Source organism: Osmerus mordax, chromosome 10, assembly GCF_038355195.1.
Source record: "Osmerus mordax isolate fOsmMor3 chromosome 10, fOsmMor3.pri, whole genome shotgun sequence".
NCBI classification, from domain to species: Eukaryota; Metazoa; Chordata; class Actinopteri; order Osmeriformes; family Osmeridae; genus Osmerus; species Osmerus mordax.
The window spans coordinates 5,462,895-5,534,983 of record NC_090059.1 but is presented as its reverse complement, the minus strand read 5'-3'; the positions used below and the strand labels follow the sequence as shown (position 1 = coordinate 5,534,983).

At 42.6% G+C, this 72,089-nt stretch overlaps 1 long non-coding RNA gene and 1 pseudogene across 1 annotated transcript; both read right to left on the bottom strand.

The window, feature by feature from the left end:
- Positions 1-29,630: 29,630 nt before the first annotated feature.
- LOC136950639 (general transcription factor II-I repeat domain-containing protein 2-like) lies at positions 29,631-49,381 on the bottom strand (annotated as a pseudogene).
- Positions 49,382-49,738: 357 nt separating this feature from the next.
- LOC136951009 (uncharacterized) lies at positions 49,739-50,363 on the bottom strand. The gene is made up of 3 exons (XR_010877532.1): positions 50,185-50,363; positions 49,989-50,091; positions 49,739-49,795 (listed from the first exon to the last, which is right to left on the bottom strand). It is a non-coding gene; the product is annotated as an uncharacterized lncRNA (long non-coding RNA).
- Positions 50,364-72,089: the final 21,726 nt, after the last annotated feature.

The window sequence follows — 72,089 nt, the reverse complement described above, 5'->3', positions numbered from 1 at the left end:
GCATCGGCGTTTGGTGGGTAATCAGCATACTGAGGGTGTCACAAGGGCTGATTAGGTTTGTCTGATGTGATTGAACTCACTCTTCAGGTGTGGCAAGATGTTGGCTCCGTGTGGTCTTGCGGACCTCACTACATTAGTAATGCATTCTTTTCAATACCAGTACATCCTAATAGTCAATTTTGGTTTGCGTTTACTTATAAACAGAAACGCTATACCTATACAAGAATTCCACAGGGTTATTGTGAATCTCCTACTATTTTCTCTCAAGCTATGTCTGCTAACTTGGCCAAATTTACACCACCAAAGGATAGTCAGATCCTTCTTTATGTAGATGATATTTTAGTAGCATCGGATTCAGAAGAGAATTGTAAAATTGACACACTTGCATTGTTGCAAGTTCTTAGCAGAACAAGGACACCGTGCAAGCAAGGACAAATTACAATTGTGGCAGAAAACCGTTAAGTACCTTGGTTACAATCTTACACAGGAGGGAAAATGTTTGGATGAAAATCGAAAAACAGCTATTTTACAAGCACCAAAACCACAAACAAAAAAGCAAATTATGTCGTTTTTAGGGGTAACTAATTTCTGTAGATGTTGGATCTCGAATTACGCAGCTATTACTGCCCCCCTAACTGCGTTGATTTATGAGTCACCGATGGCAGCGTCGGACCTTTTAAAATGGACACCAGAAGCGGATAACGCTTTTGTGGAGATAAAACGGGTTTTAGTGGGCTCAGCTGTATTGGGGTTGCCAGACTATACAAAACCGTTTACCCAAACTGTTGATTGTAAAGACGGACACATGACTTCTGTCTTGACTCAGATACATGGGACAAAGGAGAGACCATTGGCCTACTATTCTACGAAATTAGATTCTGTAGCAAGAGCACTGCCCCCGTGTGTACAAGCAGTTGTGGCGGCCTCTATGGCGGTTCAAAGTAGTGCAACCATAGTACTATTTCATCCACTCACTCTGAGAGTGCCTCATGCTGTGTCAGTGATCCTATTACAGAATAAGATTTCCTATCTATCGCCATCTAGACATTTATCTTGTATGACGGTATTATTGTCTCAACCACATTTGACAATTGAGAGATGTAACACACTTAATCCCTCCACTCTAGTGCCTGTGGCCACAGATGGAGATTCGCATGATTGCCTCGCAGATATTTCTGAGAAGGTGCTGCCAAGAGCTGACTTGAAAGACACGCCCTATGATGATAGTGAAATCACAATGTATGTTGATGGGTCAAGTAGGAAAAATCCTGATGGAACAAATGCTACTGGGTATGCTGTAGTCACTCAAACCAAAGTTTTGCAAGCTAAACCACTTCCCAGGAACTATTCGGCACAAGCTGCGGAATTGATCTCCCTCACAGACGCATCCAAACTTGCAAAAGGAAAAGTTGTGACTATTTATACCGATAGCCAGTACGCCTTCTCAACTGTGCATGTGTTTGCACAACAGTGGAAAAATAGAGGTATGGTTACGTCAACGGGAAAAGACATAAACCACAAAGATCTAATACTTGAATTACTTAACGCTATCCAGTTACCTCTGAAAGTAGCCATATGCAAATGTGCGGCGCACACTGGAAAAACAGACCTAATTTCAATAGGCAATGCTAAAGCTGATGTTGCAGCAAAGGAAGCAGCGATGCAAGACATGCTAACACTATCAGATACGCCGAGTTATGTAGATGAGACAGTGTTATGCAAGATGTGTCCCCTAAATCTGAAAAGACTAAATGGTTAACAAACGGGGCAACCATTACAAACGGGTTATACAAATGATAAGACGGCAAGTTTATATTACCAAAGAATCTGTTTCGTTATGCGGCTGTATTGAGCCATGGATTGAATCATGTCTCAACAGGGGGGATGGTAGGATTGATAACAAAAGTATTTACAGCCTATGGGTTCATAAACTACTCAAAAAAAATGGTTTAGCCTGCCCTATCTGTGCAAGACACAACACTCAAGGGAATTAGAGACCAAAGCGAGGACAATTTCCAAAACCTCAATATCCATTTCAATACATATGCATGGACTTTATTGAACTAAATAAGTGTGAAGGAAGGAAATATTGTTTAGTTATTATTGACATGTTTACTAAATGGATTGAAGTATTCCCGAGTTCAACACCAGATTCTTTTAACAGTGGCTAAAGCATTAGTAAAGGACATTATTCCAAGGTTTGGGATACCGGAAAGAATATATAGTGACAATGGAAGTCATTTTGTTAACAATACCATCACAATGATAGCACAACATTTAAGCATTAACCTAAAAAATCACTGTGCTTATCACCCACAATCAGCAGGTCTAGTGGAAAGACATAATGGTATTTTGAAGAGTAAATTAAGGAAGACCATGGAAGAGACAGGAAAGAATTGGATTTACTGTTTACCATTGGTTGTGTTGAATATGCGCATTACTAAAACATCAGCAGGACTGACACCATTTGAAATGATTTATGGGAGACCTTATATAATACCACAACTTAAACCATTTACGAGGAATGATGAGGAGGCAGATCAAACATTGGCAGAATACATGAAGAAAATGCTAATAGGCAAAGAAGTTGCTTGTGCTAATTCTATTCCAGGTGATGCAGTGGATCAAACTTCTGGAGGAGTGTAACTAGGAGACTGGGTGCTGATTAAGGTCATTAAGAGAAAAAATTGGTCAAGCCCCAGGTGGGAGGGACCATATCAGGTACTACTCACCACACCCACTGCAGTCAAAATAGCAGAGAGGACGTCTTGGATACATTTGTCACATTGCAAGAAAGTAAGGGACATTGATATAGGGTCAGATTAGTTACTCACCACCGTCTCTTGAGGCACAAGTCTGATTACAAAGGGGAGTCTTCCTTCTATCGGAAGGCCCGTCTCAAACTCAGTGAAGTAAACAACGGCCAACAGAGACTTAGGGTGTGAACTAAAATAGGCTAAAAGGACAGGAGACAGTGAACAGGGAAAGGTAGAATCAAAATGTGGTATCCAGGTCCTTGTCCACAAAACTGTGGTGTCCATGGTACTACATGTAGCCTATTGCTGCTGCTAACATTCATAATAGTTGTCCCTATATTATGGTTGGACAAGGAGGATTGCTGCCAAAAAGACACCCCTAGTGTGAAAAATAGGAAAGAAAGAGCTAATCATACTGAAATCGGAATAAAACAAAGTAGACACAGGCGCAGTACAGGGCAGAAAACCTCAGGAATAAGAAAGCCAACAGGAATTACTGTATACTGTAATGAATCAAGTGACTGTTCTTTTACCATCGATCTCTGTAATGTTATAGATTGTGGAGGAGGAGGTGAACAACAGTGGCAAGATTATGAGAAATATATGTGTATGCCAACGTGTTCTAGCCCAATTTCGTATGAATGCAAATGTTTCCACTAGATTGACACAATATATAACACTGGAACAACGGATTGGGGGTATGCTGCGAGTCCCCCTAATAATCCTACACTAGCACAAAGAACCACTATTATAAAAGGCAATCCAACTACCTCATGTAAAGCCAAAGACTGCAATCCTCTGATAATAACTATAAAGCAGGCCAGGCAAGTTGATAATGGTACTTATGTTGTGTTACCATATGTAAGTGGCATACAAGGTAGGAATCCAGCTGGATTCATACATGTTAAAGTACTTCCTGTGCAAGTGCTGCATGCACGTGGTCAAGGAGCATCCAATCCTCCATTAGGAAATCCCTTCCATGTTGAATATTTAACCAATATGACCTATGAAGACAAATTGGCACTAGAAACGGGGTTTACTGATAGAAACGAATGGTTGGAGTGGATGATGTATACGGCCCATCAGAATGGTCAGTCTAATTGTCTTGCCTGTGCAAAAGCAAGACCACAACTTGGCACAGTGCCTTTTAAGCTGACTGATGAGAAGGATCCAGCAGGTTTACAATGTGTTTTGCAACTTTTTGAAATACTTTATACACCACTACAATCACAATGTAAAACTCTATCCTTATTGTTTCCTCCAGTTAAGAAAATGGATATGTCCCACCATCAGTGACAGTATATCAGGGAAATTATACCTGTTTCTTACGAACAGGGGAGGGTTATGATGTGGGGACACTCCCACATACCTATTGTAGCCATATCATGGATATTACTAAGAATCATGGTAACTATATGGCAACTTGGTTCATTGACCATACCTCAATGAGAGCAGATTTGTGGTGGTTGTGTGGAGACATGAAATTGCACCCTCAACTTCCAGCGAAGTGGCATGGCAGCTGTGCACTGACTCAACTACCTTATCTCACCAGTTCTCAGAGCAGGGTATCACCAGGAGGAGGCGCTCTCAGGTGCCAGGAGGAGCATTTGATCCTCATATTTATATAGATGGTATATGGGTACCACGTGGAGTTCCTGATGAATATAAGGCAAGAAATCAGGTGGCAGCAGGTTTCGAATCCCTACTGTTCTGGTGGTCAACCGTTAATAAGAACGTTGATTGGATTAACTATATTTATTACAACCAACAGAGATTTGTCAACTATACTAGAGATGCTGTTAATGGTATTGCAGAGCAACTGGGCCCCACTTCTCTGATGGCATGGCAGAACCGAATGGCCCTGGACATGTTGTTAGCAGAGAGAGGAGGTGTCTGTAAGATGCTTGGTACACATTGTTGTACTTTTATCCCTAATAACACTGCTCCTGATGGGAGTATAACAAAAGCTCTGGAGGGTCTTACATCTCTTTCAGAGGAACTGGCAGAGAATTCTGGAATTGATGATCCATTTACTCGTATGATGGAGAGCTGGTTCGGCCGGTGGAGCACACTCATCTCTTCACTGCTGATTTCTTTGGCCGTAGCAGTGGCAATACTCATTATTTGTGGTTGTTGTTGTATACCGTGTATTAGAGGCTAAATAACACGTTTGATTGACACAACCCTTACCAAGACTATGTATCAGCAATTGCAGGACCGTGCTGATGATGATTATGACAAGATAAATGAACATGCTCATGATATCTATGATGATGCCTATGTATGAAGATCAAAAATGTTGAGTGAATTCACCATGATTCGTTTAATGAAAATCTGACGAAGTGTTAAACGATGATATTGCCGACAGGCTTGAAGAAGTACAAACATTTTTGTTTTATGATGATGTGAGTTTATAGTTTCATACTCTTATTTTACATTCTTATATTCTGTTACTTTTTTGTAGTCATTTCTTTGATTAAAGCTTGACTTCAGGCATAGTTGTGTTATTAAAGACATCTGAAATATGGCTGGTATAAGGTGCATAGACGTTGAATTACCACTGGATTAAGTGATATAGGGTTTTCCGGTTATGTCTAAATGTATTCTTACCATTTACCTGAATGACTTTATTTATTTTACTTATGTTTTACTTTTTATTAACCATGGTTTGATGTTAGCACCTGTATGTTTCAGTATATTCAGGGGGGAGCTGTCGGAGAAATTTACAATGTAAGGTTATATTCTGAAAATACTGGTGCTAGCATTCCTTTGTCAGCAGAGAACCCTCTCCCCACATGACCTATAGATGACACTAGGCTTACGTAAACAAACTGACCTAGGCTGACCATTATCATACTAGAGGTGCAATAAATGTGTTTAAACCTTATCTGTGTTGAGTGAATCATATGGTCAAGCCTAGGGTCAGAGAACTCTGTAAGTTTCCATGTGCACGTGCACTCTGTCTCTGGGATCGATCATAGACAGCTGATTTGCTGAGGAGGGGACTTCTCACCAATAAATGGTCTTACCTGAAGACTGGGGAGCTAGACAAACTTTGTATTGCGATCAGACTTTGTCTCCTTGCTGGCAAGCATTAAACTATTGTACTTTCTTTGAATCCAACGACTCTGTACATTACTTCATAAAGAAATTATCCTAACACCATGTACATCCATTATGCCAATGTTAAACCATTTGTCATGTGTATGAATAAATGGTGAAATCAATCAGGCGAGTGTCTTGACTGAAATTGGAGGAGCTAGTTCAGGCATGGAACTCGGGCAGCGCGCGCCATATCACCCATCGCCGTGTTCTCAGCCCATAGGCTTAGCTTGATAGGCGGCGCTATAAAGTCGCACACATGCACGCACACGCGTCCTCGATTACCCTTGTGTTCTGCGCTGCTGCCACCCACCACCATACCCTTCTCCCCCATGTGGTCTATCTGTTCTCCCCGTGGGGGATTTAACTTGTTGCTCCCTGCCTCATGTCATGCATGCTGCAGTGAAGGCAGGGAGCGCTTCCCTATGTACATCCATTCCGCCAATGTTAAACCATTTGTCATGTGTATGAATAAATGGTGAAATCAATCACGTGAGTGTCTTGATTGAACTATGTTAACTGGGAAAGTAACAGTGTTAGCACCTCATAGAAGCGTACAAAACAGAGATAAAAGAGACACTCAGACTCAGTGGAAAACAGATGACAAGGTATACATCACTTACGACCAAGTACCTTACGGTATGCCCGATGAACATTTGGCCATGAGTAATGACTGGATAATCACAGGACGTATAGCAGGCTCAGTGCCCTTTTTCGGCCAGATAATAAATGCTCAATCCATAGAACGCAACAGCCAATGGATAAATTACTTATGGTATAATCAACAACGATTCATAAATCACACCATAGCTGCACTAGAAGGAGTGAAAGAACAGTTACATGCTACATCACTGATGGCCCTGCAAAACCAGTTCATCATAGAAACTTTGTTAGCAGAAGACCAGTTTGCGAACTGATAGGAGAGGTCATTCCCATGCATACTGGGGAAGGGGGAAATCTCACTAAGGCCCTAATGAATCTAAAAGAACTAAGACAGGAACATGTAATACATTCCAATTGAAAAACGGGAACAAATGCGTTATGGAGCTGGTTGATGAATTTGACTTGGCCTAAATTACTGAGAGGGATAGCGATGGCCATAGCAATCATTTTGATAATAGTAGTAGTAACTGCATGCTGTATATTGCCGCTGGTGGGGCAACTCATTAAAAAGATGTCAAAGGTAATAACAGGACAGTTTCCCTTACAAATAGCTCCGGAAGGAGAAGGCAGCACTCTGTCACTGTATGAGGTTCCAACCAATGACCAAACACGGGAAGGGGCTTACATTGAGATGATAGAATTCCAAACATTGAAGCGTAAATCAAGTTTGTATGAGTTGAGCCAAGAGGGATTGGGCGACAACTAACTTTGTGTTATGTCACTAGATGTACACGGCAGAAGACCCCCATCGGAAGAACGACCAAGACAACCCAAACCCCCAGCAGATATCGACTTCATCCATGCCATACCTGACAAGTCAGGAACCCCCACCACCAGGAGTAGAGCCACAGCAGATGGATAGCTCAGTTATGACCATACGAGAAGGTCCAGCGAGTCCACCCCCTGTAGAGAGTAGTGCAGAAATAATCCCACCAGTCCTCATACCCTTGGATAGAATCACTAAAGTAGGGGAAGACACAGGTCAGGTTCCCAGCGATCCAGATTAGGGCAGTGGCGGATCCACCCCATAGATTTAGACCTAGACAGGATAGTTACGGAGCCACCTGCTAACCTGGCAGCAGCAGGTGCAGGAGCTGCCACTCCCCAACCTGGGTCCACTAACCTCTCTCAACCCCCACACCCAGATCCAGTCATTCGGTGTCCCAGGCAGTACCAGGCCACCAATCCACGACCAACCACCCCCTCCAGGAGTCCAGACCACGGAGGGAGCAGCAAAGGGTCCTGAGGAAGGAGAACTCTCAGGAGCCACATCTGAGGGACCAGAGGGAGACACAGATGCAGGCCCAGAAGGAGACACAAACACCAACATGGACGAAGCCAAGCTGGTTACCGGATCAAGCACAAGAGGGTAACAAGACGTCTGAATCGTGCAAGACGAAGAGGGCAAGCGCAAATTCGGTGGAGAGAACGCTATAGGGAAAAAGAGCGTCAGACTGAGGAGATGGCGACACTTCAGAGCAAGAACAGGATGCTGATACGCCAGAATGAGGAATTGAGAATGGAGATAAATAGCTGGCAGCAACGTTGGGGTGCATATCAAACCCATGCCCCTAATGGATCCCTATGAGAACATTTGGCGGTACTTCTAAGGAAATGCTTTGGCTGAGGAGAGGGTAATTCTTCTGGCAGAAGGGTGTCATCCAACCACTCATTCTGTTTCACCCTGGATCATTCTGTTTCACCTTGGATTATTCCGTTTCACCTTGGATTATTCTGTCCCACTTTGGATGATTATGTTCATGGGAGTCAGTTGGCTGAGCGGTGAGGGAATCGGGCTAGTAATCCGAAGGTTGCCAGTTCGATTCCCGGTCATGCCAACTGACGTTGTGTCCTTGGGAAAGACACTTCACCCTACTTGCCTTACTGTAAGTCGCTCTGGATAATAGCGTCTGCTAAATGACTAAATGTAAATGTATGTTGCATCCTGGAGTACCCAGTTTACCCTGGACTATTCTGTCCCCCATTAAAATATACTGCCCTCCTTTGGACACCCCGCCTGAGACCCAGCCCTTTCCCCAATCATCTTCACATATCCAACCCCTCCCCTGAACATCACCGAACATCAACCCATTTCCCCAACCATCTTCACACATCAGACCCCTCCCCTGAACATCACCAAACATCAACCCATTTCCCTGAACACCTCCAAACACCAGCCCCTCACCCTGGACATCATCGGAGACCTGCTCATAACCCAGGACATTATCAGACATATATTTTAACCATTTAGTAATAAGTCACACTGTTTCACGATCAAGCACCAATATTATGTATTGCAAGGAGCACTACTTTACAGTTTTATATTTAAAAAAAATATCATCACCCTGTACGTGCACCGTTACTTTTATTTTGCTGTCACGTCACTGGTTTTGTTTTCAATGACATTCTAGTATGTTGTATTGTTGTCATTGCTCGTTTATTTTGTCTCGCATACAGTTTGGAGATGCTTTAAAGTTGGGTCCTCATCACATAGATGTAGGGTTATGTGGGATGGGTAAAAGGCTTGCTATCCATTGCAATTTACATCTGCAGTATAGTAATGGGGCTAGACCCCGTCGCTCACTGGCTCATCAAATGACCTGCAGTCCCTGTGTATGTGTGAATGCTTGCTGTTAAGGGAGAGACAACGAACATGTAAACCTACGTCACAACCACTGGCTGTGGAGATGAGTATAACCAACATATAGTCGTATATAGAACATATGCATTAGTCTATTACTTATTGTTTTATGTTAATGAAAAGGACCAATTTTTTATAAGTAATAGGACCTCAGTGCGAAGCTCCTCAGTGTGGATGGTGAATAAGCAGGGAGGTACAGTATGGCGACTAGCGATGACTCAGGTTGTCACATATAGTTAGGTAGAGGCTGGAACGGATACTAATGTCGCATTATGAGCATAGTTAACCCAGATGGCTCGCGTTATGCGTGTCATTGGCTACGGGGAGTTTCTAGTTTTTAGTTCCCCATACCCGTATCATTTTACTCCCCTGCTATGTGTTGCAATTAAGTTGAAAGCTTAAGCGAGTATTGGAAAGAAGGATAGTCCACCAGGCCACCTAGGATGAGTTTCGCACATGATGACTTACCTGAGTAAGGTCGAAATTAAAGATGATTTGTTTTGTATTTTTTGGATTCTACTGACACGCTGAATTAGTGCCTAATGTGCTTTTTGACTACTGATATTCTATCAGCACTGATAATTACTCCGATATTATTTATGTTGTATAATTACAGTAGTGTTCACTGTATGAGGTGTGGTGAGATTTTCTTAGTCTCACAGGGGGGACTGAAGTGGAATAATATCACACTGATGTAATTATGCAAGATGAAGAATGAGTATGGATTATATGATTTTTATATGCCTTTTAATCACTTTTATACTTTTATACCTTTATATGTTACACTACTGAAAAAGCCTGATGCAAAACCATTGACTGTTTAGTATTTCCCCTAAGATATAGAAGGAAAATTAAGCCCAGAAATGTTAATCTGGATGATTGGGGCTGGGTGTGAGAGAAGGCTACGTGATCAGGCTTCTACCATAGAAAAACTACAAAACCCAGCAGTAATGAGGCGATTTCATAACCCACGGCCCGGAGCTTGATGTGACTGGCCTTCAAGGTCAGAGCGGGCTACAAAAAATAGATGATTTCTCTATGCACCTGTAATCTGAAGCCTTTAGAGAGAGAGACCAATAGAGTGTAAAATGAATTATGCATTTGTGATAAACAATATTGTACCAATAGCAAATTTACAGAAATGATAAGGTTTTGATATAAAAGAGTATGTCCGAAGAAGATTTCTCAGTCTGATTCTGCAGAATCTGGCTCACGTTTTAAAGGAATCACCCTGTTTGTATTGGATTCTGATTAAACACTTTGCATCAAACTTTGGAAGTTTTTGTGCTGTTTAAAACTTGGAGAAATTAACCCAAGGACTTAGTACTTTGATTTTCTTCATCAAATCCAGAAAGATGAGGAAGCAGTTTCAGCAGTGGTTAGCCTCATACAAGGATGGATAAACCCATTTGACGGTATATATCAATCAAAACATGCACAAACAGACAAAACAGTTTAAACCCAACAGCAGTAGTCACATTAAATGCTGCCATAAAATGTTTAATACTCTAAACACAGACTGTGAGCACTCAATTTTGTTGTACATAGTACGGTGATAAAATATATTCTTATTTGCAGAGAAGCGGGACCTCATTAGCATCTCTACGGCAAAGACAGCTTCCAAAGACATTGCCTCTGACTTGATGAAGGCATATGAGATTGGCGAGCAATTCTAAGCAAACTTCAAGGATGAGAAACTAGACAAAGAAACACCAGCAAAGAAATTCCATGACCCAATGAAAACCAACAAGCTGAAAACATTCAGTGATATGTGTAAGAAGAGAGGTGAAATCAAGTGGGAGGGCAGTCATCTTGAAAGCAGACAGGTCTCTGTTTGGACGCATCATAGTGATGGCACAAGAACGTAGTCTTAACATGGAGGATATCCTTTCTCATCCTCTTGCAGACCTGCCAACCTTGAAGAACGTACCAGGAGAGTTTCAGTTTGCACACGGTCATTTCTCTACTCACCGCCATATCATCCAGTTATTCAACATAATAAATCAGCTATGAAGAAAAACAATACAATCATATATTCTTGACAACAATTCCTTTAATGAATAGAGATATTTACATTTTGCACATTTAGAATTTCAACTTGGGAAAAAAAAGCTCCCATTAAAGTATATTCTCTATCTACTTGCAGTGGCACTTGCTCTTGACTGCTTTGCCTCATAGCTGGCTGACTTGGCCTTTTTGAGCAGAGCATCGCTGAAGCCTTCCATGTGACAGACAGTCCCCTTCGCAGCCATGCTCACCTTTCTGGTCACCAAGGCGCTTATCATTTCAGTGCTCAGACTGGCTCTGTATTGGGTCTTGTTTTTAGTGACAAGACTGAAAATCCTCTCGCAATCAGCATTGCTATGGAAGACAACCAATATCCCAAGCATAACTGCTGACAGGTTGGAGAAGACCTCCTTGCCTCCTCTCTTCAACAGGCCAATGTCTCGCCAGGCCTCATCAGTGCGCTTGCTGAGGATGCTCTCCTCAAAGCTGGTTGTTTGATACATCCGGAACTCATCTTCCACTTGATCCACAGTGACTTCTTCAGGCAGAATAGTAGGAAAGCGGTTGATAAAAAACCAGAGAGAACGGAATTTCACTGACTGCCTGTTAGCTATGTCTGCCACAACAGCATGCATAAAACAGCTTGTCGTCAAATGGAAATTTGGCAACCATGTAGTCAGCTGCAGATGAAAATAACTTCCTCACATCTTTGAAGAATGGCTTCAGCTCTAGGTTACCCTGGCTTTGGATGAAGGTTTGGGTGTCCTGACCAATTGAGAGTTCCTCATCAGGCACCTGATTTTCCCCTGTGCTGTATAGTGTTGGCTTGATACCTCTACCAATTTCTTTCATCATAGTGATGACATGCTCAGGCTTACAGAATGAAAGCAATACCTTTTGCAGTTGCAGCTCCAAAGTTGGAAGCAGGATCTGAATGCATGGCTCCTCTTTTTGAAGTGTTTGGTTGCCGATGTCAAAAATAAGTATGGCTCTCTTCAGAAAGAGTGAATACACCTTTGACATGGGGTTGGTGAGGAACTGAAGTACCTTCTCAGGTTTTGTCAGATCCTTTTTCTCTTCTTTCTTGGTTCTTTGGGGGTTTGGTTTTTCTTTTGCAGCTCTCTTTCCAATTTCATTTTGCTTGAAAAGGAATCTGGAACTCTGTAGCTGGCATGCTGGTGGAGGGTGGGGCTTTAGGTTTCTGGGTAGGGCCAGATGGAGGCATGGGCTGCTTGGAGGAAACTGAGGGTTTTGTCTTCTTTTTATTTCCGGTATCCACCTCATTTTCAAAGAAAACTGTAAGAGGATCCCACTGTTGCAGTTGACGGTTCACACACTGCCCCAGAGCCCGCCATCTTGTGGAGGCCAGCTTTAGTATTTTCCTCACATCTGTATCACACATGATCTGTATGTCACGTAGACTTGACTTTCTCTTGCTGCTTTTGTCCAGATAATAATAAATGGTGATGAGGAAGTCTTCAATGTTAACACTAAGCTGCCTGGATGCCCTCTCTGCGGCTAGGTGTATCAGGTGACAGGCACAACCAACTAGGTAGAAGTGTGGATTTTGTGCCTTCAAAAAAGCCGCTACGCCTTTCCCCAAACCTTGCATAACTGCAGCATTGTCAGCTGCAAAGCTGACACAATTTGACCATCTTCTTCAGTTCACCATCAAGCAATTCAAATATTGCTCTCCCAGTAGACTGTCTGGATTCACAAATATTGAGCAACATCACAGCTACCCTCCCAAGACTGGCATCAAAAATCTTTACAACAATGGGGTGCAGTTTTATGTCCTCCATATCTGTGCTCCCATCTGTAGCAAGGCTATATGGAGACCGCTTAATTGCACTCATCATCATTCCTGACAGTGTTTTCACTATGGAGGCCGTCTTTGTTCGGGCACAGCCATACTGTTTGGCTCACTATCGGGAAACATCTTCCTAAGTAGTTGCAGCAGCTAATGGCAAATTGTGTTCTACAATGAATGAGGTGAAAAGGGTTTCTGCCCGAATTGGTCTCAAATCTTGTGCTTGCAGGAAGAATTAGTTTATTTTAGGGACTGCATCTGTAACATTTTAGGGACTGCATCTGTTTTTCTTTCCAGAAATGCATTTTCATTTTAAGAACGTTGCTGCAAAATCGTGACCACAATTTAAATTCAAATGCATTTCCAGAAATGCATTTTCATTTTAAGAACGTTGCTGCAAAATCGTGACCACAATTCAAATGCATTTCCAGAAATGCATTTTCATTTTAAGAACGTTGCTGCAAAATCGTGACCACAATTCAAATTCAAATGCATTTCCAGAAATGCATTTTCATTTTAAGAACGTTGCTGCAAAATCGTGACCACAATTCAAATTCAAATGCATTTGCAGAAATGCAAAATGAACGAAAAAGCATTCTGAGCGGCGCAGCAGAGTGACGTCAGTAGCCGCTCTTCTTCAGCTCCCTGCTGACCGAGCTACCCATCTTGTTCGGTAGGGGGCGGTATGCACATCTGCATTGCATTACATTGCAAATGTGCCGGGAAATTGATTGAATTGCCGGGTATTTAGAGCAGCGTTCCCCAACCGGCTCCGTGTGTCATTTCGTACCGGGCCGCACAAAAAAGAATTAATAACATTATTTCCTTTTAATTGATTATCAGAGTCTGAAAGACGTTTTATTCTGAAAAATGACCTGATTCTCTCCTTCTCCGCGGGCCTTTTCCCCTGAGCAAAAAAGCTCTGCAAAGACGTGTGTTTACTCATTTTTTTGCAAGTTTGTGGGCTTTATTGTGCGGTCTCATGCGCGTCACTTCCTCTTGACACATGACAGGTGATAGTTACTAAAGAATGTATAATACATTACAACACATATTCTAGAACTGTAATCACAAGCTGCATATCGGGCATGGCACTATCTATTATCCCAGTTATTTATATGTGTGGCATTTTAATCACTGAATGCATCACGGGCACTGTGCACGAGTGAATATAACAACAGGAACAATGTTCTTACGACTTTATGAAGGATGCATGTCTTAAAGTTATGTATTGTGCTTATTAAAGTTATGTCTTATGAAACTTAGAAGTGTGCTCAGGCTTAAACATAGGGTCTCACACTGAGTGTGGGAAGCAGGCTGTTCTTTGTGTCTCTATCTCTTCATTTTCAGAAACAACCTTGAAACTGGGTGGAGATGGCACCCGAGCAGGTGGGATGCATAGGCAAGAACAACTCCCTGATGCACGAGAGAACAAGCTCAACCCTTTTTTGATACTTGTGTTTTCAATTGCATTGTATATGATATGCTGGGGCAGGGAAAGATAGCCAGTTGGACTTCGTGAACCAGCCCAAACTCTGTTGCGGGTAGGGAAACGTAGACAACCCCAGAGCTCTGTACTTGTTGATTTCCAACTGCTGCATTAAAGCTGATATTATCAGACCTCTGCGACTCCAGACCACTCTTTCTGGAACACAGATTTGTGTCATTGAATACCATCATTACATAGGCTATTGGAATAGACACAATTGAATCCTTCATTACCACTCAATGAAGCCTGTTTGAGACAACAACTCTATCGGTGTTTTGGATGAAGGCTATCCTGAGATCGCCACTAAAGCACTGAAAACCCTGCTTCCATTTCCAACATCAAGTGGGATTTTCTGCCGTGACAGCAATCAAAAAAATTATGGAATAGGCCTAAACTGGATATAAGGAACGCACTTCGGGTGTCACTGTCGTAGCTTATAGTCACACACAACAGTGGGACTGACACATCGAAAGTTAGCTAGTAACAATATAACGATGGAAAACCAGGCTAAGAAACTTAAAGATGGGGCTGAAAAATTAAGAGACAAAAATACATCACATTCACTAGACATGGTTTTGTCAATTGAAAAAACGGCTGTTGATTTTACATAAAACTCCAAAAACAATTTTTCGCTCAAATCAGCTAAACTATTTTTCTCGCGCGCTCCGCGCACTCGCATTAGGTGTGAAAGTCACTAACTAGGATCACATCAAACCCAGAATGTGCATGCATTAGCACCGCAGCTGTCCAGGGCCTATCTTTCCTCCCAGTCCGTCCCTGCCGGTCCGTGAAAATATGTCTTACATGAAAGCGGTCCGTGGCGCAAAAAAGGTTGGGGACCGCTGCTTTAGAGGACGCATCATAGATCATGGTGCTCCATCAAATTGTGCAAACACTGTTAGAATTAGCTGAGCAGGTAGAATCTAATAATATATCTGAGTCTGATGCCCGTGACCGAGTAGAACAAGTCATAGAGAGCTTGGCTGCATACTCTGCCGTCACAGATTTACACATTAACAGTAGCTCTGCCACTGTTTTAGTCATTGTTTGACATCAAGTTACTCAGTCTGTGATGCGTCCTCTAAAGACCCAGCAATTCAATCAATTTCCCGGCACATTTGCAATGTAATGCAATGTAGATGTGCACACCGCCCCCTACCGAACAAGATGGGTAGCTCGGTCAGCAGGGAGCTGAAGAAGAGCGGCTACTGACGTCACTCTGCTGCGCCGCTCAGAATGCTTTTTCGTTCATTTTGCATTTCTGCAAATGCATTTGAATTTGAATTGTGGTCACGATTTTGCAGCCACGTTCTTAAAATGAAAATGCATTTCTGGAAATGCATTTGAATTTGAATTGTGGTCACGATTTTGCAGCCCAATCTTGAAAATGAAAATGCATTTCTGGAAATGCATTTGAATTTGAATTGTGGTCACGATTTTGCAGCCACGTTCTTAAAATGAAAATGCATTTCTGGAAATGTATTTTAAATTTATTTTTCATTTTAATTAAGTGAAAGATTGAGCACTCCATCCATCCATCATCTTCCGCTGGTCCAGGGGTCGGGTCGCGGGGGCAGCAACCTAAGCAGGGAGGCCCAGACTTTCCTCTCCCCGGCCACTTCCACCAGCTCTTCCTGGGGGACCCCGAGGCGTTCCCAGGCCAGCCGAGAGACATAGTCCCTCCAGCGTGTCCTGGGTCTTCCCCGGGGCCTCTTCCCAGTGGGACGTGCCCAGAACACCTCACCAGGGAGGCGTCCAGGAGGCATCCTTATCAGATGCCCGAGCCACCTCAACTGGCCCCTCTCGACGCGGAGGAGCAGCGGTTCTACTCTGAGCCCCTCCCGGATGACCGAGCTTCTCACCCTATCTCTAAGGGAGAGCCCGGACACCCTGCGGAGAAAACTCATTTTGGCCGCTTGTATTCGCGATCTCTTTCGGTCACTACCCACAGTTCGTGACCATAGGTGAGGGTAGGAACGTAGATCGACTGGTAAATAGAGAGCTTCGCCTTTCGACTCAGCTCCTTCTTCACCACAACGGACCGATGCAGAGCCCGCATCACTGCGGACGCCGCACCGATCCGCCTGTCGATCTCGCGCTCCATCCTTCCCTCACTCGTGAACAAGACCCCGAGATACTTGAACTCCTCCGCTTGGGACAAGATCTCCTCCCCGACCCGGAGATTGCACTCCACCTTTTTCCGGTCGATAACCATGGCCTCAGATTTGGAGGTGCTGATTCCCATCCCAGCCGCTTCGCATTTGGTTGCGAACCGCTCCAGTGAGAGCTGGAGGTCATGGCCCGATGAAGCCAACAGGACCACATCATCCGCAAAAAGCAGCGACCCGATCCTGAGGTCCCCAAACCGGACCCCCTCAACGCCCTGGCTGCGCCTAGAAATTCTGTCCATATAAGTTATGAACAGAATCGGTGACAAAGGGCAGCCCTGGCGGAGTCCAACCCTCACCGGGAACAAGTTCGACTTACTACCGGCAATGCAGACTAAACTCTGGCACCGGTCATACAGGGACCGAACAGCCCCGATCAGGGAGTCCGGTACCCCGTACTCCCGGAGCACCCCCCACATGAGCCCCCGAGGGACACGGTCGAACGCCTTTTCCAAATCCACAAAACATGTGTAGACTGGTTGGGCAAACTCCCATGCACCCTCCAGAACCCTGCCGAGGGTATAGAGCTGGTCCACAGTTCCACGGCCAGGACGAAAACCACATTGCTCCTCCTGAATCCAAGGTTCGACAATCCGACGGACCCTCCTCTCCAGCACCCCTGAATAGACTGTCCCAGGGAGGCTGAGGAGTGTGATCCCCCTAAAGTTGGAGCACACCCTCCGGTCCCCCTTTTTAAAGAGGGGAACCACCACCCCGGTCTGCCAGTCCAGAGGCACTGTCCCTGATGTCCACGCGATGTTGCAGAGTCGTGCCAACCAAGACAGCCCTACAACATACAGAGCCTTAAGGAACTCCGGGCGGACCTCATCCACCCCAGGGGCCTTGCCACCGCGGAGCTTTTCAACCACCTCGGCGACCTCAGCCCCAGAGATAGAAGGGCCCCCCCCAATGTCCCCAGACTCTGCCTCCACGTCGGAACGCGTGTTGGTGGGATTAAGGAGGTCTTCAAAGTATTCCTTCCACCGATCCAGGACGTCCCCCATCGAGGTCAGCAGCGCACCATCCCCACCATATACAGCGTTGACAGTGCACTGCTTCCCCCTCCTGAGTCGCCGGATGGTGGTCCAGAACCTTTTCGAAGCCGTTCGGAAGTCATTCTCCATGGCCTCGCCGAACTCCTCCCACGCCCGGGTTTTCGCCTCCGCGACCGCCAAAGCCGCATTCCGCTTGGCCTGCCGGTACACATCAGCTGCCTCTGGAGTCCTACCAGCCAACAAAGTCCGATAGGCCTCCTTCTTCAGCTTGACGGCTTCCCTCACCTCCGGCGTCCACCACCGAGTCCGAGGGTTACCGCCGCGACATGCACCGACAGCCTTGCATCCGCAGCTCCGGTCAGCCGCCTCAACAATGGAGGCCCGGAACATGGCCCATTCGGACTCAATGTCCCCGGCCTCCCCCGAGACATGGTCGAAGCTCTCCCGGAGGTGGGAGTTGAAGCTCCTTCTGACAGGGGATTCTGCCAGCCGTTCCCAGCAGACCCTCACATTACGTTTGGGCCTGCCAGGCCTGACCGGCGTCTTCCCCCACCATCGTAGTGAACTCACCACCAGGTGGTGATCAGTTGACAGCTCCGCCCCTCTCCTCACCCGAGTGTCCAAGACATTCGGCCTCAGATCCGACGACACGATTACAAAGTCTATCATCGAACTGAGACCTCGGGTGGCCTGGTGCCAAGTGCACATATCAGAATCAGAAAGGGATTTATCAGAATCAGAAAAGGATTTATTCGCCATGAAAGTTTGCACAGACAAGGAATTTGCTTTGGCAGGAAGGTGCATACAATAAACATATACCTAAAATTTAAATATGTGGACTAACTATACTAAGGGTACATAAACTAGCAGTACTAAGTGGGATAAATATAAGTTGCCGTAAATTACAATATAAAAATACAAAAATACAAATATTACAAAAAATACAAATGTACAAGATACCATGTTATGGTGCAGTGCAAAAGCAGAGTGTTTTAGGCAATAAGTCATTTGAGTCAGTGTGGTCCCTTGGCCTTGTTGAAGAGGCCAACAGCGGAAGGGAAGAAACTGTTTTTGTGGCGTGAGGTATTGGTCCTGATAGACCGCAGCCTTCTGCCGGAGGGGAGTGACTGAAACAGGGAGTGTCCAGGGTGGGAGGAGTCGGCCACAATCTTCCTCGCTCGCCTCAGGGTCCTCGAGGTGTGCAGGTCCTCGAGGATGGACACCCTTATGCTTGAACATGGTGTTCGTTATGGACAAGCCGTGTCTAGCACAGAAGTCCAACAACAAAACACTGCTCGGGTTCAGATTGGGGGGGCCGTTCCTCCCAATCACACCCCTCCAGGTCTCACTGTCATTGCCCACATGAGCATTGAATTCCCCCAGGAGGACGAGGGAATCTCCGGGAGGAGCGCTTTCCAGCACCCCTCCCAAAGACTCCAAAAAGGGTGGGTACTCTGCACTGCCATTTGGTGCATAAGCACAAACAACAGTGAGGACCTGTCCCCCCACCCGAAGGCGGAGGGAGGCCACCCTCTCGTCCAACGGGGTGAACCCCAACGTACAGGCGCCGAACCGAGGGGAAACAAGTATTCCCACCCCAGCTCGACGCCTCTCACCGAGGGCAACTCCAGAGTGGAAGAGAATCCAGCCCCTCTCAAGGAGACTGGTTCCGGAGCCGATGCTGTGCGTCGAGGCGAGGCCGACTATATCTAGCCGGAACTTCTCTACCTCGCGCACCAGCTCCGGCTCCTTTCCCGCCAGCGAGGTGACGTTCCACGTCCCTAGAGCTAGCTTCTGCAGCCGAGGATCGGACCGCCAAGGCCCCCGCCTTCGGCCGCCGCCCGTCTCGCACTGCACCCGACCCCCATGACCCCTCCTGCGGATGGTGAGCCCACTGGAAGGGGGTCCCACGTTGTCTCTTCGGGCTGTAACCGACCGGGCCCCATGGGAAAAGGCCCGGCCACCAGGCGCTCGCCATCGAGCCCCACCCCCGGGCCTGGCTCCAGGGGGGGGCCCCGGTGACCCGCTTCCGGGCAGGGGCAACTGAGAACCATTGTTAGTTTTCTTCATGGTAGTTTTTTGAGCCACGCTTTGTCTGATCCTTCGCCTGGAACCTGTTTGCCTTGGGTGACCCTACCAGGGGCATAAAGCCCCCGACAACATACAGTTAGGTCCATAAGTATTTGGACATTGACACAATTTTCAGCATTTTGTCTCTGTATACCACCACAATGGATTTGAAATGAAACAATCAAGATGTGCTTTAAGTGCAGACTTTCAGCTTTAATTTCAGGGTATTTACATCCAAATCAGGTGAACGGTGTAGGAATTACAACACATTTTATATGTGCCCCCCCCCTTTTTAAGGGACCAAAAATAATTGGACAAACTAACATAATCATAAATCTAATTGTCACTTTTAATACTTGGTTGCAAATCCTTTGCAGTCAATGACAGCCTGAAGTCTGGAACCCATAGACATCACCAGACGCTGGGTTTAGTCCCTGGTGATGCTCTGCCAGGCCTCTACTGCAACTGTCTTCAGCTCCTGTTTGTTCTTGGGGCATTTTCCCTTCAGTTTTGTCTTTAGCAAGTGAAATGCATGCTCAATTGGATTTAGGTCAGGTGATTGACTTGGCCATTGCAGAACATTCCACTTATTTGCCTTAAAAAAGTATTTGGTTGCTTTCGCAGTATGCTTCGGGTCATTGTCCATCTGCACTGTGAAGCGCCGTCCTATGAGTTCTGAAGCATTTGGCTGAATCTGAGCAGATAATATTGCCCGAAACACTTCAGAATTCATCCTACTGCTTTTGTCAGCAGTCACATCATCGATAAATACAAGGGAACCAGTTCCATTGGCAGCCATACATGCCCACGCCATAACACTACCTCCACCATGCTTCACTGATGAGGTGGTATGCTTTGGATCATGAGCAGTTCCTTCCCTTCTCCATACTCTTCTCTTCCCATCATTCTGGTACAAGTTGATCTTGGTCTCATCTGTCCATAGGATGTTGTTCCAGAACTGTACAGGCTCTTTTAGATGTTTTTTGGCAAACTCTAATCTGGTCTTCCTGTTTTTGAGACTCACCAATGGTTTACATGTTGTGGTGAACCCTCTGTATTTACTCTGGTGAAGTCTTCTCTTAATTGTTGACTTTGACACAGATACGCCTACCTCCTGGAGAGTGTTCTTGATCTGGCCAACTGTTGTGAAGGGGTTTTTCTTCACCAGGGAAAGAATTCTTCTGTCATCCACCACAGTTGTTTTCCGTGGTCTTCCGGGTCTTTTGGTGTTGCTGAGCTCACCAGTGCGTTCTTTCTTTTTAAGAATGTACCAAACAGTTGATTTGGCCACACCTAATGTTTTTGCTATCTCTCTGATAGGTTTGTTTAGATTTTTCAGCCTAACGATGGCTTGCTTCACTGATGGTGACAGCTCTTTGGACTTCATATTGAGAGTTGACAGCAACAGATTCCAAACACAAATACCATACTTGAAATGAACTCTAGACCTTTTATCTGCTCCTTGTCAATGAAATAACAAACTCCCTTTATGAGAGAATAACATACACCTGGCCATGGAACAGCTGAGCAGCCAATTGTCCAATTACTTTTGGTCCCTGAAAAAGGGGGGGGGCACATATAAAATGTATTGTAATTCCTACACCGTTCACCTGATTTGGATGTAAATACCCTGAAATTAAAGCTGAAAGTCTGCACTTAAAGCACATCTTGATTGTTTCATTTCAAATCCATTGTGGTGGTATACAGAGCCAAAATGATGAAAATTGTGTCAATGTCCAAATACTTATGGACCTAACTGTAGCTTCCAGGATCATTAGGACACGCAAACCCCTCCACCGCGGTAAGGTGGTGACTCAGGGAGGGGATTGAGCACTCTTGAAGAAGAAAATTAAAATGCAAATAGGATGATTGATTACTAATTTCATTTATGAGTCAAATAATGCAGCCACATTCTTAAAATGCAAATGCATTTCTGGAAATGCATTTGCATTAGAATTTTGGTAACGATTTGCTTCCATAACCTAGAGGTGATTGGCATGACCTATTGGACCTCTTTAGAACAGGGTCCCTAGTCCTTATACCAAGTTTGGTGTCAATGCAGTAAAGAGGTGCTGATATGACCTAACTTCTTTTATGGTGGCTTGGTTGAAGACTTTGATTGGCTGTTCCAGTCAAAAGGTTTAGAAAATCAAAAAAACATGTGATGTCTTTAGTGAGGCTTGGTCTGAAGATGATCTGTGCCAAATTTGGTGAAGATTGGACAAATTTTAGAGGAGAGTTAGCGAATAAACTTTATATTAAAAATGGCGGCCACATCAATTCGGCCACATCAATTTGATTGTCTGTAACTAACCAACGATTTCTAAAATCAAAAATCCATATGATAACTTTTGTGAGGCTTGGTCTGAAGATCATCTGTGGCACTTTTGAAGAATATTCGACAAAAATGTTCTTCAAAATGGCGGAGAATCTATATAACTGGGTATGACGTCATAGAGTGCGTTGGACTCGTCTTGATCCAGGGAATACAACGATACCTCATTTTCGAAATTGAGACATGCGGTTAAAAAGTAAAGTGTGTAAACACACCTTCAACTTTGATCCATTGGTGGCGCTAAAGGGTTTAAAATGGAGACATGAAACTTGGTAAAATTGATGAGGGGACTGGCCCCAAAGAGTGTACCAAATTTCACAACTTCTGACAATACGGTTCTAGGGGCTGCCATAGACTCCCATGGCAGAAGAAGATGTATAATAATAATAACTAGAGAGGGTACAATTTCTGGGGAAATTGTAAGGTGTGCTTGCTTGCGTCGGTTGCACAGGGGTCCGTTTTTGAATGACATTTTTACAATTGATTTCTGTATATTTTATATGAAAATGCATACTTATTATTTATAAAGATTAAATAGATTTAAAAGCATTTTTTTTTTGCTGCTCATTTACAACTGAAAATACGAGTGAAGTGTAGAATGAAATAGATGTCTTCTCATTTCTCTATGACTTAAACGTCATTTTAAGTTTTTCCCTTCTCGTGATATTTTCAGGCATGTAGCCTACTCTACTATTGCATTCATTCATTAATAAAGAACCCCCTTTGAAGATTATTCTACGACGTTACCCGGCAGTAGAAGATGGAATCGCGATTCAGACAGTCCCATCTGCTAACTGAAAATATGCCCCCCAAAACGTAAATGACATAAGGTGACAGTGTAACCCCAACCAAGAAGCCGCTATCCAAGCAAATAAAACAAACAATGGTATTTAACAACTCGAAAACAATCCCTACCCCTTGCTCACCTGGCTACATTTACAACTGAAAATACGAGTGAAGTGTAGAATGAAATATATGTCTTCTCATTTCCCCTGCAAGAGGCAGCCTCATCGTTTCATCAAAACGAATGAATTTGGCAGACCGGTGTAAAAATTGACCTAATCTCTATGACTTAAACGTCATTTTAAGTAGTGATGGGTCGTTCGCGAACGATCCGGCTCTAAGAGCCGGCTCTTGAAGGTGAACGTCGGGAGGTGGCTCGCATATCTGAAGAGCCGACTCTATTTTTTATAGATTAATACAGCCTATAAAAACTAAATGATTATGAAAGAATGAATTTTAATTGTATTTAAAATAATTGACTAATTCAAAGAACAACAAAAAAATACTTGTAGGCTTAAAGGCGCACACGATCATCCTCACATTCTGTTCCTGTCAATCCTGCATGAGGGAGGGCCGAGCCAACTCACACACAGTCAGAGAGTAGTCAAAACTCGGAGGAGATGACAAATCAATGCATTTTTAAAGATATGTGGTTACGGTCGAGTATGATTTCATTTCATAATTTAATTCAAATTGTTTTCACACCCATCATAGTCAAATTCATAGTTAAAACATGTATTTTTTAAAGAGCCATTTGGGAGCCAAAAGAGCCGGCTCTTTTTGGTGAGCTGAGCCATACGAGCCGGCTCACGAAAAAGAGCCGGAATGCCCATCACTAATTTTACGTTTTTCCCTTCTCATGATATTTTCAGGCATTTAGCCTACTCATTGCATTCATTCATTAATAAAGAACCCCCTTTGAAAATTATTCTACGACGTTACCCGGCAGTAGAAGATGGAATCGCGATTCAGACAGTCCCATCTGCTAACTGAAAATATGCCCCCCAAAACGTAAATAAGCTTGACATTTATTTAGTGGAAAATCGCTCATTCATAAAAAGCTCACTGGTAGCAATCATTGTCAGTAACAACGTAAAATGCTATATGATATAGCCCTGTGTACTACTACGGTACAGTACTAGACTACTGCTGTGTTCGTCTTGGTAGCGATTGCGTTGGTTGAATTGGATTTAACGTTCCGTTGTACGGTTTAGGCTGAAATTAATTATTTTCATGAACAGACTGACAACGTTTAGGCTGTGGCAATGAAGTTCAGGTTAGTAGTTAGATAGACTTTTGATTTAAGTAAGGGGAGTGCCGAACATGTTCTGTCGCCGTTTGACTTCCTAAACAGCTGTGTACTGTAGATGTTTTTGTAGTGTCTCGCGTAAGCTACAGCTTTGCAGTGAGCTACACTGGTTTGAAACCACAGGTAAAGATAATTTCACCAACAAATCGTTTACTAATGTCAGAATAAATCCTACAACGAAAATGTATTTGTGAGGAATGTTTATTTTAACGATTGAAAACAGATACATCATAGACCACTGTAGTATGTGTTGCCCGGGAAACACAGGCTAATGTCATGATGCTAATACTTCAGTGAAATAGTAGACTACTGTTTCCGAAAGTAGATGTACTTCCTTAATAATATCAGCTTATATTGTACATTACACATCACAATTGTGTGTCATATCACAAAGTAAAATGAGTAAATAGTTATCACCCTGGCCTCTTTGCTTGTGGCGTTTCTGCAGCTGCCTTGCAGTAAAGCTATAATTAGCCTAGCTATCCCCCAAGTTAACAGATGCGAAACGAATGTTCTGCCAAAGGTAGTCACGCGTGTTTTCGTGACGTTAGTAACGTCAGTGACTGTGGCTAGCAAATTAGCCACCGTTAGCGTCACTTTTCGCCACAAAAACTTAACTTGAGCCTAAACCATGCAACGGAACATAAATTCCAATAGAAGAAACTCAATCGCTACCAAGACGAAACTTTTGACACCTAGGTTGTCTATGTAGGCCAAATATTGACTGAGTTTTAGGGGGGCAAAAATAAATAAAAATAATAATAAAAATAACTAGAGAGGGTACAATTTCTGGGGAAATTGTAGGGTGTGCTTGCTTGCGTCGGTTGCACAGGGGTCCGTTTTTTAATGACATTTTTACAACTGATATTTCTGTATATTTTATATAAAAATGCATAGGGCCTACTTATTATTTATAAAGATTACATAGATTTAAAAGCATCTTTTTTTGCTGCTCATTTACAACTCAAAATACGAGTTAAGTGTAGAAAGGAAATATGACGTCTTTTCATTTCCCCTGCAAGAGGCAGCCTCATAGCTGAATCAACGAATAAATTTGGCAGACCGGTGTAAAAATTGACCTAATCTCTATGAGTTAAACGTCCTTTTAAGTTTTCCCTTCTCGTGATATTTTCAGGCATTTAGCCTACTCATATTGCATTCATTCATGAATAAAGAACCCCCTTTGAAGATTATTCAACAACGTTACCGGCAGTAGAAGATGGAATCGCGATTCAAACATTATCATCTGCTAACTGAAAAATGCCCCCAAAAGCGTAAATAAGCTTGACATGTATTTAGTGGAAAATCGCTCATTCATAAAAAGCTCACTGGTAGCGATCATTGTCAGTAACAACGCAAAATGCGATATAGCCCTGTGTGGAGAAGCTGCCCCGGTAAATTCTACTACAGTACAGTACTTGACTACTGCTGTGTTGGTCTTGGTAGCGATTGCGTTGGTTGAATTCGATTTAACGTTCCGTTGTACGGTTTAGGCTGAAATTAATTATTTTCATGAACAGATTGACAAAGATTAGGCTGTGGCAATGAAGTTCAGGTTAGTAGTCAGATAGTTTTACCTATTGAAAGACTTGATTTAAGTAAGGGGAGTGCCGAACATGTTCTGTCGCCGTTTGACTTCCTAAACAGCTGTGTAGATGTTTTTGTAATGTGTCTCGCGTAGGCTACAGACTACAGCGTTGCAGTGAGCAACACTGGTTTGAAACCACAGGTAAAGATAATTTCTCCAACAAATCGTTTACTTGTAATGTAATGTCATAGTAAATCCTACAAAGAAAACTAATGTATTTGTGAGGAATGTTTATTTTAACGATTGAAAACAGATGCATCATAGACCACTGTGGTATGTGTTGCCCGGTCAACAGAGGCTAATGTCATGATGCTAATGCTTCAGTGAAATAGTAGACTACCGTTTCCGAAAGTAGATGTGGGCCTACTTCCTTAATAATATCAGCTAATATTGTACATTACATTTCATAATTGTGTTTCACATCACAAAGTAAAATGAGTAAATAGTTATCACCCTGGCCTCTTTGCTTGTGGCGTTTCTGCAGCTGCCTTGCAGTAAAGCTATAGTTAGCCTAGCTATCCCCCAAGTTAACAGATGCAAAACGAATGTTCTGCTACAGGTAGTCACGCGTGTTTTCGTGACGTTAGTAACGTCAGTGACTGTGGCTAGCAAATTAGCCACCGTTAGCTTCACTTTTCACCACAAAAACGCAATTTCTACTTAAACCATGCAACGGAACGTAAATAAAAATACAACCAACGCAATCGCTAACAAGACGAACCTTTTGACACCGCCGTTGTGTATGTAGTCCAAATATTGACTGATCCTTAGGGGGGCGAAAATAAACAATAATAAAAATAAATAAATATATATGTGAGAGAACAAAGGTTGTGCCCTTGCCGAAGGCAAAGCACACCCAATAATAATAATATATATGTGAGAGAACAAAGGTTGTGCCCTTGCCGAAGGCAAAGCACACCCAACTAGAGAGGGTACAATTTCTGGGGAAATTGTAGGGTGTGTTTGCTTGCGTCGTTGCAGGTGGGTCCGTCCTCTAAGTTTTTCCCTTCTAGTGATATTTTCAAACATTTAGCCTACTCATATTGCATATTTCATTAAGAACACCCTTTGAAACAGCTGCGAACCCCTTTTGAAACAAGCTACTGTAACAATGTTGTCACTGGCAGTATGGAATCGCGATTCAAACAGTACTGTACCGTCTGCTTACTGAAAATATGCCCCCCAAAACGTAAATAAGTTTGACATTAATGTAGGGGGAAATGGCTAATTTAAAATAAGTTTGATAGAGGCAAGCTAGCTGCTGTTGCTCCACAGTTCACTGATTGTTTGAAAGCGCCGGAAATTAGAAAGTTTCTTTTTACATAAAGTTTAGCTGTGGCATTGAAGACAGTACTACACACTGCCAACACACTGCGAGCCAAGTCTGACTGAGGCTAAAGTCAAAACAAGCCACGGTGTCACTCAAATTCCAAGTTTTACACTAATCACAAAAATATGCTGACCCGCTGGCTATCTTCGCAATCGCCAAATCTTTAAAACACTGCCCTCCTTCTGATTTTTGATGTAGAATTGACCCTGGTACGAAATTAAGAAAATACTCATCAGAGATCGACAACAGCTGACGCAATCATCAACGGAGGCTGACGGGGCTCTCACGTAGCAAACCAATCAACGTTTTTACAGCAACCTACATTAAAATCTCACCATCTGGCTGTCTTCACAATAGTCATATCGTCATAACATTGCCCTCCTGTTTTTTGGTGTAGGATTGACCGAACTATAAAATTACGAAAATACTAAACTACTATGACGCTTGCATGGCTGCCGCCTAGGCAGTCTCAAGGGCGACCCGCACTCGCTCAAATTACAAAGACTTTCACGACCTAAATAAAAAATCCGAGATTGCAGTTCCACTCGAAATTGCTTTCTCAACAAAACCCAATGGTTGGTAATTTTGGGGGTTGGCATTTTTCACTCATAATACAAGCTCCAATTTGCGTGCTAGAACGTCTCTATCACGTTGTATCCATGCGTCGTTGCTAACGTGTGCTGACGTAGTGACGTAGGCTAGCACTGGTACTCTTCGTCGACAGAAGACACTTTTTGCCACAAAAACGTTGTAACCTCCTAAACTGTGCAACGGAGTGTAAATAAAAATACAAGCAACTCAAACGCTACCAAGACAAAACTTTTGACACCTAGGTTGTCTATGTAGTCCAAATATTGACTATGGCTTAGGGGGGCAAAAATAAATAATAATAAAAATAATAAATATATATGTGAGAGAACAAAGGTTGTGCTCTCGCCGAAGGCTTGAGCACACCCAATAAATATAGCTGCAAGCAGCAATGAAGGGGCCAAGCAGCATTCGATATGGAAATTTAGTAGCTAAAGAAGTAAAGCAAAACTTTTAATAAAAACATTCGCTTTTTTAATATCGCATTATACTTTTCGGCAACGCGGTGGCGCTACCCCGAAATTTTCGATTACCTTCACGGTGTTGCGCAACAGACCTACACCGAGTTTTGTAACGATAAGCGTTTGGTAAATATGTAATTTTGAGACAAAATGCGCTGGCTAGATGTAGCAGCGTTATATCTACAAAGCACAATGAATCTGCTTCTTCTTGACTAAAAATCCCCTGACAATGAAAAGTTATCGTTACCATTGTGATTATACTGCTAGACAGCTACTGTGGTGTACCTGGCTTCGCTAAACAGATAATCCTGTAACACGACATGCTTAACGACTGTGGCTGGAATCGATCCTATGACCTTGTGTTCCAAAGGAGCACGTCTTATCCCAGTGAGCTATTCTCACTGCTGGGTAATGCTGTATTCGGTTACTTTATTTTAAAAATCAAGCCGTTTCTCCCGTGGGGAGCTTTGTCAGATTTGACCCAAGTATAAAAAGCTGTAATTCAGTCATATTTTGACATATCAAGGTGATTGTGGTAGGAAGATGATTAAATGACATGCTCGCAATGACATTTCCAAAGTTTCGTCTCCATACGGTAAACCATCGCAGAGACAAGGCCTCACGTCCGCTATGGCGTGCTCTTTGTCAAAATCGTTTGCGCGTAACTCGTGAACGGTTTGACTTATCGATGACATTTTGATAACTTTTTGTCTTCATGGTCTGAAGATGATCTCTTACAATTTTCATGAAAATCGGAGCAACGGCCTAGGAGGAGATTGAATAAGTTAGCATTTCTTAAAATGCAAATCACGGAAAAACCTTCGGGACGACAGTGACGCCACAGGGTTTAGTCGAATCGTCTGCGTCTAAGGAATCCGATGAAACCTCACTTAAGAAAAACGGTCTTATGGTTCAAAAGTTATGGGCGTAAACGCACCTCCAACTTTGACACCTTGGTGGCGCTATAGTGCTTCATGGATCGACATGAAACTTGGTGAGGAGACCGTTCCAAATTAGTGTGCCAAATTGCAAAACTTTTCACCAATCGCTATGCATAATAATAATAATAATAAAACTAACAAAAACAATAGGTGCCACAGCAGCTTTGCTGCTGCTTGGCCCCTAATAATAATAATAATTGTAATACGTGTTCATTGTCAGATGAATGGGGACAAAAGGCCTGTATCCAACTGCATTTCTGGATAGTTCTCACTGCAATAACCATCACCATTAAAAAAAAGCCTAAGACTGTTGAAAACAGAGAAAGAAAGCATAAGCCTTGCCTACCCGTCTTGGTGATTTGGGTCTTAATGTGAGCAATGGGTCTGGTCACCTCTCTTGGCAAGGGCATCAAAGTCTGGTGTCATTTTTGAGGTAGAGATCCTCAGAACAGCTGACAAGTGGTCATTTGTTCAATTTGACCTGTGATGGGATTTGTTGTAGTTCATGACTGAGAACGTTTGTTCACACACATATGTGGACCCGAATAAAACCAGCATCCTCTGTGTGTGCTTTTTCATGTTTGGAAACATTGTTTAATTCAGTGAGCCATAAAACTGGTCTATTGTAGCTGTTTTGTACTTCTCCTTCAAAGCACTGTGACACTGGATGTCGATGAGCTCCAGTTGTGTGTCTGGTGGTGCTTTCTCACTGTCGAAATATAGGGGGCATGATACAAGCTTTAGCTCAGTCGCAATCTTGCTTAAGTCTGAGTAGCGGCGGGAGAACTCGGCATGCAGGTCGATCAAAGTGCTACTGTATGATGGGGGCGTGTTCAGCGCTGCCAGTTTCGGGAAATGAGCGAGAGAACTGCTGCTCATATGTCTGGAGCACAACAGAAGTTTGGCATTGAACGCTTTCACGTTGGAAAACAGTTCATGCACAAAAACACCCTTTCCCTGGAGCTTCATGTTTAGATCGTTCAGATGCCCCAGTATGTCCACACCGAAGGAAAAGTCGGCCAGCCAGTCTGTGTCTTGTAACTCGGGGAAGTTGTCAGCTTTACCAACCGTATCCAGGAACATACCAATCTCCCCTCTCAGCTCTCACACACGGCGAAAGACTTTCCCCAGGCTTAGCCAGCACACATTTTAATGATATAACAAGTCCTGGTGCTCTGCCTCTGTGTCATTGAGCAGCTGAATGAACTGACGGTGGTTAAGCCCCCTTGCCCGTATAAAGTTTACAAGTTTCACGACCACTTTGACAACATGTTCGAGCTTCAACACACTTTTACAAAGGGCTTCCTGATAAATAATACAGTGAAGAAATATTAATTCTTCCGAGTTTGGGCTTTCTTCTTTTACTTTGTCTTGTTATCTTTTTAGTAGGCCAGTGTTCTTACCGGTTAGATTTGGGGATCCATCTGTTGTGACGTTTGTCAGTTTACGCCACGGTAGATTCATTTTTTCCAAGCAGGCAGACATACTGTCATGTAAGTCAGAGCCCCTGGTTGTCCCCATCATCGATTCCATTGCAAGAAGTTTCTCTGTCATTTCAAAGTTATCATTAATTCCTCTGACAAAAATTAAAAGTTGAGCGGTGTCTTTGATGTCAGTACTCTCATCCAGTGCGATAGAAAAAAGATTGAAGCCATCTGCTTTCTTTTTCAGCTCGGAGGTTAGCTCATCTCCTATTACTTCCACTCGCCTGGTGATGGTTCAGCATGATAAGCTAATTTTCTCGAATTGGCTTTTACTATCAGGACAAAGAATGCTAGCAGTCTCCACCGTACAGTCTTTCACAAACTCCCCTTCAGCAAAAGGCTTGCCATGCTTTGCAATTTTATGTGCCACTATGTAGCTTGCCTTAGTTACCGATTCTTGAGTAGAGGTCTGTTTAGTAAAAATATTTTGTTGGGCTTTTAAGTTCGTGGCAAGTTTAGAGGCCTTGCTTGCCTTTTCCTGAGAGGACAGATTTCTAGAGTAGTTAGCATGCTTGCTTGAAAAATGACGACTGAGATTGTATTCCTTAAACTGCAATACTTTCTTGGCATATCAGACATACCGCCTTCTGTTCAACATTAGTGAAAAAGTATTTTGGTGTCCATTCTTCCTTGAACACACGACATTCAGAGTCCACTTTCATATTTTTCGCACTCATTTTTCATGTCAACGTCGTCAAGAATGGAGGTGACCGTGAGCGCATTCAGATTGACTGAATGTTGCTTGTATTAGGAGGCTGTCATCTATTGGAGTTTGTTTGTATAGCATGGAAGAAGTCATTTTTAGACCAAAAATAGTTTTTAAAAAAGCTGAAAAATACCTGCAAAACAAACGGTGACACAGGGATGTAACTAGCTATGTTAACTATGTCTTGCCATACCACCCTGGGCTGTATGTTTTGTCAGTTGTAGCTAGCTATGCAGGTAGCAAAATGTCTTAAGACTTATCATTCACGGAGTAGGTATCCACTGAATGTAGTGATTGTACAGGCCTTGTTACGAATAGTGTTGCACGGTATTCATAGTTTTCAGTCACGTGACATGCTCGATGACCTGGAGGGCAGAAAGCTGCTGGCGATAGCGGCTCACACCGTTGAGACGCAGCAAAAGCCGGCAAATTTACCTTCCCACGTTTCTTTGGATCACCTCTCGGCTAAAGAAAAGGAAAGATATGGACACAAACTGCAAGTGTTGGCGTCTAACACCACAACCCAACTATTTAGCTAACTTGAACTCACTACGACCACTGCAGTTGGTCGCCTTGATACACAACAAACTATGTCAAACCGATTAAATAAAGATGTTTTTATGGCTAAAAATACTATAATTAATATACCTGCCCTTACAAAAAAAGTATATTTAAGTATATTATAAGTGTACTAAAAAATGTATAGTACACTTTTAGTTCACTTTTGATATACTTTTAAGAAGTATGCTTAGAAGATTGTTCACTTTTGATATACTTTTAAGTATGCTTTGAAAATAGTTCACTTTTGATATACTTTTAAGAAGTATACTTAGAAACAAAAAAAATTATACATTTCTTCTGGAGTAGGATGTAGGCTACATTTTCTTTTATTATACAGCAAAAACAGTCAAAACACTTTTAAAGTACATTACAAGTTACATTTTTTAGATCCATCTTGTATATTCTAATTATTCATGTCTTGGAAAATATATTATGCATTGCACATTGAATCTTTTTTGTTACTGAAGCTGTAACCTTAATTACGGCCAAAACATTTTGAAGCCCTATACTCTTATACAATACTAATAATTATCAATTGGAGTATGAATGGAAAAAACAAAAAAACTACTTGAGAAAGAAGCAGACAGAAGGGTTGCATTATGCATTTGAAGGTTATACTGTCAAACTGACTGAAGAACGAAATAACAACGTGAAAAAGATAGCGTGGCTCATTGGCTGGTCAATTCCCATGATGCAAGGCGGTAAATAGTGTTAAAATTTGCTGATAAATGTGCAGTTTGTTCGAAATATAAATGTAACTTCATGAATTTCGTTTTTTTATTGTGTTTTCTTAGAATGTAGTGTTTTGTTTACATTTAGATTACACTCTTATCCAGAGCGATTTACAGTAAGTACAGGGACATTACCCCCGAGTAAGGTGAAGTGCCTTGCCCAAGGACACAACGTCATTTGGCACGGCTGGGAATCGAACTGGCAACCTTCAGATTACTAGCCCGACTCCCTCACCGCTCAGCCATCTGACTCCTTGTTACATGGTAATTGTCATTGTTGTGCTGGTTTACCATTGTAACCATGAGTTAAATGACTGTTATGCTTGATAAGAAAAACTGGATTAAAGCAACATGAGACCATACGCAGGAATTAGATTCTTTCAGCTAATAATAAGTGTCACTTGGCGAGGGCCCCAGTTCTCGTCAAGTGATGCAAGATCGGTGCCGTTGGAGGGGCCCCTAAACATATAAATATTATAGTAAATCATAATGGACATTTATTAAGGTTACTTCTTGAAGTACTTACATTAATTGAAAGTGCACTTGAAAGTATTCCTAAGTATATTTTGAAGTACTTTAGGAAGTATACTTCATGAACTGAAAGTGCACTACACAGGTTACTTTAGAGTATTCAAAGGTATACTTTGAAGTACTTTAGGAAGTATACTTCATAAACTAAAAGTGCACTACACAGGCTACTTTACAGTATTCAAAAGTAAACTTCAAATACACGATGTACTTTAGCAAAACAATGTACCCCCGGGACGCAGTATCACTCCAATTGCAAGTCCACAAATCACAAAAATAATCGGAGCATCTGGCTAAAAGCACAATTCCCACATCTCCTAAAGGCTGCCCTCCTCGACCTTTTTCGTGTAGACCTAACTGTAAAATGGTGAACGGTTTTCCGTCACTTCAGACTCACGATCTAAAGGTCTAAAAGTGCTAAAACCTTCACCATAATTCAAAAGTAGTGTACTTTCACGAAACCAATCATTGATTCTAGCTTAAAATGTGTAACAATAGGACTTACCGAACGTGGCTGCCTCCAACACTATCAGGAAGTTCCAGTTGAAAACAACAATGGCCGCCGAAAAAGAATTTATATTCATAACGGCGAGCTGCGATTGGAAGCGAAATGAAACAGGAGCTAAAAACAGAGGGTGGGGGCTTGGTCAACACACAATTTCCAGAAAGGATGTGTGTGCATCACACCAAGCTCGCGCGTGTGTCAAATAGGGTGACCACCTGTCCCGCTTTGCGCTGTATCGCACAACATTTTCAATATGGGACATGCGGGACAACGCAAAGCGCGACAGGTGGTCACCCTAGTGTCAAGGGGCAGGATGAGTCTGAGAATTTGGAGCACGCGCGCTATGGAGCAATTCAATTGAATTGCTGTTGAATGTTCAATTTCTGCAACATTGTTCTCCGGATCTGGAATTATTTTTTATAAACTGTAAACCTTTTTACTTACATTTAGTCATTTAGCAGACGCTCTTATCCAGAGCGACTTACAGTAAGTACAGGGACATTCCCCACGAGAATTTGCGTCACTCATTTTGGTCGGCATTTACATGGCACCGGGTCCACAGGTTAAAGAGGACCAACGCATGCTCGCCGACCAGATTCTGAGTGTGGAGCGAGCAAACCCGGATTCCCGTGTTATTGTACTCGGCGACTTTAACAAAGGTAATCTCAGCCACGAACTCACTAAATACAGACAATTCATCAAATGCCCAACCAGAGAAGAGAACACTCTGGATCACTGCTACACTACAGTCAGTAGAGCCAACCATGCCATCCCTCGTGCAGCACTGGGTCACTCTGACCATACCATGGTCCATCTGATTCCTGCAGAAATTAAAGCTCTGTAAATCTGTTGTGAGGACATCAAAACAGTGGACCAGTGAGGCTATGGAGGATCTGCGGGCGTGCTTGGACTGTACTGACTGGGATATGTTCACGACTGCTACCAATAGTCTGGATGAACTCACAGAGGCTGTGACATCATACATCAGCTTCTGTGATGACTGCTGTATTCCAACACGCACCAGGGTGAACTTCAACAACGACAAGCCCTGGTTCTCAGCAGAGCTCAGAAGGTTGAGGTCAGAGAAGGAGGAAGCATTTCGGAGTGGGGATAGACAGATTCAAGGAGTCGAAGAACAGGTTTAGCAAGGCGGTGAGAGAGGCTAAACGACTGTACTCAGAGAGACTGAAGCGTCAGTTCTCTGCTAACGACTCTGCTTCTGTCTGGAGAGGGCTCAGGCAGATTACCAACTACAAGCCCAGAGCCCCCCACTCCACTAACGACTCCCGCCTGGCCAACGACCTGAATGAGTTCTACTGTAGATTTGAAAGACAATTGGACTGTCCTGAACTACCCCTTCCCACCCACAGGGCCTCCTCCCTCACCCCCTCTACAGTGACAACTCTCTCCATTCAGGAGGGTGAAGTTAAGAGACTTTTCAAGAGGCAGAACCCCCGCAAAGCAGCTGGGCCGGACTCTGTCTCTCCAGCCACCCTCAAGCACTGCGCTGACCAGCTGTCTCCGGTGTTCACCTACATCTTTAACACCTCCCTGGAGACATGCCATGTGCCAGCCTGTCTCAAGTCCACCATCATCCCTGTGCCCAAAAAGCCAAGGCCAACAGGACTCAATGACTACAGACCCGTCGCCCTGACCTCTGTGGTAATGAAGTCTTTTGAGCGCCTTGTGCTGGCACACCTCAAAGCCATCACTGACCCTTTCCTGGACCCACATGCAGTTTGCCTACAGAGCCAACAGATCTGTGGATGACACCGTTTACATGGCCCTCCACTTCACCCTACAGCACCTGGACTCCCCAGCATCCTATGCCAGGATCCTGTTTGTGGACTTCAGATCTGCCTTCAACACCATCATCCCTGCCCTGCTTCAGGACAAGCTCTCCCAGCTGAACGTGCCCGACTCCACCTGCAGGTGGATCACAGACTTCCTGTCTGACAGGAAGCAGTGCGTTAAGCTGGGAACACAAGTCTCTGACTCCCGGTCCATCAGCACCGGATCTCCTCAGGGCTGCGTCCTTTCCCCTCTGCTAATCTCCCTGTACACCAACATCTGCACCTCCAGTCATCCGTCTGTCAAACTTCTGAAGTTTGCGGACGACACCACCCTCATTGTGCTCATCTCTGACGGGGATGAGTTTGACTATAGGTGGGAAGCTGACAACCTGGTGACCTGGTGTAGCCAGAACAACTTGGAGCTCAATGCTCTTAAGACAGTGGAGATGGTTGTGGACTTCAGGAAGAATACAGCCCCACTCACCCCCATCACCCTGTGCGACTCCCCAGTCAACACTGTGGAGTCCTTCCGCTTCCTGGGCACCATCCTCTCCCAGGACCTCAAGTGGGAACTGAACATTAGCTCCCTCACCAAAAAAGCACAACAGAGGATGTACTTCCTACGGCAGCTGAAGAAATTCAACCTGCCAAAGACAATGATGGTGCACTTCTACACAGCCATCATTGAGTCCATCCTCACCTCTTCCATCACCGTCTGGTACGCTGCTGCCACTGCCAAGGACAAGAGCAGACTGCAGCGTATCATCCGCACTGCTGAGAAGGTGATTGGCTGCAATCTGCCTACCCTCAAGGACCTGCACACCTCGAGGACCCTGAGGCGTGCGAGGAAGATTGTGGCCGACCCCTCCCACCCTGGTCACTCCCTGTTCCAGCTACTCCCCTCTGGTAGAAGGCTGCGGTCCATCAGGACCAAAACCTCACGCCATAAGAACAGTTTCTTTCCATCTGCTACTGGCCTCTTTAACAAGGCCAAGGACTCCCATTGACATTCATTCACTTATTTAACTATTATAAGTCCATCTTATGGCAATTCAGTATGCATAAGCCACTTTATCTCAGTATCCGATTGCACTATGTTGACCATTCACGCTGCTCATTAGGTTCCTCCGGTAGGAGGGAACCTATTGTTATTGTTGGTATTCTTATTATTAGGTTCCTCCGGTAGGAGGGAACCTATTGTTATTGTTGGTATTCTCATTATTAGGTTCCTCCGGTAGGAGGGAACCTATTGTTATTGTTAGGTTCCTCCTGGTAGGAGGGAACCTATTGTTATTATTGGTATTCTTATTATTATTATTTTTCTTCTCCTTGCGCCCCAATATCTCAAAAAGTCCCTGGTCATAAATTTTCTAATTTGGCACATTGATACTACATCCAAGTGGGTACCCCCACACCAAATATGGGCCACATCGGACCATAGGGGGCGCCACAGGCCACGCCCAAAAGTCCGATTTTCAAAGTAATGGCATTTCCACCCCATTGCTCCAATTCTTCTGAAACTTGGTGTGCATGCCTCATTTTTCATGAGGAACAAAAAGGCCTCAAGGACCCATAAGGTCCGCCACGATGGATTTTCCTGTACTGTGATAATTTGGGAAAACCTTCAAAATTCCTCTTCTCTTGAACCAAAGGTGAAATTGACTTGAAATTTGGTACAGATATTTATCATTGGCGTATTTAAAAACGTTCCTTAAGGCAATTGAATCAAGTACAAAATGGCTGAAATGGGTGTATTTATGTAAATGTCCACATTGCCTCAATATGTTTGTGTCACTAAATCAAATGTATTTTTGAAGGATGGTTCAAACCTAATAGGCTTTAAGGTGACATGCCCCTGAAGTCCCATGCAAAGTTTCACCTTGATATGTTGAAATATGACTGAATTACAGCTGTTTGAACTCCGACCAAATCTGACAATGCTCGCCATTGGAGAAACAGCTTTTTTTATTATCCAGTTTTGTGTAATCCCTGTCTGGGAATGTCTCAATTGGCTGAGATGTTGTGCTGGTAAGCAAAGGGTTGTAGGTTCAAAACCAGTCAGAGGCATAGTTTTTAATTTTTTATTCTGACCAAACGGTTTCTAGTCTCCCCATAAATCCTCCGGTTGTAAAACATAGCAATGCGTGTTTATTTGAGCCCATCACAACACATCTGTTTAGCGAGACTGTGTAAACCACTGCAACACAAGCCAGGTTCACCACAGTAGCTAGCTACACATGGTAGTGTTAGATTCACAACTGAGTTAGCTCTAATGAAGTATATTGATTATTGAGGTGGACCCCTTGCCTGTTGCGCAAATTATTTCAGTGACCTAAGCTAGGACACACGGCCACTGATGCTAGGCATGATTTGAAATTCTCTTCCATGACTTATGTTGAGTTATGGCACCCCAAACAACCTAATCTAAGCACTATGAGTAATATATTCTTTACAGCAGCAACCAGGTCTAGCCTGACGTTGTCATACTCATAATTCTAGTCAGAATATGAGTCTGAAAACTCTCCGTTGGGCAGTGACTACGGGGCCTGTTTCAACCGAACTCGTAAAACAAATGCCTCTTCGCTCAATTGGATAGACCTACAACCAATCAGAGCAACGTAATATGTTGTTTGTTGAAAACAAATTCAACCCAAGGGCTCTTTCGTGACGTTGTAGATTACGTTACTGTTGATCATCTGTCCATCATCGTATAAAGCCCGCCCTGGCAATTTCATTGGTCCGTCCAGATCCTGGTTTTATGTAGTTGTTCCCAATACGAGACCCTCCAGACCCAACTTCCCGACCAAATTCTTTTGTGGGCGGGGAAAAGTTGGGCTGGCAGCCAGGCTAAACCAGGTCATCCCCATGTCTTCTTTTTATAGGAAATTTACATATCTTGATTGTGGACAACTTTTTGTTCCCCAATCTCAATGAACAGCCAAATACAGCAACAGCATTGACATTGTTTAACAATTACCACAGTCATTTTCTCACTTGTTGTACTTCTAAACTCGCAGAATGAAATCAAAACAACCACTAGCGCGGTGGTTTCATTCCACCTTAGATTTAATGAATGGTCACATTTATAATCTTTGAAATAATTTGATCAGTCTTCAAAATATTATAATTATATATGCATATGGAAAACGTTTCAACAACAATGATATGGTATGCAATGCCATAGATTAACCTTTTAAGAATCCTGTTAAATGTGCCTGAAAACGCCTAAACAGCATACCCAAACTAAATTGAAAGCTGTTCTTGAACCATTTGGAGTACATGCATGTAAATGATCTCTTTTGAAAGCTGACACTCTGAAGTTATGTCCCCTGTTGTCAGGACCCATGTCAGTCCTACTAGTGTTGAGTAATAGAAGCTTGAACACAAGGAAAGTGAAAATTTCTATTTCCGCCTAGATTTTGTTTTGAAAACAGAGGCCTGAAGAGGCCTAGAGGTGGTAGGTATTAGCTGGAAGACTAAATTGGACCACAGGTTGAAGCCTTACCCAATTCAAATCAAAAGTCAAACATAATACCACAATATATTCATATTTGACACATGTTTTTATAAGAGTACATCCAGGCATTTTCTAAAAGGGCCTTTTGGAGACTCCAAAATGACCCTTTGTAACCAAGGTCAAATACTCAGGATAAAAGGTATTATTTTTCATAATTGTTATCTCTAATGAAAGGTGGTACTTAGAACTATCATATATAATAGCTAAATCCCTAATTAGTATTACTGAAACACAAAAAGTGAAGCATGAACACATTGGAGTGCTTTATCTGATTCCCAGGATTGGCGCACAAAGAAAACTGATTCTGTCAACCATATTGCGCAATCGACTTTTATTTTGACGGCTCCACAGACACATACAAATGAGGTATTGGCATTTTCAGCTAGCTGTCAGCTACAAGGCTAACGAGCTCATTTCAGAGCCAGTCGAAGCCAGTTCGAGAAATTTGTTTAGAAAGAGTGTGGGGGGGGGGGGCGGGGGGGGGCAGGACGCACAGACCTAATTGGCTTTAGAGGGCTGTCAACGGGGCATGGAAGCTCCTATTGGGTCAAACAAGGTGTCAATCAAAAGGGGAGGGTTCATATCGTAAATACTCCGTTGCTAACCGGAGAAAAGAACACTTTTATGTGAACAAGTTGTTTCTTCCGTCGGCTAACTTGCATAATGAAACAAAGGATAATGGCTATTCATGAACGTAAAACATTGTATTTGGACAAATTACTTTACATGGTTAGATACTTTGAACCCTTGGGAATGTACGCAGATCAAGTTTTGATGTGTTGTTTGCATACCTGGACGACACAGAACCTTTGAGGGTAAGTAGAGACGTTTGGCTTTGTAAACAACACCAAAGTGGTGACTGAACAAAGACGTTGACTAAACTTGTTGTTGTGACTCGATCTTGAAATGGTTTACATATCTACAAGCACAAGAATCGTAGCTTTCCATTATTGACAGCCCTCTTATACTTTCAATTATTGGTGCGCCTGCTGTCCCTCTGCGATGCTGGTAACGTAAACAATTTAAGAACCTTTTATTGTGATGTTCAGTTGGGAGCATGGTCTTAGCAGACCAGAGTCTGCTAGGCCTCAACAGGAGGAAGATAATATTGGAGTTTTGGTTTAGTAAATTTGGGTCATTAATTGACTTGCTATTTTTACTTTGTCTAGGTCAGAGTTGGCAAACTCTGATAGCGTACAAGAACTCTGGTCGCGTGAAGTATTGAAAAAGTATGTAAAACAATCTGTGTTCTTGATCTGAGGCAAAGGATCTGTTGAGAGAATACGTCCCATACTATTGATCTGGGGAAAAGGATCTGTTAACAGAGAGTATGGTTTTACAGATACAGACCAGGGGTGAACCAAACAAGGAAAGGTATGTGTTACTTTTAAAATGCATGTTTACAGTTGAAAACTTTAGTTGAACAGAGATCTTATGTTGGTTTGAATTGTATGAAGTTTAATTGAATTGTATTAAGTTTTGGGCTTTTCTCTTTTGAACAAAGATCTTATTGGGACTTTAATTTTGGTTTGAATTGTAACTGTATTAAGTTTTGTTTTGGGCTTTTCTTAAAACCAAGCACAGTAGGTGGGCAGTCATAATGTATTAGGGTCAAAGGCTTTATGCAAGAGACCAATCTTTAAGGGTAAAGTGGTTTTAAACAAGTGAGGGATACTTTGACAATGTAAAGGGACAGTTAGGATTTTAACTGACAAACTTGGCATTAAATTATCAGCGAGGGACACAATAAAATACTAAGGGAAAGATAGACTGGCAGTTTATTGATTAACTCGTCTCTCGCAAGAACGAATTGTGGTTATTTTGTTACTCAGGAGGTAACGGAGTTGAAATTATTGTATGCGCGTTCCTAAAAAGTTGAGCCTTTGTATGCGCGTCCCATGATCGAGTGCCCGGAAGGCGAGGATAGTTTGGATTGAAAAGGCCATATTTGTAGTTCACTACCACATGATATTGTAGTTCTTTTATTCTTCAATATTGTGACCGTTTTACAGTGCTATGTGATTTTGTGATTATTCAGATACATTGTAATTCAATATGGGTAATCTAGCTTCCAGTACGGGAGCAATAGAGACGTTGTTACCTGAGAATAGTCCAGCCCGATATATGTTTGATTTACATGGAATTCAAGCAGTGTCAAGCATTGAGAAATGGCATGCATGGACTAATCATGACCTGAGACATTGTTTTTCCGCTGGAGGGAACGTTTGATGTAAAAATATTGAACCCTTTAAAAGCGGTTTTGAAAGACAAGGAAACAAGTCAGACGTGTAAATAATTTGTCAGCTGGCCAATGTTTATGATATGGTTAACTGAAGCTACGAGGCGATGTGGCATCGTCTATCTTGAGAAAATACGGTCAGATCAAGCTAAAACTGATTCTGATAGAGAAGCTAGGAATGAGCCGAAGCGTCTTGAGAGACAGAGACAAGATTAACAGAAAAGTGAGCTAGAACGTTATGAGCGAAACAAACAAGAGGCTGCTAGAATTGAACTAGAGCAGTTTGAGAGACTAAGCGTCCGGGAGTCATTGTTAAAACGTGATCAGATTGTTGCCATAGCTGTGGCTATGCAGAGGAGAGCCAGACACAGGGAAAATGCAGTATTAGTGGAAGCAGCGGGTCAGGTGCAGCCAGCACAGAACCTACAAGAGAAGGTTGAGGTTCATACCACAGAAAATATGATTGGTGAGGTTATTCAGGAAGGCCTAAGAACAGAAAAAACACTACTACTGCTAACGAGGTTGAGGAAAGGGTTCAGGTCAATCAAGCAGAGAAAGAGAGCCCCAACCATGAAAGGCCTGTAACTATCAGTTGAACCCCCAGGTATCAATGAACCTTATGTGTGCATATCCACGTCCTGATGTATGACAGCCTATGTACCTTTATCGCCCATGGTCAGTGACTGAGCTGAGGGAGCTAGGAAAGGGATTTCCTGACATGAGAGGACTCAGCAACATTTCTAAGAGATTTGCAAATAGTTATCAATGCCATACATACCTTTATTGATTTGAATCAAGGGTTAGAGGTTGCACTCCAGCCCGGTGTGTTGAGAAATAGATTCCTGATGGTGTTTAATGGCAGTAATACCGAAGGGGTGTTACTTGACTGGAGCAAAGTGTATGATCGCAAACAGAGAAAAAGATGAGGATCCTACAGATTATCTGGAAAGACTTACTAGGATTTTTGAAAAACATTCTGGTTTTACAGCAGCTGCATCCCCATGCCACTTTGTCATATCCGTATGTGGATTGCTTCCTGAACTCCAGGTAGAACTTAAGAAACAGGTTCTACATTGGGAGAACAAAACTGTTGATATGATTATGGATAATGTCAAACATAATTGTACACTGATGCAGGAGAATGCAGAAAAGAAAGTTGAGAAATTAATGACATTGCAAATGAATGATTGTATTTAAGCACTTAGCTTTGTTAGATGATGCAGTTCAGCTTCCACACTCCCTCTTTTGTGTGAATCATACATTTTTTAAATTAATTTCAGCTTTCAGCTTGTGGGTATTTTCTCATTTCTGTATTTTCAGCCATTAAAAAAAAAAAAATCAGATTTCCAATGCATTTTCAGCAGGAAATGCATTTTCTAGTTGATATCTTGTGACCATAATTACACGTGTGCATTCCATAACATTAAACTTATATTTTATTTTATTGTATATTTTATTTAATTCTAATTCCACTTAGTACTGCTAGTTTATGTACCCTTTGTATAGATAGTCCACATATTTAAATTTTAGGTCCCTATATGTTTATTGTATGCACCTTCCTGCCAAAGCAAATTCCTTGTCTGTGCAAACTTTCATGGCGAATAAATCCCATTCTGATTCTGATTCTGAACTTTTGTTGCTGTATTATTTTAGTTGCAACCCTGGCAGTGGCAAACGATCGTGGGAGCAAATAAAAAATAAATATAAAACCATAATTCAAAACGGTAAGCAGCAGTAGGCAATACTTGCACATATTTTAAGGCCAGCAAGTATAAGGCTGAATTGCCTGAGTCAGTCCCTTTTGTAGGATATTGGTATAGCTACAAAGGGCCTATAGAACAATGAAATTGTTTGCAGCCAACAGGAAGAAAAATTAGGCAAAGAAAACTGGGGGGGGGGCCCTCCTCCACAGGACTTTACTCCTGCTGAGGAGCTGGCCCTCTCCAGCTATCAGGGTCGCCCCCTGATGGAAGGGGCATTTCTTCAGACCCTGGTGGCAGCAGCTCGGAAACCCAAGCATATGTATGTTTCAAGTAATCTATGTGACCATGTTAATTCAAAAATTATTTATGAATATTGTAGGAGTGAAATGTATTACACCACATATGGCCACTATCTTGATTGGAGATGCCATGACAGCACATGTTAAACTGGCAAAGACAGAAAATATTTGTTTTAGCAACACATCTGTCGAGGAACTGTCATCAGAGGTACAAACAATCCTCAACAATAAACCAAACAACCCTAAGATTATCATCCACACTGGCTCGTTTGATATCCTACACAAGAAAACTGGCACTGAGATACTTAAAAAACATTTCACCCAGCTACTGAACACACTCAACAGATATCAAGATGTATTCATCAGTGGAACGATTGCATGCTTTCACAGAGGAAAATAAGCCTTCAGTCGACTACTATCTTTCAACACATGGTTGGCATCTGTCAACCATGTTTATGTAAAGCACCTTGAGCTACAATTCTTGTATGAAATGTGCTATATAAATAAAGTCTTACTTACTTACTTATTTGCTTCAGGTTGGAGCAGACAATGTGAGGGCCCTGTATAAAAGAACCCTGGAGCTCAATATAGAGTACAAGAGGCTCGATATAGAGTATAAGAGGCTTTTAATTAAAAAAAAACAAGGCTGGCTTTTATGTGTTCCTAGGGAAGGGAGAACACATAAGGATGTTTTTGTGAAACTTTTTTTCTACATTTTGGTCTTTTTATACCTTTTTGTGGCTTTTTTGTTGTGCATTTTGAGTCTTTTGTGGGGGGTTTCACCATTTCTTTCTTTCAATGTCCTATTTATTCTTTTTGAAAAATGCTATAAAAGTGAATGAAACATCCAAATTCAATGAAAGTAGTGAAATTATCATTTATTTAACTTGTGAAGAGCATTGTATTGTACCATACACATTGTTCTTTTTGGTTTGAAATGTTTTGGTTGAAAGAAACACACATTTCTGATATGGAAATGATTAGAAAAAGGCACAAAGCAACCCAAGGACAACAGAATGGGTTAAAGATCCTGTAAAGTAAATTCCATGTTTTGCTTCTAAGTACATTATATACGTGTGAAATGAGTTCCTGAAAGCATGTGCAAAGCGCTAAGACTTTGTCACACTGAAATGTGGAGTTAAACCGAAGAACAGTTTCTCTTCCGTTTTCAGATCAAGTTTTAATGTGCGGAGCCAAAACATTCCATATCTACGTCATTTTGCCCTATCTACGCCAGATCACTGAATGGCTCCTCCTGCTGTACTGTTATTGTAGCTTACATCAGCTAGCTAGCTAGCTTCAGGATGTCTCCAACCACCCGCAAGAACTAGCTGCGCTGCAACGCCATTTAATTTCCCTGTTGATAATGAAAGGAAAAATAGGTGGATAGATTTTGTGAAGAGCCACGCTCATGGAAAGCTTTGGATAAACTCCAACAGCCGCCTCTGCACTGACCATTTCACGGCGGACAGTTTTAACATGGACCAGAGACAGACGGGGTTCACCAACACACGGCTTCTCTTGCAGCGCGGAGCCGTATACCGAGCATCGCCCCTCCGACCGTTCATCCTCCGGTCGCACCTGGACCATCCACCGCCGCCAGCAGTTCATCACTCAGTTCTGTGTGCTTGTTATAATTATACTAGATAACTTTTCCAGAGGTATCTCTGCTATGAGTTAGTGCAAACCGCTAAATTGATATTAGGCTACTCGGTGTAGAATGATGGTATTTTGGTGATATGGTAGCTAATGTGTTAGAAGTAGCCTAGTTGGAGAGCTCACTGTCTGCTGTCTCTGGTGTCCATTTTTACTGTTACAGCTCAGGGGAACATTTCATTTATATGCATCTGTATGTTTCACTCATTGAACAAATAAATTCTAATTCTATACAGTTTTGTTCGGCTTGGCATAGCGTCCATTATCTGGGTCGGAGGTAGGCACTAGGCAGCGAGGGGCGGAGCTTTAGCTCCTTCAGGCGACACGCCCCCCCAGTCTCAAGCAGAGAAGACTTTTTTTCACGATTTCAAAGCCTAATTTAACATACTTGTCGGTGTTATTTTTTCATTCGAATTTGGATGGGTAGTTAATAACACATTATTCTGTGGTGTGGCGAACTTAAAACTCGTTTCCAGGTCCACTTTACAGGATCTTTAAGGGGAGACACCCCAGTGAATAGGGATAACATATCAACATGAAACCTCCCCAGTTGATAACTAATATTAGGTCAAATATTGTTTTCATTACTAGTTTCCTGTAAATGTATGTTTAAATGAGCAAATGATGCATTAAGTTGTAAAATATGATATAATGTGCATACATTTCCAGAACGGAAATCAGAACATTGCATGAAGACAGAATGAAAATTTTCCAGAGTCCAAAGTTTTTACAAAGGACACTTTGGATATCTCTTTTTCATCACTCCATTTATCAGAATATGGTGGCAACAGCCATTGAAGAAAATCCTTAGCAAATTGCGCGGCAGACCGTGTTCTTGCTCAGTTTCTCCGCATCACCCACACTATAAAAGTAGGTAGCGAAATAACGAAACGCTATATATAGTGGGACTGTGAGCGCACGGCTTCTATGTGTCGCATTGGCAACATACGGCTCAAGAAGCTGGCAAAGATACGTAATTCCCTCTGCTGAGAATCTATATCTTTCATAAAGCTACCTATCATGGCCCGTATCAGATTCAAGACCCTGGTATTGACCTTCCGAGCAGTGAACGGGACTGCACCCGTCTACATCAAGTCTCTCCTGCAGCCTTACACCCCCACCCGTCACCTACGATCTTCTTCAGACAACCGCCTGGTGGTCCCACCGCTCAAGACCGCCCGGTCCCAACACAAGCTCTTCTCCTGTCTGGCCCCCCAGTGGTGGAATCAACTCCCCACCTCCATCAGAGATACTGACTGTCTCTCCACCTTCAAGAAAAAGCTCAAGACGCACTTGTTCCGGGAGTACAACGGTACTTAGGAATGGTTCGCTTGACCCGATGTTAGTTTCCTCAAGGATCACAATGACTCTTGCTTAGGGAGTCAGATGGCTGAGCGGTGAGGGAATCGGGCTAGTAATCCGAAGGTTGCCAGCTCGATTCCCGGTCATGCCAACTGACGTTGTGTCCTTGGGCAAGGCACTTCACCCTACTTGCCTCGGGGGAATGTCCCTGTACTTACTGTAAGTCGCTCTGGATAAGAGCGTCTGCTAAATGACTAAATGTAAGCAGGAAATGGAAATGTAGAGACTTGTTGCTCTTGTGGTTAGTGGTAACTGATTTCAATTTTTGTTCTCGCTGTCATATATTGTTTTTATTACTGTTGCTTGCTTTTTTCCACAGGTACACTTGCACTTATAGCGGTTCATGTTGTTTAATTGTAACTTGTTTAACTACATGCTCTTATGGTTCTTCCCTTTGGCACTTACTTTGGTTGTTCACAATGTGTGCTTCATGTTTTGGCTACTCGCGATGTTTTTTGGCTATCTTGTTGTTATGATCAGTGACCTATGCACTTTGTAAAGCTCTCTCTTGGAAGTCGCTTTGGATAAAAGCGTCTGCTAAATGAATAAATGTAAATGTAAATAAAGATACTCATGAGGGAATGCGAAAGGGTTTTGTCGGTCTCTAAATGTTCTGGCTCTTCTGAGCGCACCTCTCACTATCCGCGCACCAAGCTCCACAGGATCTTCTAAGAACGGTGATGGCATTATCTTCAAGAATTAGTTAGTGGGCGGGGCTTTTATACCGGTTGATCTCTGATCTCCAACTTAACCTGCTCCCGACCAGGTTAGCCGTTCAGCATGTGTTACCATGGCGACCTACCCCGGTAACAAGTGATCCACCGTCGTAGTACAGAAAACCCTGGGTTGAACCTGAAGTTACCTCGCTAACGCCAAATCTTGATTCGTAGTACAGGCCCCAGGTCTAGAAGGGGCACTCTTTGTTTGTTTGTGTGTGTGTGTGTGTGTGTGAGAGAGAGAGTGTAGGTAGATCCATGTAAATAATTTTACATAATTGTCTTTTTTGTTTGTTAGCTTATTTGTTATTCTCGAGAACATATCTGGGCCCCGTTCGTCGTAAGGGTTGAAGCTAAGTTAATCAATTGTCCCTTTAGCCCGTTAACATTAGCAAGCTGATTGAGAACAGCAAATATCGGTTCGTCAATGGCTAATCCGCATCCAAATCATGTGGTTAATTTCAATCAGGATAAACTTATCAGGGAAATTGCACGTGCACGTCCTACTTCAAAAGGCAGGAAAGGTCGATCACCAAAACCATTATTTTCTAACGGTATGATGGCGGAAAAGACTAAAGAGAGAGCGGTGATATTCTCGCCATCCGAGCAAACTATTATAATGAGTCTCTGCGAAGACAATAAACATATTATCATGGCTAAGTCAAAAACCGCTACCGCTGCCAGAGCAAGACAAGCAGCTAGGCAAAAAATTGCCGATAAGATAAATGCGTACATTTTGGGAAAATGTATAGGCTCATCTTCAAGATCCTGTAAAGTGGAATTAAAAACGAGTTTCAAGTTCACCACACCACAGAATAATGTGTTATTAACTACCCATCCAAATTCAAATGAAAAAAAACACCGACAAGTATGTTAAATTAGGCTTTGAAATCGTAAGAAAATCATCAGGCTTCTCTGTTTGAGACTGGGGGGGCGTGTCGCCTGAAGGAGCTGAAGCTCGGCCCCCTTGCTGAAAGGCGCCGCCTCTCTCAAGTAAGCTACCTACGACCCAGATAATGGACGCTACGTCAAGCCGAACAAAACAGTATAGAATTAGAATGTATTTGTTCAATGAGTGAAACATACAGATGCATATAAATTAAATATTCCCCTGAGCTGTAACACAGGAGTAAACATTTACAGCAGAGACAGCAGACAGTGAGCTTTCCAACTTCTACTTCTAGCACATTAGCTACCATTTCACCAAAATACCATTATTCTACACCGTGTAGCCTAATATCAAATTAGCGGTTTGCACTAATTATAGAAGAGATACCTCTTGAAAAGTTATCTAGTATAATTATAACAAGCATACAGAACTGAGTGATGAACTACTGGCGGCGGTGGATGGTCCAGGTGCGACCGGAGGATGAACGGCCGGGGGGGCGATGCTCGGTACGGCTCCGTGCTGCAAGAGAGGCCGTGTGTTGGTGAACCCCGTCTGTCTCTGGTCCATGTTAAAACTGTCCGACATGAAATGGTCAGTGGCGCAGAGGCGGCTGTTGGAGTTTATCCGAAGCTTTCCATGAGCGTGGCTCTTCACAAAATCTATCCACCTATTTTTCCTTTCATTATCAACAGGGAAATTAAATGGCGTTGCAGTGCAGCTAGTTCTTGCATCCAGGGAAGATGCAGTTGCGGGTGGTTGGAGACATCCTGAAGCTAGCTAGCTAGCTGTTTTAAGCTACAATAACAGTACAGCAGGAGGAGCCATTCAATGATCTGACGTAGATGGGGCGAAATGACGTATATAGGACATTTTTTGGCTCTGCCCATTAAAACCTGATCTGAAAACGGAAGAGAAACTGTTCTTCGGTCTAACTCCACATTTCAGTGCGACAAAGTTTTAGCGTTTTGCACATGCTTTCAGGAACTCATTTCACACGTATATAATGTACTTAGAAGCAAAACATTGAATTTACTTTACAGGATCTTTAAGTGCCTCATTACCCCAATCAATCAGATCCCATTTCTTTCAATGTGCCTGCTGGCAGTAGGCTTAATGGAAATTAATCATCGAATGAGATCTTGTTAGCGAAAATAATGTTCTCAACTCTTTCAGAATAAGTAGCCTACATAAAAACAAGGCCAAAGAGTATCTAATTGATACGAATTCATAGACACTTAGGAGGATATATGTACTGAAAGCGCTTATATCATGTACTATATATGTGTATATAAATGTAGGCCTTTGTGTAAATCCCTCTTTGATTTCATTGACTGGGACATGGCCAGGGAATATGATGAATTGATTCATCAGCTGGTTAAGCGCCAAGTAGGGCCTACACTTTTTTTACAGCAACGCATGATGCGGCTTTGCCAATGTTTTCTGCATCGCCTATACTGTATAAAAATTTACCTAACACAAAAAACCTCAAGGCTATGCAGCGAGTCTGAAGCACAGTTAAAGTTTCAAGTAGCTTCCCAGCTAACACAGTTATGTTGCCCTCACGTTGCCGCAACGTCATTCAACGTGGGAAGTGAAAGACGCCATGAGGTAACGGCAACGTCACCAAATCACGTTGCCTGTCCGTAACCGCGACATCGTGGCAACGTTATTTTCCGACGTTGCCAGTCTGTAACCGCGACCTCCTAGCAACGTTGTTTTGTGACGTTGCCAGTCCGTAACCGCGACCTCCTAGCAACGTAATTTTGTGACGTTGCCAGTCCGTAACTGCAACATTAATTAAGTAACCTATATTTCTCAATTCTACTGCTTACATTGGGGCGGTTCATATGCAGACCTCATTTGCCCAAAATGCTACTTGTTCTTGTATACTAGGCTACATGGTAGCCAACTTTAGGAGGACAATGTTTGTGTGATGTGTAGCCTAACTCAAGCTAATCATAAACAAGGCAGCATTTCCATGTAACATTCAGTCATTTTATTTCAAACAAAGTACCAAACAGTGAATTAAAATCTTCTGCCAGTCCCCGCTACAGGTCCTGTCTGTTGGCCCTGACAATGAAGCACAAAATAAGTTAGTGTTCTATCAACATAATTGCACGTGTAAAAAGGGGCTATACAAGTCATTAAAAAAATCACATCTAAAATAATATAAATCATCAAAAAAATATTATGGGATTCTAGTTTTTTGTCACATAGCCATTTGAAAGGTTGGATATGGAAGCTGCAATCATGATTCATTCACCTGGCTTGTTTTGAATGGGCTGCCGGGGTGTGTTTGAGTGTCTCCTCTATGAGGAGCTCCACAGCTTTCTCTCCCAGTCCCGTCTTCCACTTCATCACAGCGTCTGGAATTAGAAGTCATGAACTTATTGTCAGCCCCAATGTGAACGTTGAACGCCATATGTAATCCATAGTTCATGGCATCTCCAAACACTTACCACTCTCTTTCGCAACTCCAGCACCTTAAGGCGCTCCTCAAGGTCTTGGCGTTCAGCCTGTGTTTGGGCCACCTGTAGGTCCATCACTGGCACCTCTTCAGTGTGTCTGCCCTGTAGTCGCCTGAATAGGAGAGCCTCTCGCTGGTTCTCCTCCAATGTCTCCATCTTCCGGAGCATAACCTGTAAAGTGTCTGTCATTAAAAACAAGTAAAACAAGTTTACAAGAGTTGGCATGATTGGCATACACTGTGGTTCTTCTAGATTAGCTGTAACATTGATGTAAATAACAAATGTTACCTTGAATGGTTGTATACAAAGCATATATTTTTTTGAGTGTCTTATATTTGTACTTGCCTGGCTGCCAGCTGTTTTCCTGGGCCCCCAATGGGTTCACCTCCACCAGACCAGAGTTGACATCTAGGGGTATGGAATCTGGTGATTCAAAAGTTTTAAGTCATGCTTTTGCTTCAAAACATAGCCTTTAGGGTTGCCATGGCTCATACAATTATTGTCACTGTTTTAAACGGTTATTCATTACTTTACCATAATTTCCCAGGGACATTACATTTACACTTACACGCACATTTACACAGTGCTAGGCCGTGTGACGGTGGTAGGATAATCTTTACAGAAATGAAAGTGGAATGTAGTTTATGTACATAGTTTTAGCATATTGATATTAAAGGAGTAGCATTGCACATATGTGATCGTTCGAAAGCAGGGCCCCACATCGTAGCGTCGCACATGTGTGATTCTGAACATTCCAACCGACTATTTTTTCCGATAGACAAACGCTATAGTATGGCTTCAAAATGTACAATTAGTAGGCTAACAAGTAACACTAGCAGGTAGTAGCATTGCTACGAGTATTATGCTAGGTTGCTAGGTAAAGGAAGCTAATTAAAGCTGCCGTTTTGGAAAAATAACTGGCGGAAGCGTCGGAAATATTTAGAACTCACGCATCTAAGGTTAAAACGAATAAACTTATCCAAAAACAGATGTCATGTACAAATTGGAAAAATTAGTGACATGATACTTTTATAGACGCCATTGCTGGGCATGCCATGACCGACTGTGATTAAAACATGATCAGCCACGCTAGCTCCACAGTCTTTGAAAATTCCGGGCTAAATAAACTATTTTGGGACAAGGTTTTTTAACAGTTCTGAACGTTTATTTTCACTGATTCTTTTGTGGGTGATTTGTGAGACGCTAAACTTTGATAACATGTAGGCCTATACATTTTCAGTATTTCAACATAACTTTCTGGAGGGTTTAACCTCTACTGTAGCTAGCGAAATCCTAACGTAAACAATGTGAATCTGATAGCACATAAACAGGCTAAATAGCCTAAATTTCTAACATATACGTAATAGCATGCCCCATCCAATTTCTGAAAATATGTTTATATATTTAAAACTATTTCTGTAGAGAAACTCACCTTTGAAGTAGCTAATTTCCAGTTGAAATCCAATGTGTACAAGACGGTGTTGAACCCCTGCAAAATCTCTTCTGAAACCCCAATTTCAGCGATGCGTTGAAATGGGCATGCGCAAAGGGGCAGACTGAGGGGCAGGTTTGCTAAGGAAGAATTGTAATATTCTGTGATGACTTGTCTTTGGAAATGAAACTCTTAAGAGTCGCTTACCTTTTGGTCACATTTAACAATTTTGTATTACAAACATTATTGGAGCACAAATTTGCATTGTGTGTCATACAGCTTTGGTGTGCTATACAAAGAATGTTTGCTTAATCATGTTACACATCACACATTGATTTTGTACATGTTTATAGTAAAGAATGAAAGACTAAATTACATTCCAAATTCAGTCTTTTATTTATTAAAGCTATGTTTCTGCATATGAGAAAATTGATGACCAATGACATGCTGGGGCTGAGCTGCACATGAATTACATGCATTGTCTACATTTATACGTGCTGGGTGAAACATTTAATATTGTGTGTGATTGAAATTCATGTAGACTATGGCTACATTGCAAAAGTGTCAGAACTGAGAGCAGTCCAGTGTGATCTCTCCATCTCTGGATAAACCACTATATTGCACTCGAGATCCTGCGACCAAAGAGCGACTTAACCGCAACTTAACCCATGGTACCAAAATTAATGTATCCAGCCGACCAAGGTACAACGTCACGGCAACGTTGTACACGGGACCAAAAAATAACGTAACCAGCCGACCAAGGTACAACGTCGCGGCAACGTTGTGCATGGGACCAAAAAATAAGGTAACCAGCCGACCAAGGTACAACGTCGCGGCAACGTTGCCCACGGGTCTAAAAATAACGTAACCAGCCCACAAAGGTACAACGTCGCGGCAACGTTGTCCACGGGTCTAAAAATAACGTAACCGGCCGACCAAGGTACGACGTCGTGGCAACGTTGTCCATGGGACCAACTGGCAACATTCCCTTTATAACGTTGCTACAACGTTGCCACAACGTCATGTGTTAGCTGGGTTTATTGTCAATTTCTTCACATGTCAAAACATAAAAAGGAATCGATATGACGTTTCCCACTCTCCCACAGTGAAACATATAAAAAGCACAGGCACAACAGATAAGACAAGACATTTCCTAAAACATAGCGTTACATATTCACATACAGCATAAGCTCATAATAAACACAAAGAACAGCCTGCTTCCCACACTCAGTGTGAGACCCAATGTTTAAGCCTGGGCACACTTCTAAGTTCATAACTTTAATAAGCACAATGCATAACTTTAATAAGCACAATATATTCTTTAAGACATGCCTCCTTCATAAATCCTGTTGTTATATTCACTCGTGCACAGTGCCTGTGATGCATTCAGTGATTAAAACGCCACACATTAATAACTGGGATCATAGTTAGTGCCGTGCCTGATATGCAGCTGGTGATTACAGTTCTAGAATATGTGTTGTAATGTATTATACATTCTTTAGTCCTTGTCGGCTGAATTGATATCGCTCAAACAAGAACTCATCCGTGTGAAATAAAGGATCTTGGCGATCGCCAAGAACTCTATTGGTATGGAAAGCTAATCGAACTAGAATATAGCTCCTTGTGTAGCTGCCGTCAGAGAGGCAACTCTCATGTTTTAGATCTGTTTGCTAAGAGAATAATTAATAAATAGTTAAATGTTCAGCATGGGTTTTGAATGAATGAGGAGTGTATTTTCTGTTGGTGTATGTTGGTTCATTTCTTGTCATTTAGATAGAACCATGAACAAAAGTGGGAACCTATTTTTCTTTCTGCTTTGTATTGTTGATTGTTGCTGTCAGGATGGGTTTTCCGGTGCACTACATAAAAAGAGACACACGAGGTGCTGTGCTGGTGGCATGTACGAGGCAGTTCATACGTAAATAAGCCGACGCATATATAAAGTCAAATACGTTTATTTTTTAAGAAGAAGTTGTCCAAGTTTATTCCTCTGGAGTAAGAGAGGCCAATGAGGTATGTGTTTGTTGTGTTAATTGCTTTTCTGTATGTGAACATGTGTAATTAGCCAATTAAGCGTATTTTTGTACGTGTTGAATGTGCACTTTAAGTATTCGTTTTGTATGTACATTTCGTTTATTCTGTGTAAAACACTGTTTAGAAAGGTAATTGAAGTTTATGTTTTTACTTTCTTAGTTCTGACGGCATTGTTGGAGAATTAATGCTACAATAAATGTCAGTTGAAACCGAAGAACAACTTAGCCTTTGATTTAACTCGAGAGGAGTAACAGTCAGAACTCAGCCTGCTTCGTGCTGGAGGAGAGGTGCCAGTCGCAGCGGAGCCGTAAGTCAAAACGAGCAGCTCGTTAAGTGGTAACGTCGCTCTCAAGCAACGAAGGAAAGACATGCACTTGCATGCAAGTGAAGGCCGATTTATACTTCTCCGTTTTTACGGAGACGGACACAGGGAACGCCCTCTCCGACTAGGGATTCCCTCTCCGAGCCCCTCGGAGAGCTCTACGTGCACCTCTTGATTTTCCTGACTATCCGTCCGTCATTTTACGGATACCCCTTGGCTGTGATTGGTCCGTATTAAGAACCGCTTGCGTCAGGGGCGGGGCGGGGTTGCCATGATAAGCAGGACGAACAGAATCCTTTGACCGCCATTGCTGTAAGTTTTTACAATTCATATTTCAGCTAAACAGTACATGTAAATCAGCATCTGAATTAAAATGTGACGAGAAATGGGCACTGTAGTCGCTGAAAATGTGCTTATTTTATTGATGAAACGGCTAATTCGTACATTTGTTCCGACTTCTCGATAACCTAGGTAAATAAACACTCGACGACGACTTACAAAAAAACGTTGCGCCACCTACTCTTCTGGCGGTGAATTGTTTTCAGCACCCACAGCCTACGGAGTACTATAAATTCAACCAATCCGTCCGACTCCGTCTGTCCGCAACGGAGTCGGAGAAGTATAATTCGGCCTTGAGGCCCAAACCAGCGGCAACCGAGGTCCAAGAGTGCAGCGTGGTTAAGCTAAGAAGAAGCAACGCATTTAAAACAAGCTAAATGTGAAGGAGTAAATTAACCTTTTGCTAACTCAGAAGGGACCCCATTAAGTGCTTGAAGGGGTAAAGTGCAGTGGTCAAAAAATATAAGTCCAAGCTTAACCCTTGTGTTATCATCCCACCGTCGTATTGCGACAAATTTACCTCCTACAAAAACAAAGTGAAGCATTTTCTTTTAACTGTCGGGCTGTCTCAGACCCCCCACATTGCAATGGTTAAAAGAAAATAATTTTTATTTGTTTTTGTATTGGGTAAAATTGGGTAAACACAACGGTGGTTCGTTATGAACCTTTGGGTCATGTGACCCGAAGGCAGCACAAGGGTTAAGTTATTGCTTGTTTAAAGAAGGGTAACTGTTACTAAGTGCTTATTTCCAGTTAACTACAAGTATTTAAGGTTCAAGCTCATTTAAGGGTAAAGGTAAAGTCTTTACTATTTCATTTTTGGGTTTGAAGGTCACTTGTCTTTTATTTTATAACAAGAAAGTGTATTCCTAATTTTGGTTTAATGTGTTTATCACACTTATGTTATCTTTAAAGAGTGAAGTTCATAAGCACATATAAGTGGGATATCTGTTAGTTAAGTTAAAGGTCACAAGTAACAAAGTCTAAAGCACACTAGAATAGTGACATGGCTGATCAAGAAGACTGTGACACTGAAGCTGTGGAGTTGCAGAAAGAAGTAAGTTCTGATGATGAAATTCCAGACACAAGCCCACAAGAGCCAAGCACAAGTCAAGCTGCTAAAGAAAAGAGCTTGAGGAAAGGCCAAAGAGTTAGGAGACTCACTGAAAAGGGCCAAGCACTGCACGAAGAAAGAGTGAATAAGCTCCAGACTCACTTTAAGGCAAGCTATGATGGATGGAAAGCTGCTGCTAAACAAGTTAAAGGAGCACTTGAAGCACCTGTCAGTGCAAGATTACTTGATCACATTGTCCAAATCCAATATGCTTCAGCAGAAGTAAAACAAGCCTATGACGAGCTACGCAGTCATGCAACTCCTGACGGAGACACTCGTCACAGAGTGGACACGTGATGCTGTTTCTCAAAAGCTCATACAGCAAGCACAAGAATGTCTTGCAGAAGAAGAAAATGTAAAAGATCCAGCAAAGAGATCAACTCACTGGAGTGAAGCTGGTTCAGTGTTCATCTCAGCAGCGTCCCAAAAATCTAAAGGGTCAAGAAATACAGCAGCCTCCCAAAGATCCAAGGGTTCAAGAAGCACATGTTCAAGTTCAAGCAGGTTGTCTGTGAAGAAACTAGAAGCAGCAGCCGAACTAGCTGCAACTGAAGCCACTCTGAAAGTTATGGAGAAAATGGATTGCGAAAGAAACAAGCTTGAAAATCTCGAAGTAGAAAACCAACAAAGATTAGCAAAACAAGAAGCAGAAAACACTGAAAAACTACAAGTTTTGGAACAAAAGCGAAGAGAGCTAGAACGTCTAGAAACTGTAAAGAAAATGAATGCTGCCAAAGCACGACTGAAAGTGTATGAACAAGAAAGCAACTCAGATGAAGAAATCTCATATTTTACACGACGACGCTAAACAAAGAAAAACTGCTCCCAAGTCAGTAAGTCTTCCTGCACTTCAGCTCGCACCATTACAACCCACTACAAATGTGCAACAGTTTTCTGCTTCACAACAGACTACAAGGTGGCAACCTACAACTAATGCCACACAAGAAGATAGCACCACAGTACTGGCTAGAGCGTTAGCAGAGTCCATCAACATAAGTCGTCTACCAGTACCAGAGCCTGCTGTTTTTAATGGTGACCCTCTCAAGTACAAGGATTGGAAAATTTCCTTTCAGACACTAATAGACAGGAAGAGCATTCCGGTGAATGAGAAGATTTACTATCTTCGCAAGTATGTTGGCGGACAGGCCAGAAGAGCTGTCGAGAGTTACTTCCTGCTGGGTACAGATACAGCGTACTATGCAGCATGGGACACCCTGGAGGAAAGATATGGCAGATCATGGCCAAGGATTGGAACAAAGGACAGTGCTGAATTACAAGAATTCTCAGACTTTCTCAGAGGCTGTGAAGCTGCTATCCTACAAGTCAAGAGTCTTGAAGTTCTAAATGATAGTAGCGAAAATCAGAAAATGCTAAGCAAGCTTCCTGATTGGCTAACAGCCAGATGGAATAGAAAAGTCATTGAAGTTGAAGAGCAGCACGATTCCTTTCCAACGTTCAGTAACTTTGTCAACTTCATCACAAGAGAAGCCAAGATAGCGTGCAATCCAATAACGTCACTCCATGCACTCAAAGGAAGTGACTCAGAGAAGGTTAAGCCCATAAAGACTCGACGTGTTGGAGCTAAGGTGCTAGCAAGCAGTGCAGAAGAGAAACCAAATACAAAGAGATGTGTCTTCTGTGAAAGATTTAACCATAGTGTTCACACATGTCGAAAGTTAATGGTCAAGCCAATAACAGAACGAGTCAAGTTCGTACAAACTAAAGGACTTTGTTTTGGATGCCTTAACACTGGACACCATTCAAAGAAATGTGAGAAGAGAAGTGTTTGTGACACATGCAAGAGAAACCACCCAACCTGTCTACATGAAGAACGGGACAAGCAAATCAAACAAAGTAAAGAAGTACCCAGCGAAGCAATATCACACCATGTAGTCCAACACAATAGCAGTGACCTCACATACACAATCGTTCCAGTGTGGTTATCTACAACAAGTGACCCAGAGCACGAAATCCTGCTGTACGCCCTTCTAGACAGTCAGAGCGACACCACGTTCATTCTACAAGAAAGGGCAGATGCTCTGGACACTGAAAAGAGGCATTTACAGTTAAAGCTTTCTACGCTGTCAACCAGAGATACAGTCATTCCAAGTGAAAAGCTGTCTGGGCTACAAGTCAGAGGCTTCTATTCCTCTAAGAGAATCCCTCTTCCTGTAACCTATACAAGAGAGTTTATTCCTGCCAATCTAAGTCACATCCCAACTCCTAAGACAGCAAGAGCATGGCCCCACCTAGAGCACCTTGCCGAAGAGATCGCACCTCTCATAGAATGTGATGTTGACCTGCTCATAGGTTACAACTGCTCGCAAGCGCTGTTACCCAGAGAAGTTGTGTCAGGAAAAGACAATGAGCCATTCGCGCAAAGAACAGACCTGGGCTGGACAATAGTCGTGGTGCCGACCCATGTGTTGACTATGGTGATGCTATTGGAAGCGCCACAAGATCATTGTCAAGGAAGTAACACCCAGTCAGTCATCAGATCAGCTGCCAAATGAAGTTCATTACGTTTGTCGCACACAAGTCAAGGAATTAGTCACACCACGAAATGTGATTAAAGTCCTTGAGTCTGACTTCAACGAAAGAAAGGTGGAAGATTCTCACTTCTCCCAAGAGGATCTGCGCTTCATTTCTATAATGGAGGAAGGAGTGAAAATGAAAGCAGACGGACATTGTGAGCTGCCTTTGCCATTTAAGGAGGACAAGCCAAGTCTGGCAAATAAAAGCTGTTATTTGCCAGCTGTGCAGAACACCGACTCAAATGTCTCAAGAAAAGATTTGAAAGGGACAAACAATATCACAAAGACTATACAACATTCATGAACGAAACAATAGAGCGTGAAGATGCAGAAAGGGTCCCACCTGAAGAACTGGACAAGAGCCCTGCATGGTACATTCCACATCATGGGGTGTACCACCCCCAAAAACCTGGGAAAATAAGAGTAGTATTTGATTGCTCAGCGAAGTATGAAGGCATGTCATTAAACGATCACCTGCTCACAGGGCCAGAGCTAACCAACACCCTGATAGGTGTCTTGTGCCGGTTTCGCAAGGGTCCAGTAGCAGTGATGTGCGACATAGAACGTATGTTTCACCAGTTCAGAGTCAGAGCTGAAGATCAAGACTACTTCCGTTTCCTGTGGTGGGATAAAGGAGATTTTCACAAGTCCATCAGTCCACCGAATGAGAGTTCACTTGTTCGGAGCCGCCTCTTCGCCGGCCTGTGCAAGCTTTGGTCTCAAGTACATCGCGGCACAAGGTCAAGGCCAGTTCAGTGAAGCAACTATAAGATTCATTGAAAGAAACTTTTATGTGGATGATGGCCTTATCAGTTTTCACTCAGAAGAAGAGGCTATCGGTCTAGTCCATGAAGCGAAACAACTCTGCAGTACTGGAAAATTGCGACTGCACAAGTTTGTTTCCAATAGCCAACAAGTTCTTGACTCTCTCCCTAAAGAGGATTGTGTAGAGACAGTAAGAAACCAAGACTTAGCCCTTGGTGAGCAACAGATAGAAAGAGCCTTAGGTGTGAAATGGTGTGTCGCCTCAGACCATTTCCAGTTTCGAGTAGTTGTGAATGAGCGTCCACTCTCCAGACGAGGAGTCTTGTCAACTGTAGCCTCCGTCTACGACCCACTTGGCTTTGTGGCGCCTTTTGTTCTACTCGGCAAGCAAATACTACAGCAACTGTGTCGTGACAAGACAGACTGGGATTAACCACTCTCAAATGAGCTCAAGCCACGGTCGGAGTCCTGGCTTATAGATCTTAAGAACCTTGCTCATGTCAAGATTGATCGCTGCTATCTTCCAGCTGGTTTTCAAGAACTTCAGAGATATGAACTGTTGTAGGATATGGTGTCTGTACCTATCTACGAGCGATCAGTAAATCAAGACAAATTCACTGCTCACTTGTGATTGCCAAGTCTAGAGTAGCACCCACCAAGATAACTACTGTGCCAAGACTGGAGTTGTCCGCAGCAGTAGTAGCAGTGTGCACAAGTGACATGCTCAAAGGAGAACTAGAGCTGAAATATGTTCAAGAATTCTTCTGGACGGATTTGCAAGTTGTGGTAGGATACATAAGCAACGAAGCGAGGCGTTTTCATGTCTTCGTAGCGAACCGTATTCAGCGCATCAATGACAGTACTAAACCAACACAATGGAAGTATGTTGCTTCAGAAGACAACCCTGCTGACCATGCGTCTCGAGGACTCAAAAATAAAGAGCTTGTTGCCTCCAACTGGTTTAGTGGTCCAAGTTTTCTCTGGCAAGATCAACTTCCCAGTGGAGAGATTAAGGTGGGAGAACTTCACTCAGAGGACCCAGAAGTACGCAAAGTTCTTGTCCACCACACCTTAACAACAGTGGATTCTTTGGCAAAAAGTTTCCTGAAATTCTCCAGTTGGACAAGACTAATTAAAACTATTGCAAGACTTATCAGATTTGTTAAAGAGTTTAAAGGCTCAATAAAGAGAACTAACGAAGGTACAAGTCTCGAAGAAAGGCAAGAAGCTGAGCTTACAATCATTGCCATTGTACAAAGATTAGTCTTTTCCAAAGAAATCAAAGAACTTCAGTCCCGACAGGAGTTAACTACTAAAGACAAAGCAAACAGATTGTATCGACTCAATCCCTTCCTGGACCACAAGGGCATCCTCAGGGTAAGAGGTAGATTAGAGCATGCAACTTTACATCCACACATCAAGCAACCAGTTCATCTAGTAAGACCAATCCACAAGACTGTAACATTGCTGGAAGCAGATAAGTATAATTCATAAATTCATGTTGGAAATCACATGTGATTTGGTGGGAGTGTAGCTGCCGTCAGAGAGGCAACTCTCATGTTTTAGATCTGTTTGCTAAGAGAATAATTAATAAATAGTTAAATGTTCAGCATGGGTTTTGAATGAATGAGGAGTGTATGTTGGTGTATGTTGGTTCATTTCTTGTCATTTAGATAGAACCATGAACAAAAGTGGGAACCTATTTTTCTTTCTGCTTTGTATTGTTGATTCTTGCTGTCAGGATGGGTTTGCCGGTGCACTACGTAAAAAGAGACACACGAGGTGCTGTGCTGGTGGCATGTACGAGGCAGTTCATATGTAAATAAGCCGACGCATATATAAAGTCAAATAAGTTTATTTTTAAGAAGTTGTCCAAGTTTATTCCTCTGAAGTAAGACAGGCCAATGAGGTATGTGTTTGTTGTGTTAATTGCTTTTCTTTATGTGAACATGTGTAATTAGCCAATTAAGCGTATTTTCGTACGTGTTGAATGTGCACTTTATGTATTCGTTTTGTATGTACATTTCGTTTATTCTGTGTAAAACACTGTTTAGAAAGGTAATTGAAGTTTATGTTTTTACTTTCTTAGTTCTGACGGCATTGTTGGAGAATTAATGCTACAATAAATGTCAGTTGAAACCGAAGAACAACTTAGCCTTTGATTTAACTCGAGAGGAGTAACACCTTGGTCAACTGGGTCTCTCAAAAAGGGAGCTGCCATGTTATTTTCCGAGGGTGTGGCAAGCTTATCCAGCTACACTTACGTTAGCCTGCTCTGGAGCAGGTTAGTGCTAATTAATATTTTACTATGGTGATTTATCGAAAGTTGCTTCCACGAACCAAAAAGGGGCGTTTTTTATCTTAGCCTGAAAATTAGCTCGCTAAACCGCTTAACTAGCTACGACGAATACCCCCCAGAATTGTATAACAGATGCTGGTTACTTAGCCATTTACAGCAGCTGTATTCCCCGGTTGTGATGATTTCTAGCAAATCGATCAACAAACTCATCTAAGTTCAAAGACGCTGCCCTCCTGTGTTCTATGCTCAACACCCCAAGATAATTCAGCCTATGCTCTCCCATTGTAGTTCTCAGGTGTGTTTTGACAAGCTTTAAGCAGGAAAAACTGCATTCACAAGCTGCTGTGCTGACAGGTATTGCCAGTGCAATTTTGCAAAGCCTGGAGAAAACATCAAATACCTCCTGGTATGGTTCAATAAAAGCTACCAGGTCTACAATTGCAGGTGGTCTCTGCATCCCTTGTTTTACCTTACAATAAGACTCTTTTATATTGGTAGCTAGCGCTAGCTCGCTAGCCAGAGATAATCTTACAAGTTTGCAAAAATAACAGCAGCAGCCTAACTCAACTCACTCTGACACAATTCCTCAATGTCGACACATTCTTACACATTAAATTGAGTGTGAAGATAACTTTATGATCTTATCATTTCAATGATCCTTTCAAGTATCACCAACTTACTCACCTGTTAGTTACAGTGGTATCCAGTGGTTAGCTGCTACTGCGCTGTCAGAATGCAGGCACGTTGGTTTGTGTCTTGCGCTGTTGATGGGGGCTGCCGCGAGGCAACGGCCCCGGTAAATGTAGGTGGTATTGCATTCTCAAATCTGGCTCATACTACTAGCTTTTTCATTGAATAATTTTTCTAAAATGATTTTTGCTAAATTTGAAACCAATCCCAAATGGGTAAACTAGCATCCCAATTATTTGCTCGTCAAGAAAAGTTGCCTGGAAATGAAAATGCATTTCCAGAAATGCTTTTTCATTTTAAGAATGTGGCTGCATTATTTGACTCATAAATGAAATTAGTAATCAATCATCCTATTTGCATTTTAATTTTCTTCTTCAAGAGGGCTCAATCTTTCACTTAATTAAAATGAAAAAGAAATAGACATTTGAGATATGGGGAGTCAGGTGGCTGAGCGGTTAGGGAAGCGGGCTAGTAATCTGAAGGTTGCCAGTTCGATTCCTGGCTGTGCAAAATGACGTTGTGTTCTTGGGCAAGGCACTTCACCCTACTTGCCTCGGGGAGAATGTCCCTGTACTTCCTGTAAGTCGCTCTGGATAAGAGCGTCTGCTAAATGACTGAATGTAAATGTAAATGGAATGTACATTTTCAAAACATGCCCCAGCAAATAGATACCAAAATTCAATTTGAAATGTAAAATTTGAAAATTAAAATGCATTTCCAGAAATGCTTTTTCATTTTAAGAATGTGGCTGCATGATTGGACTCAAATTTGAAAATGAAAATGCATTTCCAGAAATGCAAAATGAACGAAAAAGCTTTCTGAGCGGGGCAGCAGAGTGACGTCAGTAGCCGCTCTTCTTCAGCTCCCTGCTGACCGAGCTACCCATCTTGTTCGGTAGGGGGCGGTGTGCACATCTGCATTGCATTACATTGCAAATGTGCCGGGAAATTGATTGAATTGCTGGGTCTTTAGAGCAGCGTTCCCAAACCGGTGCCCACCGGTCATTTCGTACCGGGACGCACAAAAAAGAATTAATAACATTATTTTCTTTTAATTGATTATCAGATTCTGAAAGACGTTTTATTCTGAAAAATGACCGGATTCTCCCCTTCTCCGCGGGCCTTTTCCCCTGAGCAAAAAAGCTCTGCAAAGACGTTTGTTTACTCATTTTTTAGCAAGTTTGTGGGCTTTATTGAGCGGTATCATGCGCGTCTCTTCCTCTTGACACATTACAAGTGATAGTTACCACTCAATGAAGCCTGTTTGAGATAACAACTCTATCGGTGTTGTGATGTCTTGACTATGTTGTACCCGCACCACTAGTTGGCGCTGTGCCGCCCATGATACTATGACTTGTGTGTTGCTCACGCTCTACACTAATGCTTCAGTAAACGATTACAGTTCAAGCTATAAAGACGTGTCCGTTTTGTACTTCACATTAACCATGTATTCTAAAGTGGAAACCACGAATACATAACATAAATTGGCGACGAGGATGCTCTTTAGTTTACCTGTATTGTTTCTGCCGCAGTATTGACTGTGAGTGGAAAGTGAGAAGTGAAGTTTTGCCGTGAAAGAAGAGTTGCTAGCAAACGCTATTGAGCGTGCCAACTAGCAAGAGAGGACGATTGCTAACATGGCTCAGGGCTCCAGACTAACTTTTTCCCTTGGTTGCACTGGTGCGCCTAACTTTTTTTATTTAGGTGCACCCAGAATTTTCCTTGCGTCGCCACAATTTCAAGGTCACCTTTTTATCACGCTCCATATACATTCATATATATTATGTAAATGACAACAAGAATAAGGTGTAGGTAAATATTGGTTTTATTTGACGCACAATTAAACTGTATATAAAAATATTTTAAGTGCTTCACTGAGCTGCCAAACTAAAACATTGCAAGCAAAATAAAACATTTTAAAATAGAAAGTGCTACTGTTTAAAAGTGCTTCCCTGAACTGAGACCTAACATTTCATGGCTCAAAGTCTTATTGCGGGTCCCCCCTTGCTGTCGCATGCCCTTCAGATGGCCAACACCTGTAATTTGGCTTTCTTGCCCTTTGGCCTTGGCTAAACCAGCTTGCCACACTCTCCCTAGCATCAACATCCTAGCTCCATGGGTTAGCTCCATGGCCCAGCTCCATAACTCAGGGGTGGGCAATTCATTTTGACAAGGTGCCACATGAGAAACCTGAAATGTGTTGGAGGGCCGCATCAACGATAACTTGAACTTAATTCTGCTCACTATTCATTTTCCCCCATTGTAAAAAGCAGTAAAGTATATATTTTGATTAGCTGCTACTGGTTATCAGAAGAATAAGGATATTCTGTAAATATTTATATAAATATTTTACATGTTGGTCAACTAGGAAAAGACTATCGAAGTAACAGTAAAAACTAAAATAATCATTACATCAGTGTTTCATTTTATTTGTAACTAGTTAATCTTCACCAACACTGAAAAGTTGTTTTGCAGTATGTTAAAGATACGCAATTGATCAACTTTATACAAAAAGCAATACTTTTTTGCAGTTCATTTTGTTATGTGAGAGGAATCCAGTGGGCTTGAACAAGTGCGTCGAAATCTGGCTGAATGTCTGAGGTGGATATGCGAAGGACAGCTGACAGGTGATGATCCGAGTGTGCAATTTAATTAGCAAACCATCAGCCCGCGCCCACTGAATCAGTCAAGTTCTTATTATGTCCGCGTTAGTTTTTTTCTTGAGTCCCTTAGTGCCGATTCAAATTGTAATCCTTCAACACAGCGACCTGTTCTCCAAAACTAAGAACACAGCTTTGACTTTGACCTCAGTAAACATTTACATTTAGTCATTTAGCAGACGCTCTTATCCAGAGCGACTTACAGTAAGTACAGGGACATTCCCCTGAGGCAAGTAGGGTGAAGTGCCTTGCCCAAGGACACAACATCAGTTGGCATGACCGGGAATCGAACTGGCAACCTTCAGATTACTAGCCCGATTCCCTCACCGCTCAGCCACCTGACTCCCAGACTGACACCTGACTAAACAGATACTTAGAAGTCCATGTCTTGTTAAAAACTCTACATTCTGTATCAACCTTTTGTTTTTCATTTTCGAGGGCTAACCACCAAACTCTCCTGTCGGTGAGGTTGCGCAAGCGCACATATGTAAATTGCCTGATCACTAGTGTTTCAGGACTACATATTTACAACCGCTCAACACATTTATTTATTTTTAATTTTTGATTTACCTCACACGGGCCGGATTGGAACAGCCTGTGGGCCGGTTGTGGCCCGCGGGCCGTACAATGCCCTGGTCTGCCATAACTGATTCTCTGGTGCTCAGGTCGTAATTTCAATCACACAGCACGGAGCAGTGTAGGCCTACAGCAATATCTGGACCACAGCCAATCAGAGGCAAAGACCCGCCCCATCTCTGTCTCTGATTAGTTTAGACCCCGATATGATCCAACCATGAGTGCGAGTTCCGTCAAAGAAGAAACAAACGCTTCGTTCCTGGAGAGGCAGCGAATGCGAGGAGGTTAGGTGCACCGGTGCGACCTAGTAAAATGTTTTGTCGCACCCGTACAAATTTTGGTCGCATATGCGACCAAATTGGTCGCACTCTAGAGCCCTGTGGCTTCATACGGACTCATTGGTCATATCGCCGCATTCGACGAATCGATGGAACAATGGGATACCTACGTGGAAAGGTTTGAACATTTTGTTACGGCAAATGACATTGAGGAAAACAAAAAGGTTGTTGTTCTTCTTAGTATAGTTGGTGCTAAAACCTGTGGACTTTTACGTAGCTTAATGGCTCCGGAAAAGCCTGGAGAAAAGACCTATAAGGATATTGTGGATGCTTTGCAAGGACATTTTTCTCCGAAGCCGCTTGTAATTGCCGAAAGATTTCGTTTTCGTAGACGGAACCAACAAGAGGGGGAATCTGTGACGCAGTACATAGCAGTCATTAAAAAGTTGTCAGAACACTGCGAGTTTGGAGCACACTTGCATGACGCGCTCAGAGACAGGCTCGTATGTGGATTGAACACAGAGGCAATACAGAAGAGATTGCAGACAGAGGCCGCGCTCACTTTCAACAGGGCAATGGAGATAGCCGTGTCTATGGAGACAGTGGCAAGAGAAACGCATCAGCTAAGTAGTGCAATGAAAGTGCATGCTATTTCAATGAATAGTCAGCATCGCAACAAGTGCGTGCGCTGTGGAAAAATGAATCATAAGGAAGTGGACTGTTACTACAAGGATCAAAAATGCCACAATTGTGGAAGGACAGGTCACATATCCAAAGTGTGTAGAAACAAAGAGACTGTAAAGAAGGAAAAAACTGTGAAACTGAAATTTAAAAAGAACAGGGTGCACCACATGGATGCAAAAGATATGTCAAACAGTGATGGTAGCACAACGGATTCTGAGTTAACAGTGTATATGATGGCACAGACTGGAAATCTGTCACATATGTGCGTTAAACCAAAAATCGAAGGGAAGATAATTGAAATGGAGTTAGACACAGGTGATGCAGTTTCTCTTATTTCAAAAGAACTGTATGACATGCAATTTTGCCACTTACCATTGCACCATACTAATGTCGTGTTGAAGACATACACAGTCGAGATGATTTCTCCAGAAGGCGTCATCACAGTCGCAGTAAAGAAGAATAGGCAGAGGGCTAAGCTACCGCTGTATGTGGTTAAAGGGGCCTTGCCTCCACTTTTCGGTAGGGAATGGCTGCGAAAAATACGGATTGACTGGCGGGAAATAAAGATGATTCGCGAGGAGACACTAGACGGGGTGCTACTGAAGCACAAGGAAGTGTTCAAGACAGAGCTGGGCACACTGAAAGGCATTGAAGCTGCTATAGCTCTGAAAGCAGTACATCAGCCAAAGTTTTGTCAGGCAAGAGTCGTTCCTTATGCTCTCAGGCCTAAGGTAGAGGCTGAAATTGACAGACTATGCGAAGAGGGCATCATATCGCCTATAAAGTTCAGTGACTGGGCAACGCCCATCGTGCCAGTTGTCAAAAAGAATGGCGATGTACGGATTTGTGGCGATTTTAAGGTGACAATCAACCCCGTTCTGTGTGTAGAAAAATACCCGATCCCAAGAATTGAGGACTTATTCGCATCACTTGCAGGCGGGCAGCATTTCAGTAAGCTGGATTTGTCTCATGCATACTTGCAAATGCCTGTTGAAGAGAAATCTCGCAAATACCTTACCATTACAACATCCAAGGGACTGTTCTGCTACAACAGACTTGCTTTTGGGATCACGTCATCACCAGCGATTTTCCAGAGGGCCATGGACCAGGTCCTCCAGGGTCTTTCGAATGTTCACTGCTACCTGGATGACATTCTTATCACGGGCCAGGACCGTATGCATCATTTAAAGAATTTGGACGCAGTCCTGGGACGTTTGGAAGACTTCGGTCTACGACTTAAAAAGGAAAAATTTGAATTTTTCAAGGATTCACTTGAATACTTGGGCAATGTCATCGATGCCCAAGGTCTGCACAAGACACCAGAGAAAGTCCGGGCAATCGTGGACGCTCTGGCACCTACTGATGTGAGTCAGCTTCGTTCATTTTTAGGGATGGTTAATTATTATAGCAGATTCATTCCAAACCTGTCGTCCATCCTCAACCCGCTGAATTCACTCCTGTGCAAAGGAAAGCAATGGCAATGGACGTAAGAATGTGAAACAGCTTTTAGAGAAGCCAAGCAGCAGCTGTTATCACAAAGTGTCTTGACTCATTACAATCCAGAGCTCCCCATTAGACTTGCCTGCGATGCTTCACCCTATGGGGTAGTGTTGTGGAAAAAAAACATCAATACTGTTGTAATTATGAAGATGGTTAATGATTATGGACTTAAAGATATTTGTAATCACTCTTTGGTATATGCTATATTATTGGAAACCATATTATTACAAGTTATATTATAGGAAACCAGATGCAAAGCTGTTTGCTGATTATTGTTATTCCTAAACAATAGTAGGAGACATGAAGCCCAAAAATAAGGTTTAAATAATTAAAGGAAGAGTGGGGGAGAGGAGCATGTGTATGCTTTCATAAAGGACCAGGACGCACAGCTATGACTTATGAGACATATTTGTGGCCTTTTGCCCAGAAGCCTAATGCAGCTGGCTGTTCAAGGTCAGAAGAGCCTAATTGGAAGAATTGTCTATGTAGGAAAGTACCTGTTTTGAATCCCCTGAGACAAGGGATCCGCTTTGTAAGATTACCTAATGTCTACGAAACCAACAAATATCGTACCATATTAACATACAATGGGGAAAAGACTATATAAGTTAAATTGTCCAGAGAAAACTTCAGTCTGATCCCGGGATCAGGCTCACGTTCTATTGGGAATCTTTTTTACCTGAGAACCAATAAAACACTTTGCATCAACCCTGCTGAGTTCCAGTGCCGTTTTTAAATTTTGAGAATTGACTGAAGATGTACAGAACTTTTGTTTCATCAAATTGGCGAGCTACAACCAGGAGAAGTTTGAGAGATCCACCACGGGCCTGTGGAAGGAGAGCACCTCGGAACACGCCTTGGCCAAACAAATTTATAAGGTAAGCAGAGTTTTTTATATACATCTGCTTAAATTCTGTGTGTTTCCGAGGTGTGAGCCAACCCTGCAGGCCAGGTAAACTGGTGCAATCTCTTCTTCAAAAGAACCTATTTCTTTTATTTAAAGTAATAAAACTATCAGAGCACTGAAACCCAGGTTTGTTGCAAATATACTGTATGTTGTATGTATTTTGTATGTCTTGCACTGCTATGTCACGTTCAACTATAATCTGCTGGTTCCTTGTCTGTCTAACTTTTGCTATGGGCTTGATTTGGCTTGCACTGACGGCGCAGCACTTGCGTTAGTGTATATATATATATATATATAGTGTGCTATTGGTTTGATATGTGGTATAGATGGTCTCCTGAGACAGTTTATCAAAGGAAGACATCTAATATCGGGTGTGTCGTGTGTTTGAATGTGTGAGACATATGTGATATAGATGGTCTCCTGAGACAGTTTATCAAAGGAAGACATCTGATATCGGGTGTGTCGTGTGTTTGAATGTGTGAGACATATGTGATATAGATGGTCTCCTGAGACAGTTTATCAAAGGAAGACATCTAATATCGGGTGTGTCGTGTGTTTAAATGTGTGAGACATGTGATATAGTGGGTTTCCTGAGACAGTTTATCAAAGGAAGACATGGTATAGATGGTCTCCTGAGACAGTTTATCAAAGGAAGACATGGTATAGATGGTCTCCTGAGACAGTTTATCAAAGGAAGACTTGGTATAGATGGTCTCCTGAGACAGTTTATCAACGGAAGACATGGTATAGATGGTCTCCTGAGACAGTTTATCAAAGGAAGACATCTGATATTGCGCGTGTCGTGGGGTCTTCGACAGGCAGCAAAGGGCAGGAGTTATTTGTACGGGTGTACATTTGATGCCCTTCCTGAGCGAGTTTAGCTCTATAAGCCGGCAGATTCTCTTGGTTGAAAGAGAGTTGAAGTACTTTGTCAAATAAGATAACATTTGCGCGCGTCGCTGGAATAGCGATAGATAACATCATTGGCCAGAACTTAATGCTTGTGAATATGCTTTTGTATCAGAATGAGTAGATATTAGACATATAAAGGACTGTAATTTACTGTAAATAGAGAAAAACACACACAGCGAAGTCTGCACATGCACCAGGAACATTAACATTAAATGTGGTAGAGTAAGGAAAGACAAGAGGCTTCAAATTGTCTGCTGGGCTGGGCGATAGCCAGACCTGCGTATTGCTCCTGGAACTCCGCGCCTTCACCTAAAACGTGATAGACGTGGCCGGCAGAGACAAGCGCAGCCTGGTTGTCGTTTATGCAGCGGGTGATAAAAAAAAAAAAAAAGCCTGTACATCTCTGTGAGCCCGTAAGGCTTGACAGAGAAATGAACCACTAATAACCTGGGCACTCCAACCAGGAATAAAGTGGGGTTGTTATGGAAAGAGGCCCGAAAAAAAATATAAGTAAATAGCCACACTTATTCTGCCCCAGACAGAAAACCACATAGTTATAGATAAAGATAAAAAAACAAAAAAACTGTTTTGTAAGCCGATGGCAAGCTCAACTCCAATGTTTCATGATTTTCTTGGATCCTAAGTTGTGAGACATGCAAAGTTGTTGGTTGAACATATCCCTGAATCATTGATATTTGTGGATGGTTAGAAACAGTTATAAGTGATTAGGAAAAATTGTGATATTCAGAAGCATCAGCGGATCATATCTCATAGACTCTTTTTCTCTCTCCCTCTCACACACACACACACACATCCTGTCTCTCCCCCTCGAACACGTACACTCACATTCTGTCTGTCTCATTTTCACTCACGCACACACACACACTCACTCCCAGTTCCATATACTCACACATACATACATCCACAAAACACGCATCGCACTCACACACACACGCACATTCTCATCCCACACACACACACATAACCACTGAAAACACACACACATTCACATCCTCTCACTCTTTGTCTTTTCTCCTCGTTTCAAAAACCCCCACCCTGTCTCCATCTCTCTCTCTCTTCTTCTCTCACACACACAAAAACACACACACACTCATTCCCAGTCATACACACACACACGCATATATCCACAAACACTTTCACACACACACACCCACCCACACATCCCAGTTACACACTCACGTACACACACGTCCACAAACACTCTTACACATATTTAAACTAACGTCCATCTCACGTACACATACTTCCATAAACACTCACTCTCATTCACGCACACACACACACTCGTTCCCAGTTACACACACACATACACATATATCCACAAACACTTTCACACACACACTCACGTACACACACTTCCACAAACACTCACTCTCATTCACACACACACATACATTCACAAACACTCTTCAAACACATACACACACACATACACACACACACATATATCCACAAACACTTTCACACACACACACTCACGTACACATACTTCCACAAACACTCACTCTCATTCACGCACACACACACAAACGTTCATTCTCGATCCCTGTCACACACTTTCGCACCCTCTCTGTGACTCGCTATTCCTTGTTGTTACTCGCTGAGTTGTGTTTGAAGTTACCGAACGATAGAGACGGGCTTGGCGGGGAGTAGCGCCACCTGTAAAAGATAAGAAAACGACTGCTTTCACAACTAGGAGCAATGTTGTGTGTGTAAGAAGCAGGAAGCGGCTCCATAGTCAGACAGAAAGAGAGGCACTAGAGATTGTGTGTAATACTGACAGCAATCGGAAGTATCAGGGGACTGTGATTATAGTAAAGTACACACAGAACTGAATGAACAAGTAAAGTTATTGTCGAACACTTTAAGGATCCTAGAGTTCCAGTTTTGAATACGGTGTGACATTTTAAAAATTGGCATACTGATAACAGTGATATAAAATACTACTTCTTACTTATTCTACCTTGATTAATGCATACAGACAGTAGTATTTTTGATAATAATAATAAAAATAACACACATTTGGAAAATCTGAGAATTGACAGAACGCTCAGCTGTTAAACTTAAAAACTTGGCAGATTGCCTAGTAACAAATTCTGCCCTAGAAGAGAATTTTTCCCGGACGTGTCTTAACAGTAACACAATTGACTAACTCTACAGGTCTGGCCCAGGTTGGAGCAGACCACAGTAGCCACTATCCAAGTGACTTCCGTTTAAAAGTGCCAGTAGGGCACACACTAGTAGTGTGGGACATAGCCAGTCACATATCCTTCACTCAGTATTACCGTTGTTCCCAGTGGGCTAAGTAAGGATAGGGTGGTAGGATTGTACTACCAGACCTCCCTAAGCGATAGATAAGGAGACTGGTGTGGAAACCACCCTAGCTCCAGGGAGCTAGCTGAGACAGTAAATGAGCTATTTGGTAAAGATCAAGAAAGTTGGGGAGACGGACTGCCAACTGGAGCCTCCCAGGTCCTTGGCCAGCAGAATACAACAAACTTGCATGGGGATCATTCACGGGAAAAACAGGGGAGGAGCTATGGACAGCCAGGTGGTTCCAATGGAGGTAATAATACAACGCCACCCAGAGGACAAAAAGTCAATTCAACATTTTATGAAAAGATGGCATGCACGCAATTCACTGTGGCCGAAAGAAGGATCCTTTGATCTTGCATGTTGTGAGGAAATGGAGGTCAACATCAAACATCATAAATCTGAAGACCACAGCGACAAGAGATTAGGCAAGAAAACAAGGGAAAGAGAAGTGTTGAATTGGTTTAGGAGTTACCAGTTACAGTGCAAGGACGAGAACATGCCTTCATGGCGGACA